This window comes from Macrobrachium nipponense, chromosome 41 (genome assembly GCF_015104395.2).
Source record: "Macrobrachium nipponense isolate FS-2020 chromosome 41, ASM1510439v2, whole genome shotgun sequence".
Taxonomy (NCBI): Eukaryota; Metazoa; Arthropoda; class Malacostraca; order Decapoda; family Palaemonidae; genus Macrobrachium; species Macrobrachium nipponense.
The window spans coordinates 27,024,418-27,081,917 of record NC_061102.1 but is presented as its reverse complement, the minus strand read 5'-3'; the positions used below and the strand labels follow the sequence as shown (position 1 = coordinate 27,081,917).

Below are 57,500 nucleotides of genomic sequence, written 5' to 3'. Positions count from 1 at the left end.
GGTAAATATGTTCTGTTACAACAGAATTCCATCTAATAAAAGGAGCCCATAAAACACCAAAAATATAGAGATAATAATACTATATTTCAGAGACTGCTGTCTCCCTCTTCAGGGTAGATGGGTGAGCAAAATTTTACAGAAAAGGTGGTATTTATACCAAGAGGTACGTACATCCACAGGCAAGCCAATTTAGGTCACCCACCGGCTGATAATCTTCCTTTAATCTTCTTAAGCGTTGGTTTGAATGAAAACCGTCGATCGTATCTGAAATACATGCTCCTATTGAGATGTTCATTACCTGCCTCTCTTTTATTAAGGACCGATTCCATCATTTGACTCTCGTACCGGCAGTTGCTGCTATAAATTACACGTGGTATTTATACCTCTTGGTATAAATACCACCTTTTCTGTAAACTTTTCTCATTCATCTACCTGAAGAGGGAGATATCAGTCTCTGAAATATAGTACTATTCTCTCTATATTTTGGTTGTTTTTATGGGCTCCTTTTATTATATATATATATATATATATATATATATATATATATATATATATATATATATATATATATATATATATGTATATATATATATATATATATATATATATATATATATATATATATATATATATATAGATAATCACACTCCTCTTTTGTACACTGTGTGATTTGAAAATTGTCAGGTAGTTTCTCGAGAGCATTGGTGCTGGATACCATAAGGTTCTTACTCATGCGTGAAAAAGAAAAGTATTCTGGACTGGGACGTAATGGAAATATAAAAAAAAAAAAAAAAAAAAAAAAAAAAAAAAAAAAAAAAAAAAAAAAAAAAAAAAAAAACTAGAATAGAATCAAAAGTAACAAAAAAAAAATTACTTAAATATCTAGGTTAATAGAAGTCAATGTAAGGGTTTTGTAAAAATAAAATTAACAAGCAATCGAGATGAAGGGTACTACTTTATTGTGACAGAGAGAGAGAGAGAGAGAGAGAGAGAGAGAGAGAGAGAGAGGAGAGAGGAGAGAGAGCGAGAGAGAGAGAGAAGAGAGAGAGAGAGAAGAGAGAGAGCATTAATAAATTACGGCCATTAAAATTCAAAGCTGCAATAAAACCCCCATATCAATAAGAGCAGCTTCAGTCATTTCAATACAAGCGAAGAGCTGCAATAAAGCTGTCAATGATAATTTCGTTGATAAAGGATGAAGAGAATGCAAAAGCGAGAAAGAGAAGAGAAAGCAGAAAACCATACGAAAAGGAAGGGTTGTGGGGCAATCGTGCTTGTTCAAATGCGTCATCAACTTTAAGAGTTCTCTTCCCCCATCTCTCTCTCTCTCTCTCTTCTCTCTCTCTCTCTCTCTCTCTCTCTCTCTGTGACCTTACTAAGTACCGATACCTTTCGATGAAAAGTGTATTTCCGTAACAACTGCGTTCCTAATAGCAGTGTACCTAACTAATATGGCATACTATACTCCGGGCTGATGGCACACCTTTCGATAAAAAAAAGAAAAAAAAAATAGTTGCAAGTACGAGAGGTAACAGGAAGAAGGAATATAAAATTTAGGCCAAAGGCCAAGCGCTGGAATTTATGAGGTCATACAGCGATGACAGACCAATTCAGCGCAAAGGTTTGTAAGATGTAACAGGAGGAAAACCTTGCAGTTGCACTATTAAACAACTGTTGGGCAATTTCACTATAAAACAATTGTTGAGAGAAGGTGGAAATTAAGATGAGAGAGAATATGAATGGGGGTAGAGTAAAAGGGATGAAAGGGGTTGTAGCTGGGGGCAGAAGGGCCGCTGCAATGTTATGCCTACAGTACACAGCGTGGGGTGCATTGATGGCACTACCCCCTACGGAGGAACTGGGGAGACATAAATGTATAAAGCTTTAAAGCAACCAGCATCATTATGGCAAAGGGGCAATACTAAAATATATGAAATGTAAATGATAAAATTCGTAACATTACACTGGGACTTTTCTGAAACATGTCACGTGTACTGGTTGCTATAAATGACTGCTAGACTCACGGCCGCGTGATCAGCTGCCCCTTGTCAATTGGAAAGTTGTAGTCTCTTCCGCCGTACAAAAACATTCACTCTAATATCAAGGATCGGCCTATGGCAACAACCGGTGTTTGGAAGCCAGATCTGCAGGAAGCTACGTGGCGCAAGTACACGGTTGCTATGTCATTTCAATTTCAGATTAATCCAGTAATAAACAGGGCAGTAATCTAGCGAATTGTCGGAGCGAAGTTTGAAAATAGACCGAGTGACACCGACGGAGTAGAAACACTAACCAAAACGCTGTTCCTTTTTCCGTGACGGTAAGTAATGCGAATGTTAGTCTATGATTGAGGCGATAAGCTCGTCCCCAACGGATTATGGCTTTGCTCGTCATAAGAGATCTTCGCCGAAGCACAAAGGATGTCTTTTGTACTTGGATTTAGAACCATCAGGTTTAGTAATTATCTCTCTCTCTCTCTCTCTACCTACTTACTGCAACTGCCTAGTACGGTGTTGAAATATTTGGTTTTATGAAAACGTCACACTAAAGGGACAATATATATATATATATATATATATATATATATATATATATATATATATATATATATACTGTGCCTGAATATATAACACATACATTTATGCCATATACACCGATGTACTTTATACGCATACTTTATACAAGAACATATCACATAGTTACATACACACACTATAAATATAACATTTATGGATGATATATGTCTACGTATGTATATATATATAATATATATATATATATATATATATATATATATATATATATATATATATATACACACACACAACAAAACAAGCATTCAACAGGTATGTCATTTTCTTACACATTCCATGCGGGGAAAAAAGTTATGACTATATTTGGGTTTCTCCTGCAGACTATGAGTTGAGACTTATAAGATAACTGGTTATGCTACCAGGAAATACACTGCGCTATTTTGGAAAGAGAGAGAGAGACAGAGAGAGGGCGAGGAGGAGAGAGAGAAGAGAGAGAGAGAGAGAGAGAGAGAGAGAGAGAGAGAGAGAGAGTAGCCTTACACAGTTAACCACACCAGTTTATTCATAAGTAACTTATGTTTACATACATATGCTAAAACAAAGGATAACGAAAATTGAATAAATCGTTATTGACTGCTTAAGCACGTATATGGAATAAAAACAGGTAACAAATGCATCCACAAAAGCGAGTTAGTGAAAAACAACGAAGCAAAAGAGCGCACGAAGATGAGAAAGGAAACCTCACAACTGAAAAAATATCTTTATTTTATTACTTTTGTTGTTATTTTTATGATATTGCTACAGGTATGAACACATCTGCCTTACATAGATCCCATCGAGACGTATAAATCAATATCGAGTTCGCGTGGTTTGTTCCTTGGGAAATCCCAGGTGTTGCTTTGCACAGGATGTTTATGTGTATGTATATAGTATACATAAAGGTGTGTATATAAATATATATGTGTGTATACATACGTATGATAGTGCATGAGTACACACGTACTTTAGTATGCTGGCGATGTTTAATTCTTTGTTGGAAATCTTTTTGACATCAGGGGACGAATTAGACGTAGCGCTTTGTCAATTTCCTTTTGTTTGGAGTCATTTCGATGTTTTGACTGCCTTCGCTATGAGAGAGAGTGTTTTTTGGCAGGAACATATTGGTATCCTCTTTTATTTTTATCTTGCAAATTTACGCCTACGACGACAGAACAACGGTAATAATATAATAATAATAATAATACTGAGAGAGAGACCCCAATAAACAAACGATATCAAGGCTAAAGTCACGAGAGAATACAACGCCACCTGTACGTCTTGTGGAAATGAGTCATATCGCTGCGTCCAACGGACAACTCATCTCATGGTAACCGTTCCTTTTAAATCGACCAGAATTCGTTGTACAAGTGCAACTACTTATAATATTATATATATATATATATATATATATATATATATATATTATATATAGATATATATATATATAGACTGCAATTTATTAGTTTTAGTACTATATACAGTTTATTCTAATTATTAAAGACAGGTTAGCACAAATAACTCTATTGACGTACTTCTACGCTATTCCAAACGTGAAAACAAACTTTAACATATAGATAAAAGAATTATGAAATATATTTTCCTATTTGATTTGAGTGGGAACTTAAAAAAAAAAAAAAACTATGAACCTTCAAATCAAGCTGAAAACTAAGTGCAATTGTGGAACGAGGGTTATTTGATGTAACAAGGAAGGCGACGGTTTCATACTTTAAAGCAGCTGTTAAGAGCAACATCTGAGCTACTACCCTTTTAAGAGAGGATTGTTTGTGGCAACCTTGTAAAGCGTCGAAGCTATTATCATGGTAATAATACTGCCACAGGAGGGTCACATATGATAACTGAATACGGAGCCATCACGAGATTTCTAGACTGTTCGTAATTCAATTCCCTCGGGGAAGAGTGGATAAACGCCTTGACAAGTTGGAGGAACTGTTATTTTATAACAGACCGAATCTCGCTGTAACAAAAAGAGGCAATTTGGATGAGAAAGTGCAATTTCCGATATGGACGTAGCCTATTAACTGAAAACTTTAAAGGTGCGAAAAATCTACCAAGAACAAATTTGGTTATTAGAAAATTTATTATAACAAGGCACTATTTTACAACCAATGTCGTCAACATGAGAAATGAAAATATGGGAATTGATTTCAGATAAAAAAATAAATATGGACGCTACTACATAACTTTCTGCAAAAAATCTCTTGCATAGAACTGACTCATCGTCATGTTCAGATAATAATATGTAACGTTAGGTCAGTTTGAAGGAAAACTTCCAGGAATAAACATGAAAAAAAAGTAATTTCATATGGCAGCGAAATTGTAGTAACTTTAAATTTCCCGCAACGTATCATTAGGTAGGGGTCTGGAGATTAACATCCCATAACGTCACACACGGACGGAATATAGTTTAGGCCAAAGGCTGGGAGCTATGCGGTCATTCAGCGCTGGGGAGGAAGAGTAAGAGCTCACAATGAAACAACCCCGTAAGGGATGAATACTTATCACATCACCGTGATTCATATAAATCATTCGAGCTACAAATGTCCTTTAATATCCAATTCGCTCTACCTCGGAATTTATATATTTTCATATATGTACCGATGGGGAATTTTTAGTTGATAAATAATTAAGGGGGTGTAGTGGCGTCAGTCCACCTCATGGGGTGCTCTCTGCAGCGCCTCTTCGACCCACAGCTGCGACCCCTTTCGTTCCTTTTACTGTGCCTCCATTCATATTATCGTTCTTCCATCTTGCTACCCACCATCTCCTAACAGTTATTTCATAGCGCAACTGCTTTGAGGTCTTACACCTTTCAAACCTACCTAATCAATTTCCTTTCCAGCGCTGAATGACCTCAGGGGTCCCAGCGCTTGTCTCTTGACCTAGACTATATTCCATTCCATAATTCTCACATATATGTGCAATATGAACAAAAAGGAGAGCAAAGTCTTTTCTCGATCATAAAGGGGGTAGTGTCGTCAGTGGACCTCATGCGGTGCACTGTAGCATTACTTAAGGTTCTTAGCAGCGTGCCTTCGGCCCCTAGTTGCAACCACTTTTGTTTCTTTTACTGTGCCTCCTTTCATATTCTCTTTCTTCATCTTACTTTCCACCCTCTCCTATCACTTGCGAGGTTTTTCCTCCTGTTAGACCTTTCAAACCTTTTACTGTCAGTTTCCATTTCATCGCTGAATGACGTCATAGGTCCCAGTACTTGGCATTTGGCCTATATTCTATATTCAACTCCTCATTCATTCGGTCGAAAAATTAGTTATAATACTGTGACGTTTAAGCAAGACTGTTTTTTAAAGTGAACGCCGAACTCTACTCCGTTCGTACTACTAGGTGTAGGTTATGAGGCAAGAATCCTGTTGTGACTTTCTCACTAAAACGTAAACAAGACCTGAGATATTTAAAAGCCTGGAGGAAATACAATATATAAAAATATTAAAATATCAGCGGACATGCAACTGGGAGGGATATTTCTAAATCGTAATGAGGCAGATCTGTTCTATTGTTTACCCTCACCTGTGGGCCGACAATTTCCTAGGATCAAAAATAAAGACAATTAATGCAATGGTCCTCATTAAACTACTGAATTAAAAGCTGAAAACTCAGTAAAAAAAAAAATCACTATATATATAAAAGCATTCAACATCTCCCACTCCTCAGGCTGGAAAGGTCAGTCAATTTATAACACCGGCTAACTTTAAGAGCGAGTATAAAGCGGTCCCACCTGGACATTGACGGACCAAGGAGTTTCGGCTTGAGATAACAAGGTGTACTTTATCACGGGGGGCGGGGGGGGGGGGGGGGGGGCGCAAGTGGATTCATACCTATGGGGTTCGCGGTAATCACTCATTTGCTTGCATATGTATCTATGATAATATATATAGTTATTACTACTAATATATAATACAACATATATATATATATATTATATCTATATATATATATATATTATATATATATACTATATATATATATAATACATATTAGTTCAAATAATCACGAGAGGTCACATGGCAATTTTCAGGATTTTCGGGGTCAAGCCATATATATAAATATATATATATATATATTTTTATATATATATATATAATATATATATATATATATATATATACATACGTATATATATATCCTTCACATTTCGAAATAACGCTTAACAGAAATTGAAGAATTTACATGGAAATACCTAAAAATGAAATGAGAAAAAGACAGCATGAACTGCACAGCAGGACAGATTAATTTCCAAACGAATGTATAAAATAATAATAATCAAAAGCCAGAAAACTGAAGGCAATGACACTTTGAACTTTCTTCGAGCTCAATTAAACGTGTAAATATCGGCAGTAGTAACTAATTGCAAAATGCTGTCATTCCACAGTTAAATATGTAAATAAATTAATGACTTTGGGCACTTAGCAGTTATGTCGTTGCTCCTATACAGAATAGAGGCTGATTCTCTGCAAAGCAACAGTTATGTCGTTGCTCCTACACAGAATAGAGGCTGATCCTCTGCAAAGCAACTTCTACGCGTTCAGTTTATAGGTTCTGACGCAACGACAGTACTGGAAGTTATTTACCAAAATGCCTCTTATGAAACACAGCCAATCAGGATCGTTTAAACCCTAATTCTAACTACCACTGTTAAAAAGAAACCACAAATCCGGAAGGTTCAAATTGGAAGCGAGAACAGTAGGCCTACTAAAGCAATGGAAATGTGGAATTAACATCGTTATCTTTTAAGAGAACAACGCCATACGAACACAGAACTATGTCAAATTTACACAGCTGGCAGAAAACGATTGCGAGAAGGAGGCTGAACTCAAAAGTAACACCAGAACTTTAAATCAGAGTTTATCATTACGCGGAGCATTTAAAAAAAAAAAAAAAAAAAACAATCTGGGACAGGATATCTGGTGGTGAGTACACTCACCTCATCTACAAAAAGGGGGTCAACGTTTGATTTCTGGACTTGGCTGAATGATGTAGGCTTGTCCCTCTGTTGACCTAACTGTTGAATAATGTGCCTGGTAATCAGACGTCTGTGGTGGGTTGAAGATTGGCCTGATTAACTTTTATAAATTTCACGTACCTTTAATAAATATAACCTACTTTAACCAACATAATATGCACTCATGAATGTTATTCAAAACTGTTCAAGTTACAGGAAGCCTACCATAATAACAAAAAAAAAAAAAAAAACTTGGAACATAGACCTGGAGATTGAAACGAATTTGTGCCCTTTATTTTTCAGTTGGAAACGGCTACCTATCGTGAACATACGCACACAATATATATGTAGTATATATATATTATATATATATATATATATATATATATATATATATATATATATATATATATATATATAATATTAATGTAATCTTCATCAGCTATACTATTACATCCCAAATAAAACGTGCCCCCTTCATCTGACGGTTCTGCAACAAGTAACGTCATCAGTTCAAAGCCGACCTATTCAACTGTATTATAAACACACAGAAAACAGCAAATGTTAATATCTACCTGTGAATGCCAAGAGAAGTGTCGTCCAAAATAGGAACAATTTGTAGTTTTTAATGTCAGCGAATGGCATTTTAATCTTGGGCGATGTAGACATTTTTAAGCGGGAAAATATGAAACTATTTTCTCTTAAATATCTAAATAAAGATGAGCTCAGCTGTTTTGTATAGGAGGTGGCGGCCAGTCGTCAAGATTTTGAAGTGGGAAGGAGATTATTTTGCAATTGGGAAACATAAAACAGGAGGAGAACACAGAGCTCGCCACCTCCTTCGATTTCAACACTTGACAACCGACTGAGAAAACTTACTCCTGCGACCTCCTGTTTGTATCTGATGTTCGGTGAGCAGAGACATCGCGCCATTGAGGTGCCAATTGCTATTTTGACTCAATTGTGCGCTCGATATTTAAGTCTATTCATTGATTTTTACTATGATAATTAAGATACTCTATTTAAGATGTTAACTTATATATTTTTCAATACAAAGAGAGTCAAATATTGGGCAGTAAAATAAAAATTTAAAAGATACACTGATAACGTAAGTTTTGCCCTTTGCGCGCGCATGAATTTCCAAGAGCTGTTTGACTATTGATTTTTTATTTCCTTATCTACTTAGATTTCTAAAACCCTTTCTGAATAAAGGTCATCTCTACCATACCTATTTATTTACCGTACAAAATTAGTTGTCATCGATGACTAGATAAGCATAAAAAAGAAAAAAGAAGCTTGGTTTGAAGCAAGAAAGATACCAGCCCAATTTATCGAACAAAGAATTTAATGGAACAAGCACACCAATATAGGTAATGTATTTACCATTATACTCTAGATTAAATTTCTATTATGCTTAACATACGTTTTTCTATAATTACGTCTGTAATGCATATACGTATCATAGTAGGCTACATATACTCGAAAGTTCTCGTGATGACAAATATTACTCTATCAATCTCGTTTTAATGATCGCAATCTTTTTGTGTCAGGTTGTCATAAAGTTTTCCAGCCGTGATTTCTTTTTTCCACTAGCACTTGACATTTATTTATTTATCTATTTTCAGAATTGCGTGGTTATATCGTCAAGTTCTCTCACGCCATACAATTCTGAATATGATTGAATATTTATTTATATATTTACTGTCCAATGGTTGCTATCGTTTCACGGTAATCACCCAATGCGCGTGCTTGTATATGTGCATGTGAAAAAAAAAAAAGGAAACGCTCCAGCATATCCATATGTCGTGACTCAAGTGTATGATATGACTCATTCCATCTGCATACCTCCCTGAATGAACGACAACGAAAATCATTGAAAATGTGTCTCAACAGTACCACTGACTGAAGGCGTACTATCTACGAGTAACACAGATTCTTCTGTTTGTTGATTGGGATCAACACGTATTTAACTTTGTAGGAGATATATATAGATATGCCTAGTCGCTAACCTTCCTTTTCGTTTATTTACTTTCAGGTATTACCTCTATAGATTACGGCCTGTTTTCATTTTTCGTCACTGTAAAGGTTACTGTTCACATTCAGATTTTTGTCTAGAATTTTAGCTCTACTTGAGACCGAATAGTTCGGACTAGTCCTATACCTATCTTGAATTATGAATCATGAGTTAATATTCTTCATTATCATATAAAAATAATATGATAAAAGAATCTCTCTCTCTCTCTCTCTCTCTCTCTCTCTCTCTCTCTCTCGTCTTTCTCTCTCTATATATATATATATATATATATATATATATATATATATATATATTATGTGGGCGCCATGACCAAGTGTTGTAGCTTTTGGCTCATGCCTGCTAGGCTCACAAATTACTCCTGGCTTATTACCCACCATTTCACGCAGTTTGTTCTACCTATAAACGGGAACCAGGGTTTGCTTAGGTCAAGCTGACCACAAAAGACTAGCTGAGGAACCCACCTCCAACAAGAGGGAATTGAAGCTTACAGTGTAAACTATAGGTACAAAGTCTGTATGCTTTGTTTTAGCGGAAATTTTCTGTTCTCCAGCAGTATGAATGTAGGAAAAAGACTGGTTTTAGAAGGAAAAACAAACCATAGGCCAATGCATGACAACAGTCTATCGTAGTGTGTGGTGCGCAGTTTCTCCCAGTGAGAAAGTGACCACAGTACATTGTCTAGTCATATAGTCATGGGTCATGTAACCATCACATTTGTTGCGATGGGAGATTCCCCTCTCCGGAGTGAACCCTCCACCTTCGTAACACTCTTAACAGCAATCAGTAAGACTTGTGTGTTTCCATGAGAGGTAATTTTGACCATAGGCTGCTCTAGTCAGTTTGTCCCTTATTAAAACAAAAACAAAAATGAAAACATCCAAAATGGGACTACATGCACAGCAGCAGCTACGAGAATACAACTATACTCTGTTTTTTTCCATCTGTCCATCCACCTGTGGTGTTTGCGCATGGTAACACTGCATACCTGGCTTTAAATAATATCCTATTTCGAATATTAACGGTGTAATTCGCATATAGTAAATTATTAAAACACTTTTCAGTTGCAAATGTACACCCAGATGTCCTTTTATTAACCTAAAACTCACACATTGTGTAATTATTTAAAGCCCGGGACGCAGTGTTACCATGCGCGACCATCACAGGCGGATGGACAGATGGAAAAAACAGAGTATAGTAAAACTTCTATAGACTCTACAGTTTCGTCTACTTTACCATTTATCTCTTTATATATTTGTATTTTATTCAGTGAAATAGTATCCATTTAAAGAATGAACACACACACACACAGACACACACATATATATATATATATATATATATATATATATATATATATATAATATATAATATATATATACATTGGAAGAGATTTCAATGTGAGCATTCACATACACCCAATTAAGTTACATAAACATGCAGCCACGTAACTATAAAACTAATTATCTATCCACATAGCAAACTCTAGCACATTGTAACTTGTCACTGATTAAGTATAGACTTAAATATTTATAGCTGATATACATTCGTATTCAATTCCTTTTCCTTGAGTATTTTTTCTACTTAACGTCTTAGCCTATAATAATAATAATAATAATAATAATAATAATAATAATAATAATAATAATATAATAATAATAATAATAATTAATAATAATAATAATAATAATTGATAATAATTACGTAAATAATCAATGGGGAAAGGGCACGTGGTATCATAATGCCATCAGAGTTTTTTTTAAGATAAAAATATGCAGACGACGTAACTCTCGTAAGTCTGATAACCGGTAATTAATTTAATCAGCGAATATGGTTACAATGTCCGACTAGTAATAGGAGATAATCAGATAGTGGTCAAGTAGGTATACTTTGGGTTAGGTTAGGCAAAAAAACAATAAATGAATTATGAAAATATACATATTTTTTACAAGTATCCGTAATTTATTCAAGCGTTAAGTACGTACTAGACATGAAAAGATGATAAGCTTAAATATTTCTATGATATTACACTTCCAAAAGAATATTCACTTCCTCCAGTAGATTAATTCGAAGTTGAATTTGCGGGTAAACTAAGGAAACGTCCCTATACTCTGTTTTTTTTTCATCTGTCCATCCGCCTGTGGTGTTTTTGTATGGTAACACTGCGTCCCGGGCTTTTAGAGTAGTTACGCTATGTGTAAGTTTTAGGCGTAAGTTTTAGGTAAATAAAAGGATATCTGGGTGTACATTTGCAACTGGAAAGGGTTTTAATAATTTACTGTATGCGAATTACACCGTTAATATTCGAAATAGGATATTATTATAATCGTTGAATGTAAGCTGAATGTAACTATCTAAAGCCCGGACGCAGTGTTACCATACAAAAACAGCACAGGCAGATGGACAGATGAAAAAAAACAGAGTATAGTCAGAAATTGTAATTTTGTTTTATTGCGCGCGCGTACACACACACACACACACACACACAAACACACACATACACACACAAACACACACACACACACACACACATATATATATATATATATATATATATATATATATATATATATATATATATGTGTGTGTGTGTGTGTGTGTGTGTGTGTGTGTGTGTGTGTGTGTATGTGTGTGTTGTCTGTGTTGTATTTCCTCATTGTTAGTAACATTTCGGTAACAACAACAAAAAATCGATTATCCACTAACATCGTTTATTCATTAATGTCGCATTTAAACAACCAGAAAATCAAAGTGACCGATTGCCAAAAATATATAATAATAATAAAAAATAAAAGCGATCAGTATCACCTAATGGACGAATAGACTGCTGTAACGTGTCTGGTTCCTATCTGATAAGCCGAAATATTACTTAAAAATGGAAAGGGATATTTTAGGCTTGTACCCCTTCCCACTTACTGAGAGACACCATCACAAGATCAGCGAGTGACCGAGATAAACGGATATTGGTGCATTCACCCACAATACTATCGGTCTAGGTTATGAGAAAATTGCGCAATGAGTGAGACTCGAAGTGTATGTAAGTCTATATAATTCATGTAGTCATCCGAGTGCTGTTTTTTATTCAAAGACTTTATTTCCCCGTTAAATATATCTCGGTTTATTCACTTTAAGAAGTACACACTGTTCACCCGTATTGTTCTTAGAACTTTAAACTCAGCGGAGGGCTTGGCCGTGGGAAACTATACCTGCAACCTGATTGGTCCGAGGGCAGTGACGTCATGGAAACTGATGCTGCTGCTCTTTGATTGGCTCTGCTAGAGATGACGCAATACGCAAACCCTTGTGATTGGGGAGAGTCGCTATGACGTCCGTCATCCTAAAGATGCTGTGGTCAAATGAAAAGGCAAACGATGGTGTGGTGTATTGCCTGCGATGTAATTTTGCAATGGGAGGTGGCACCATGGGCAGGAAATCGAAGAAATTTTAAGACATTCAACTGAGTGAAACCTTAACACTGCAGAGAAAAGGATATGAGAAGATGAACATTTAATGTTCCTTAATTTTCACTACCGTGGAATGCTACTCAAAATGTTGCGAATTATCTGTTGCTAATCTGAAAGCATTGCTTACGAACGAACACCAATCGGCGATATTATTGAAATCATAACAGAATGTTTTCATATTTACTCTTATTTCTGCCACAGACGGAATGCTGTACTTCCCGGTGTGGATTTAAACAGCATCCGAGTGCATTTATTACCTTTTAAATAAGAGATGGATCTAAGCAACGATAATGTTAGAAAATGGACGGAAGGTTTATTAACTCTAATCTCAGTTGCAGTGTTCCTGTAACATACTCCATTTTCAGGCATAATTGAAATTCGAGTAAATATTTTTACATTTCAAATCAATAAACTACAAAATTGACATTAGGACTGTAGTGACTGTTAATGACAAGCGGTAACACAAAGTGAGCAACTTCAAAAAGACAAGAGTAAATAAACAAAAATCAATATTCTTTTCTTTGTGACTTGGTGTTAAGTTTATATATATATTATATATATATATATATATATATATATATGTATATATATATATATATATATATATATATATATATATATATATATATATATATATACGTATGTATATATATATATACACGTAATATATATATATATTAATATATATATATATATATATATATGTATGTTATATATTATATATATATATATATATATATATTATATATATATATATATATATATATATATATTAATATGAACCAAAAGCTGACTAATTTTCTACAGGTGCTCGACCAGATGAAAGATATAGTGCTCCAACCGCTCTGTGGGGTGTGAATCTCACCGACTGAGGGGAGGCCGTGGGGCTCGTAGCGGGCCTTGCTTGTAGACGCACTCTGCTCTGTTCTTTTGCATATGTTCTTTTGTTTGTGTTTGGTATCGCATCTGAGAATGTTATCTTTACATTTAAGTGCTCCTGGAATTTGGCTTTAAATCTGTTGGTTTATTATTTTTTTTTATATTTCTCTCTTTCTCTTCTTTATTGTTGGTCTGCGTCTGTGGCTGTCTGGAAGTCTTTCGTGACACCATTTCCAACAATCTGCTTCTTGGTGTCTCCCCGTCTCTCTCTCTCTCACGCTTCCATTCGTACTTCATTTCGGAAACCCGGCCGTAACCATGGCAACCCATTTCCTCTCGGACAAAGGAAGTCGCTCGCCTTTGAGGACATGATGATTCTGTTTAATCATAATATTGTCATAGATCTTAACTGAAATCATTAACATGTTTAATTACTTTAAGAATATAATTCTCAATATGATTAAGATATCTGATTATTTGATAACCCATTCTCATTATTATTCAGGAGATGAATCCAATTCATATATGGAACAAGGGGTCACTGACTTGAAATTCAAGCTTTTGAAGAATGTGGTGCTCATAAGGAAGTAACAGCAGCTAAAGGGAAATGCAAAAGGAAGAGATCTCACTTATTAAAAAGATAAAATAGATGAATAAATTTAGGAATAGATAAAAATGTGGAGACAATATCAAATATTGTTAAAAATTATTCCGGGCAACCCACAGGAGTGAGAGTATGGTTGCTCTCAGTCTCAGAATCTGAGCTTGTCTGTCATTTGGGGGGCGGGGTTAGGTTTTGCTCCCCGCTGGGGGTCCTTGGCCCTTTTTAAGGAGCTCTTCTTCTTGGAGATACACCAGTAATGCCAAGACAATGGTGCTTTTTAAGGCAGCTATGCCCAGGCTGTAATACAGCTTCCGGCTACCTGGATAAACAGACATAGGCCTACAGGAAAGACGCAAATGAAAGATGGTGCTTTTTATGGCAGCTATCCCGGCTCTGCCATTGCGGAATCAGAGGAATTTATTTCTGGTGATAGAAATTCATTTCTCGATATAGTGTGGTTCGGATCCCACAATAAGCTGTTGGTCCCGTTGTTAGGTGACCAATTGGTCCCTAGCCACGTAAAAATACCTAATCCTTCGGGCCAGCCCTAGGAGAGCTGTTAATCAGCTCAGTAGTCTGGTAAAACTAAGATATACTTAACTTATGGCAGCTATGCCCAGGCTGTAGTACCTACAGCTTCCGAATACTGCTATATGCAAACATAGGCTTACATGAAAGACACAAATGAAGGTTACAAAATAGGAAAGTGTTTGGAGTGGAGAAACTGAATGATATTTTCCTTACGGATGCAAAATAAGTTCACAATTAATAAGGAATAAAGCAAAAATAGACAAATGACTGTAGAATAAGAAGCGTCTTGTCTCTCTCTCCCTCTCTCTATTGCTCAACAGCGTCGCCAAACCCAATTAACTATGGCCAAGTAGACAAGTAGATCGACTTCAAGTTATGCTCCTCAACTGAAGACAAAAAATAAAAATGAAAACTTGCATGATATTGTTCATTTTGCTAGACTGTAGGTCTAGTACAACATGACGCTCCTTGTTTTGATTAGTAGATACGATAAATTAGCGCTGCAGGAGCTATGGCTATCTGTGCCTATAAAATCAAATAACACGCCCCCCTCCCCACCAGGATAAAAAATTCTTTACACTAATTAAGTATAAAAATAGATTTACTTTGAAACCGTTCCTATGTAAATATTCTTATATAATTATTGGTGATCCCAGTCATTAGACACAAATTGATGCACAAAAACTGAATAAAGAAAATTCATATTTTGGCCACTACAAAAAAATGCTGTCCATATTCAGAGACAGTGGACTACCATAGTAACAACAACGATTACGCAATATTATAAGAAGAAAGTCCGCATACAGCCACTCGAAAAACTCACTTAGCAATAAGGGGAGAGTACCTAAGGCAGCGTTACGTAACGAAATTATCGACCAACCTGTGGAGGAGTCTCTGTCACGTGACTCACGTTACAGATCCGTAAAGTCACGTGACTGGTGGCAACGTTCGAGGATAGGTGTTCGAAATCGTGGCTTTTTCGGATACATTACATTCGGGCGTAAAATTCTCTCTCTCTAGGCCTAGTTTCAGACCAATTTGCAGAGCGATTTATTAAAATTATAATAAGAAATCTTCGGTTAGAACTTGTTATAGGACGAGTTGAAGAAACCCATCAGAAAAGTCAGTCTTGGATATTACTGGTTAATATAAGACCTAAACTGTTTAGTTTAAGTCAGCCAAACGAGGGTAAAAATGGAAAGGTAGGAAAGGTTACCGGAAAGGGAAATTATGGGAACAAAAGAAGAAAAAGAGGAAGAATTGAAACAAGCATTGAGGTAATAAAGTTGAAGAAATAGTGAGGGTCAAACAACAGCTTTTATTCTAAGGGAACGGGAAAATTACGTTAGACAATTAAAGAGGTAGAAGTAGAAAAACGGAAGAAGGGCCTTTGAGGTAATAATAGAAGACTTGAGGAGAGATCAACGGTAGTCGCCGCTTAAAAGGACCAGTTTCTCCTAATAAAGTTGAAGAAATAGTGAGGGTAAAACAACAGCTTTTATTTTGAAGGGAAAATTACGTTAGCAAGGAAGAAGTAGAAAAAAGGAAGAAGCTATGAGGTAATAATCAAGATTTGAGAGAGACCACGAGCGCCACTTAAAAGGAACAATATAGTAGATTCACATCAACCGTGTATTTGCTGTCTAGGCCAGTCCCTTACGACGCTCCTGACTGGCTGTTGGTAAGCCACTCACAGGGCTGAAAACTCTCAGTCTCTCTCGAGAGTTCACATAGGTAGGATGTATGTTCCATCTCTCCCGAGGTATACGTCTTTCAGGAGAGGTGGAACATACATCCTGCCTACGTGAACTCTCGAGAGAGACCGAGAGGTTCCAGCCCTGTGATTGGCTTATCAACAGCCAATCAGGAGCGTCGTAAGGGACTGGCCTAGATCATCAAATGCACGGTTGATGTGAATCTACTATACCTTCTTACGGGCCCCTCATAGAAAGGAGAGCACAATAGTGCTACCTTGGGAAAAATAGAGGAAAGATAGGTAGATAGCGTATGCTGTTTAGGCCGAAGGCCAAGAGCTGGGACCTGTGAGGTCATTCAGCGCTGAAAGGAAAATTGAAAGTAAAAGGTTTAAAAGCTTTAACAGGAGGAAAACTTCGAAGCTGCGCTATGACGCATTTGTAAGGAGAGGTTGAAAAGCAAGCTGGAAGCAAGGAAATAAGAACGGAGGTACAGTAATAGGAATAAAGTGGCTCCACCTAGAGGCCGAAGGGACGCGGCCAAAAACCTCAAGCAATGCCTACAGTGCACCGCGTGAGGAGCACTGACAGCACGACCACCCTTCGGGAGAAGAGGTAACAGGATGCAAAAACCTGCTCTTGTAACACATCTGAACTGAAACCTGATCTCCCAAAGGAAAGTTGGATTTTATCCCCAAATCTTATTGATGTTAAGCTACTGGCCTTTTATAACTTAGCGTTTACTAACCTTAAGTAATATGAAAGATGGACTCTTACATAAGCATTTAGACTTAAGTGGTGAGCTGTCACCTCGAGCTTCGCTACGTCCCACAGCAAAGATAGGAAGAAATTATGAGGTTTATGTGTGTGTGTGCGTAGGTAAGGGTTTGTATGGTGCTTCTACGTTGCATGGAACCAGTGGTTATTCAGCAACGGGACCAACGGTTTTACGTGACTTCCGAACCACGTCGAGAGTGAACTTCTATCACCAGATATACACATTTCTGACCCCTCAATGGAAAGCCCGAGAATCGAACTCGCGGCCACCGAGGTGGCAGGCGAAGGCCATACCAACCACGCCCCTGAAGCGCTCGTAGGGAAGAGTGTGGATTAGTAAGTGTGATATCTTAGATATTTTAATAAAGTGAGAACGGGAGCTGATGAAACGTATTTTATTTTACTATATATATATATATATATATATATATATATATATATATATAGAGAGAGAGAGAGAGAGAGAGAGAGAGAGAGAGAGAGAGAGAGAGAGAGAGAGAGAATTTTGTCATAATTTGGCATAATCTGCTTCAGTTATTAGTTCAGTTACTCAGATAAAGGCTACAAAACATTGGTCGTTAAACATAAGGCCTCGATCGAGTAATGAGTGCATTTGTGGCTATTCCATCCTGACTCGAATCGATCCAGATTTTTCTTATTTATACTCTTGGCGCCTTTCTGTCTGTCGGTCGAGACATTCCACTTTGTAAATAATTGATTGCTTAAACAAAGAACACACACACACAGAGCGAATAATTAAACTGGATAGAAAAGTAAAAATGGCAGAACATACACTACACTTATTTCCATCAGCTGTCACTGATGTGTAACGATATTAAAATACAGTAAACTTCTATATCTCGTGTTTAAGGACAAACATTCAAACGGAATTTAAAATTGCATGTGACTCGATTTGACACATGTTCGCCAAACCACTTATCAATTGACGTCAGTTCATTCACACGAGAGTAATTTAGATGGAGTCATTAACACGAACAGGCAGGTTCTAAGAAAAAGTAAAGTACAAATAGAACGCGCTGGAACGCCAACGCATGACAGGGGGGAGCTCCCCCCCCAAAAAAAAAAAAAAAAAAAAAAAAAAACTCGCCAACCGACAAACTACAGCTTCAAATTCGCGTTCGAGGTAGGATGAAAAAATAGTAAATGAATACTAAGGCCACTTATTTGTCATTTGTCTTCCCTCTGCATCCCACAAATTCAACCGAGCAATTTGTGTGTGAGTAATCTCTCAATAGTTTTATCTTGGATACTTCATTAACGGCTCAACGGCCAAGATTGTGTACAGAGCACACACATCGTTAACTTCTCTTGAGCTCCTCCTCCTCCTCGCTGACGTCATGTCTGGTTTGGAATCGGCTAGTTCTTTTTCTCTTGTCCCGTTTTTTTTTTTTTTTTTTTTTTAATAATTTGGAATTAGCGCTTGCACATAATTAACATATGTTCTGCAAAGACGTCTATGTGCTCGCGAATGTATGGATATATACTAAATGCATACACACACACTATATACATACACACACACATATATATATATGTATATATATATATATATCCTATATATACCTATGTATGTATATATGGGCAAAACTTATCTAAAAAGCATGATGTGACGTTTCCAAGAAGCTTTCTAACTATGTGTAAAAATTCATTCGAAATCATACAATTATACATAATTATATATATATATATATATATATATATATATGTATATATATATATATATATATATATATAGAAAGCCTGGCATAGGCATAATATTGAATGATTTCGGATTATTTTTACACACACACACACACAACAATTAGAAAGCTTCTTGGAAACAACTGCCACACTATACTTTTTAAATAATCTTTGCATTTGATTTTCTATTAGATTACTTTCCCCTTACTGACAACGTAGTTATCTATAACACTAGAAAATTGTATTACAAGCGAATTTCAGCCAAGAAGCAAACATCTTTAATGAACCATATTTACATGAAAGTCTTATTCCCAAATATTGTCATCATATTTCTTAAGAAGAGTCCCATGAATGGAACAGACATTTTAATGAACCACTACACTTAGGCCACTGCGCTGCTGGCATACGATTGAAATGGAAGCGCAGGGTAGATTAGAAGAAAGAAGGGAAGACCAAGAAAGAGATGGGACGATTGTGTAGGGGAAGATATGTTATGGAAAGCTATTAATTAACGAGAACGATGCACAGGACAGAAATTGATAGAGACGACTCATTCATAACGGCGACCCCATATAAAAATGGGTTAAAGCTGGAAAGAAGAAGACTTATACCAATGCACGTGGCTAGGAGCAGTGTTTAAATGGAGCCAGATAGTGCTCAGCCTAAAACCGGTTTCAGGCGTTACAACCGAATTTGCTTTCTTCGAGAAGATTCCTTTCAAGGCAATGGAAGGATTGCAGCTGTGAATCCAGGTAAAAGTCACATTAATCTCTCCTAGATAGCGAATCCAAAGAGTAAATTTCAACCCGGTATGTATCCTTTAAGTATCCATAAACAGCCCAGAAGCAAATGACAATAACAATGAAATAACACATCACTGAAATACACTTGAATGGAACAATTGCAAGTCTTAGCAAAATGTTGCTATTTGTGGTTGGTAAATCCAGAGGTACTATTACACTAACAAATCAAATTCAGGGGGAGCACTTACTCTTGCTCTGACTTTCCCCAGAAGTACACTACAACAAGGACGATCTATGGTATATACAACTTGTATATACCATAGATCGTCCTTGTTTTAGTGTAATCTTTATTGAATCTATGTATTTTGGGGCATTTCTATTTAAAGGAAAAAACTCGAAGTTTTCAGCATTTGGCCTATGTTTGGCCATTTTTCAATAAATATTTGGCCAAAAGCACTGCAAGCCATCTGGTAACCCTGTATACAAGACCGCCACATTGCACAGATGCGAAAATAAATCAATAAATGTATAAAAATTAAATAACATTATAACAGTATATATATATATATATATATATATATATATATATATATATTATATATATATATATATATAAATCAGCTAATCCACTATTGTACCTCGGCAGTGTGTTGAAAATAACATGAAAGTGCTTGGTACTGCTTTTTTTTGCTGTGGCCATAGCTGAATAGATTTTCCACGTATTCAGTGACAATACACACACACACACACGTATATACATATGTATATATAAATATAAATATATATATATATATATATATATATAATATATATATATGTGTGTGTGTGTGTGTGTGTGTATTTAAGTGGTGTGTCACTGAATAGCGTGAAAATCTATCCAGCTATGGCCACAGGAACAATAAAGGAGTAGTACTAAGCGCTTTCGTGTTTTCAACACATTGTCTAGTTACAATAGTGGCCTTAGCTAAATATAATATATATATATATATATATATATATATATATAGTTAATAATATTACTTAATTTTTATACATTTATTTATTTCTTCTCGCATCTGTGCAATAGATGGCAGTTTTGTATACAAGTAGCCAGATCGTCCTTGTTCTAGTGTACTTCTGGGGCAAGTCAAAACAGGAGGCAGTGCTCCTCCTGGATTTGATTTGTGTGTATAAATAGTGCCTCTGGATGTACAGGCTACAAATAGCAACATCTTCGTTAGACTTGTAATTGTTCCATTTAAGTGTACTTCAATGATGTGTTATTTTATTGTTATTGCCATTTGCTTCTGGGCTGTTGATGGTGGCGCGATGCATCGTGGGGGGATTTGTGTTTGGACATAGCTTGTTTTCGAGTCATTAAAGGTTTATAATGTTTTAATCTGCTTAGCTTAATGAAAAGAGTATACTGTAAGTTGTTAATAGTAAATGGTATAATACTATTTGAGTAAGTGTTTTATCCATGTGGTGTATAACACTATTTGTTTAAGTGTTTTATCCATGTAGTTTATAACACTATTTGAGTAAGTATTTTATCCATGTATTGTCTTAATAAGTTTTATCCCAAGTAGAATTTACACTCTAAACTCTGATCACCATTTCATTATATAAACATTTTTCAGTGAAATCCACAGTAACTAGAAAAACCGCTGTTAACGGCTATGAACGTTACAGGCTAAACAAGCTAAAAAGTTCATTTTTCAGACACTAAATTCGACGATAAGCAAAATTTGCTAAAAAATCATCACTGACCAATCAGGAGAGGGGAAACAAAGCGACTGGTGCGATGCAGCGAACCGACCAATCAGCTTCGGGCATAGAATCACCCGATCCGTCCATCACGGCGGAAACACGTGAATCCAGGGTACTATCCATCCGATGCATCAACTACTTCAACTCGTGAACGGTCGATTTGTACAAAGTCCGTTGTCGTTGCTCGAAGTCTCTCTCTCTCTCTCTCTCTCTAGAGGATAATTAAAGCTTGATCTTTTTTATAGATGACTCTTCAGTCATATGAAGGTATTTTTAAGACAGATCCTAATAAGAATAACGAATTCTTAAGAAAAAGACCAGTTTTACTATACTCGGTTTTTTTCCATCTGTCCACCCGCCTGTGGTTTTTGCTTCCCGGGCTTTAAATAACATCCTATTTCGAATATTAACGGTGTAATTCACATACAATAAATTATTAAAACACTTTTCAGTTGCAAATGTACACCCAGATATCCTTTTATTTTCCTAAAACTTACACATAGCGTAACTATTTAAAGCCCGGGACGCAGTGTTACCATGCGAAAACACCACAGGCTGATGGACAGATGGAAAAAAACAGAGTATAGTTATGTCGATTATAAGCGGTAGCCGGCCGGATTTATTTTTTATTTATATAATCTTTACGTGATACGACCGAGAGGAGCCAGCCACTTTAAAAGATTCGAGGGCCTGTAAGAAAACTGTACTCGAATGTACTACCATTTTAAAGTGGTGACACTTTATTGAGAAGGAATAAATTATCTAAGCGACAGATATTTTTTAGACTGTTTCCTCTTATCTCTGGGGCAAATACTAATGACTCTAGGCGATAAAAGACAGCACTTAATGCTACTTAGGCGAATCCAATCTTCACGGCAGTTATCAGCTACAAAGATCTCATAGAAAGGACTAATCTTTGATATTATAAGAAAACTATGCATTTCTGTTCGTTCGTATGTAAGGCTTCACGGAGATTTTAGATTAGAACTTCGTTGAATTGTCGGAGAAAACTTGATGTGACTTGAGGACCTTTTAGATATCGATAGTTACTGATATTCGGATACAGATAATAACTTGTCCCATATAGAGTTTTGGTTACTCATCAATCTTCTTTCCCACCGTTATCCCTACACTAAGGGATCGGTTGCCTTATACGCCCGCTCCACTGCCTTCCCCACAACATCAGACATGGCTTGTTTTTGACAAAGGGTTTTTACAGCTTCATGCCCTTGTTGTCCTCAACCACAGTTATTGGCAGTGGGCCTAGCCTTTTACTAAAAAAGTCTACCTGCAAGGCAGCAGTTTCTATAGTTATTGGCGGTGGACCTAGCCTTTTACTAAAAAGTCCACCTGAAAGGCAGCAGTTTCCACAGTCATTGGAGGTGGGGGGGGGCCTACTCTTTCAACTAGAAGGTCCACCCCTGTAAGGCAGCAGTTTTCCCACAGTTTAATGGAGGTGGGCCTAGCCTTTTACTAAAAAAGTCTATCTGCAAAGCAGGGCCAGTTTTTATAGCATTGGTGGTTTTGGGACCTAGTTTTCTTTTAACTTAAAAGTTTCTGGTTCTGCAAAGGCCAGCAAGTTTTTAATTTTAGTTATTGGCAGTGGAAGGACCTAAGCCTTTTACTAAAAAGGGTCCCGCTGCCGGAGGCAGGCCAAGTTGGACAGCAGTTTTTATTAGCCCTTTAATTGATGGTGGGCCTAGGGTCTTTTTACTAAAAAGGTCTGTCTTTTGCAAAGTCAGCAAAAAGTTTTTATAGTTTTTATTGCAGGTGAAAAACCCTAGCTTTATACTAAAAAGTTTCGTGCGAGGCAGCAGTTTTCCCCAGTTATTTGGTGGTGGGCCCCTAGGGCCTTTCACTAGAAGGTCTTAACCTTGCGGGCAGGCAGGTTTCCACCAGTTATTGGACCTTTGGGACCTACCTTCACGAAAGGTCTACCTGCGAGGCAGCAGTTTCCATAGTTTTATTGGGGTGGTGGGCCTAAGCCTTTCACTAGAAGGTCTACTAACCTGCGAGGCAGCAGGTTTCCACCATAGTTTATTGGTGGCTGGGCCTAGGGCCTTTCACTAAGTAAGGTCCTACCTGCGAGGCAGCAGTTTCCATAGTTTATTTGGAGGTGGGTCCTAGCCTTTTTACTAAGAAGGATCCACCTGGGTCAAGTCAGCAGTTTTCCACAGTTATTGGAGGTGGGCCTAGCCTTTTATTAGAAGGTCCACCTGCAAGTCAGCAGTTTCCACAGTTATTGGAGGTGGGCCTAGCCTTTTATTAGAAGGTCCACCTGCAAGTCAGCAGTTTCCACAGTTATTGGAGGTGGGCCTAGCCTTTTATTAGAAGGTCCACCTGCAAGTCAGCAGTTTCCACAGTTATTGGAGGTGGGCCTAGCCTTTTACTAAAAAGTCTACCTGTAAGGCAGCAAATTCATAGTTATTGGCGGTGGGCCTAGCCTTTACTGAAAAGTCTACCTGCAAGGCAGAAGTTTTTATAGTTATTGGAGGTGGGCCTAGCCTTACTAAAAAAGTCCACCTGCGAGGCAGCAGTTCCACAGTTATTGGTGGTGAAAAACCGGTAGCATTTTTACTAAAAAGTCCACCTGCAAGTCAGCAGTTTCCACAGTTATTGGAGGTGGGCCTAGCCTTTTATTAGAAGGTCCACCTGCAAGTCAGCAGTTTCCACAGTTATTGGAGGTGGGCCTAGCCTTTTACTGAAAAGTCCACCTGTGATGGCAGCAGTTTCCACAGTTATGTGGTGGCCTAGCCTTTTACTAAAAAGTCCACCTACGAGGCAGTAGTTTCAGTTATTGGTGGTGGGCCTAGCCTTTTACTGAAAAAGTCCACCTGTGAGGCAGCCAGTTTTCCACAGTTATTGGTGGTGGGCCAGTCCTTTTACTAAAAAAGTCCACCGCGGCAGCAGTAGTTTCCACAGTTATTGGAGGTGGGCCTAGCCTTTTACTAGAAGGTCCACCTGCAAGTCAGCAGTTTCCACAGTTATTGGAGGTGGGCCTAGCCTTTTACTAGAAGGTCCACCTGCAAGTCAGCAGTTTCCACAGTTATTGGAGGTGGGCCTAGCCTTTTACTAAAAAGTCCACCTTCGAGGCAGCAGTTTCAGTTACTGGAGGTGGGCCAGCCTTTTACTAAAAAAGTCCACCTGCAAGGAGCCAGTCCACAGTTATTGGGGGGGCAAGGGCCTAGCCTTTTACTAGAAGGTCCCCCAACCTGAAGGCAGCAGTTTTCCACAGTTATTGGAGATGGGCCTAGCCTTTTACTAAAAAAGTCCACCTGCGAGGCATTGGCAGTTTTCCACAGGTTTATGGTGGTGGTCCTAGCCTTTTACTACAGTCCACCTGAAGAGGCAGCTCTTCCACAGTTCTGGAGTGGCCTAGCCTTTTACTAAAAGTCCACCTGCGAGGCAGCATTTTTCCACAGTTCCTGGAGGTGGCTAGCCTTTTACTAAAAGTCCACCTTGCGAGGGCCATTTTCCACAGTTCTGAGGTGGCTAGCCTTTTACTAAAAAGTCCAACTGCAAGGCAGCATTGTTTTCACAGTTATTGTGGGGGTGGCAGAGCCTTTCTAGAAGGTCCCCTGCAAGGCAGCAGTTTCACAGTTTATTGGAGATGGGACCTAGCTATACTAAAAAAGTCCACCTGCGAGGCAGCAGTTTCCACAGTTATTGGTGGTGGGCCCTTAGCCTTTACTTAAAAGTCCACATGCAATGCAGCAGTTTTTCACATTTATTGGAGATGGGCCCTAGCCCTTTTACTAGAAGGTCCACCTGCAATTCGCTAGTTTCCACAGTTACTGGCGTGGCCTAGCCTTTTACTGAAAGTCCACCTGTGAGGCAGCAGTTTCCATAGTTCTGGAGATGGGGCCCTAGCCTTTTACTAAAAAGTCCACCTGTGAGGCAGCGTTTCCACAGTTAGTTGGTGGCGGGCCTAAGCCTTTTACTGAAAAGGTCCAACCTGCCGAGGCAGCAGTTTCCACCCGTATTGGAGGTGGGCCTAGCCTTTTACTTGAAAAGTCCACCTGGAGGCAGCAGGGGTTTCCACCAGTTATTGGTGTGGGCCTAGCCTTTTACTGAAAAGTCCACCTGTTGAGGCAGGCAGTTTCCTACAGTTTTATTGGTGGTGGGGGGCTTTAGCCTTTACTAAAAAGTCACCTGCGAGGCGGCAGTTTCCCAGGTTACTGAGGTGGGTCCTAGCCCTTTTAACTAAAAAGTTCCACCTGCGAGGCAGCAAAAGTTTTTTTTCCCACCAGTTGACTGGAGGTGGCCTATCCCTTTTACTACAAGTCCACCTGCGAGGCCAGTTTCCACAAGTTTATGGTGAGGTGGGTCCTAGCCTTTTACTTTTAAAAAGTCCCCCTGCGAGGCAAAAAAGCAGTTTCCACCATACTGGAGTGGCCTAGCTATTACTAAAAGTCCACCTGCGAGGCAGCATTTCCACCCCCAGTTACTGATGGTGGGCGCTAGCCTTTTACTAAAAGTCCACCTGAGAGGCAGCAGTTTTTCCACAGTTACTTTGGAGGATGGGCCCTAGCCTTTTAACAGAAAAAAAAGTTACACAACCTGCGAGGCAGCAAAAAGTTTCCACCAGTTTCCTTGGTGGTGGTCCTAGCCTTTTTACTAAAAGGTCCACATGCAACGGCACATTTCCACAGTTTTTTTTTTTATTTTATTGGAGGATAGGGCCTAGCCTTTTACTAAGAAAAAAGGTCGCCACCTGCGAGGCAGCAGTTTCCACACGTTACTTGGAAGGATGGGCCTAGCCTTTTAACGGAAAAAGTCCACCTGCGAGGCAGCAGTGTTTTCCACAGTTATTGGAGGTGGGCCTTAGGCCTGGTTACTGAAAAGGTCCACCATGCAAGGCCAGAAGTTTCCACAGTTATTTGGAAAAAGGTGGGCCTAGCTTTTAACTGAAAAGTCCAAACCTGTGGGCAGCAGTTTTCCACAGTTTATTGGAGGATGGGCCTAGCCCTTTTACTGAAAATCCACCTGCCGAGGCCAGGCAGGTTTTCCCACAGTTTTACTGGAGGTGGGCTTTGCCTTTACTAAAAGTTCCACCTGCGAAGCCAGGCATTTCCACAGGGTTACCTGGAGGTTTGGCCTTTTAGCCCTTTTCCGAAAAGTTCCACCTGCGACGGCAGCAGTTTCCACAGTTACTTGGAGGTGGGGCCTTAGGGCCTTTTACCTAAAAAGTCCACCTGCGGAGGCAGCAGTTTCCATTTTCCACAGTTATTGGAAAAGTGGGCCTAGCCTTACTATAAAGTCAACCTGCGAGGCAGCATTTTCCACAGTTACTTGGAAGGTGGGGCCTAGCCTTTTACTGAAAAAGTCCACCTGTCAAGGCAGCAGTTTGCCACAAAAAGTTTAATTGGAGGGTGGGCCTATCCTTTTGCCTTAAAAAGTCCACCCGTGAAAAAAGGCAGCCATTTTCCACAGTTATTGGACAGGCCTAGCCTTTTACTACAAGTTCCACCTGTGAGGCAGCAGGTTTCCCACCAGTTATTGCAGTGGTGGGCCTAGCCCTTTACTAAAAGGTTCACCCCCTGCGAGGCAGCAGTTTCCACAGTTTACTGAGGTGGCCTAGGCCTTTTACTAAAAAAGGGTCACCTGCGAGGCAGCAGTTTCCACCAGTTACTTGAGTGGGCCTAAAAAGCCTTTTCCCTAAAAAGTCCCCTGCTAGGCAGCAGTTTCCACAAGTTGACTGGAGTTTTAGGCCTAGCCTTTTACTAAAAAGTCCACCTGCGAGGCAGCAGTTTCCACAGGTTTATTTGGAGTTGGTGGGCCTAGCCTTTTACCTATAAAGTCCAACCTGCGAGGCCGCAGGGTTTCCACGTTACTGAGGTGGGCCTATTTCCTTTTACTAAAAAGGTCCACCTTGCGAGGCATACGGTTCCACAGTTTTGGGGTGGGCCTGCCTTTTACTAGTCCACTGCCAAGGCAGCAGTTTCCCACAGTAGTGGATGTGGGCCTAGCTTTACTAACAAGTTCTACTGGAGGCAGCAGTTTCCACAGTTATGGAGAGAGGCCTAGCCTTTTACTAAAAAGTCACCTATGAGGCAGCAGCAGTTTCCACAAGTATTGGTGGTGGGCCTAGCCTTTACAAAAAAGTCACCTGCTAGGCAGTAGTTTCCACAGTACTGGAGGTTATGGGCCTAGCCTTTACTAAAGTCCACCTGCGAGGCAGCAGTTCCACAGTTACTGGAGGTGGGCCTAGATTTTACTAAAAAGGTCCACTGCGAGGCAGCAGTTTCCACAGTTACGGAGGGGGCCTAGGGCCTTTTAACTAAATTCCTAGATGCCCCCCTCCTGCAGGCAGCAGTTTCCACCAGTTTTACTGGAAAAAGTTGGGCCTAGCCTTATTACTAAAAAGGTCCACCTGGCGAGGCACAGTTTTCCACCAGTTACTGGAAGGTGGTGGGCCTCAGCTTGTTTTACTAAAAAGTCCACCTGCGAGGTCAGCAGTTTCCACAGTTATTGGAGGTGGGGGGCCTAGCCTTTTTACTATAAAAGTCCACCTGCCGAGGCAGCCAGTTTCCACAGTTTTTACTGGAGGTGGGCCTAGCCTTTACCTAAAAGTTTTCCACCTGCAAGGCAGCAAAAAGTTTCCACCAGTATTGGGTGGGCCTAGCCTTTTACTAAAAAGGTCACCTTTGAGGCGCAGTTTTTCCACAGTTATTTGTCGTGGGCCCTTTAGGCCTTTTACTAAAGTCCCCCTGGTGAGGCGCAGGGTTTCCACCAGTTATTGGTGTTGGGCCTTAGCCCTTTTTACTAAAAAGTTCCACCTGCGAGGCAGTTTAGTTTCCCGTTACTGGAAAGGTGGGCCTGCCTTTCTACCTAAAAGTCCCCTGCGAGGGCAGCAGTTTTCCACAGTTACTGGGAGGTGGGCCTAGCCTTTACTAAAAATTTTAGTCCCCCTGCGAGGGCAGCAAAAAGTTTCCACCAGTTACCTGGAGGTTGCCTAGCCTTACTAAAAAGGTCACCTGCGAGGCAGATGTTTCCACAGTTATTGGAGGTGGCCTAGGCCTTTTACTATAAAGGTCCACCTTCGAGGACAGGGCAGTTTTCCACCGTTACCTGAGGTTTGGAACTTAAAAAGCCTTTTACTAAAAAGTCCACCTGCGAAGGCAGCAGTTTCCACAGTTATTGGGAGGTGGGCCTAAGCCTTTTGGTTAAAGGGGGTCCACCTTGCGAGGCGCCAGTTTTCCACAGTTTACTGAAGGTGGGCCTAGCCCTTTTACCTAAAAAGTCCAACTGCGAGGCGAGCAGTTTCCACAGTGGTACTGGAGGTTGGGCTTTAGGGCCTTTTTAAAAAGGGTCTACTCTTTGCAGGCAGCAGTTTTTCCACCTGTTTAATGGCGGTGGCCTAAAAGGCCTTTTACTAGAAGGTCCACCTGCAGGCAGCAAGTTTCCACAGTTATTGGAAGTTGGGCTTAGCCTTTATTAAAGGTCTTTACCTGCAAGGCACAGTTTTCTATCGTTTTTTTTTTTTTGTTTTTTTTTAATGGAGGTGGGCCTAGCCTTATTAACAAAAAGTCCTACCATGCAAGGCAGCAGTTTCCCACTGTTTAATGGAGGTGGGCCTAGCCCTTTTACTAGAAGGTCCACCCCTGCAAGGCAGCAATTTCCACAGTTATTGGTGGTGGGCCTAGCCTTTTACTAAAAAGTCTACCTGCAAGGCAGCAGTTTTTATAGTTATTGGAGGTGGGCCTAGCCTTTTACTAAAAATTAAGACTGCAGGGAAGCAGCTGTCCTTTTAGTCGCCTTTTACGACACGCAGGACCTACGGTGGTAGTATTCTTACATCCCTACCACAGGGTCATTTGGTTACTCAGCAGTGCTCTGAGGTAATAATTCAGATATGCAGATCATGAAAGAAGAAATTATTGAGAGAGAGAAAAAAAAAGTTTATTTCCCAAATTTACGGAAGGATTCTTATTTAATATTTTAATGAGGATGCATATGATATAAATTTACCACATTACTCTTGTGATTCTAATATTCATTTCATACATTTTTCTGTAGTAGATGTTAGCCAGATTATTATAACCAATAAAAAAAATCATGTTGCATAGGTATAAATTTCGCACCGTATCTTGTAAATAGAATATTAAATTATATTAATGTTACTAAGCTCGAAGATCCTTCGTCTACAGTTTTATCTCTTAGTAATTTTGATTATCTAATCTCAAATGCAAATTTTCTCTGAAAAGTATTTGTAATGTATAATGTAATATAAATATTAGATTCATTGTTCAGACATAACTAGGTTCTCAGCGCCTGATTTTATGGATAATCTTTTATTGCGAGTAACTTCGAAACAAGGCGAAAAATCCTTGCTGTGAAACATAATGAAACTAGGTAAAAATATCACAGGAAAAAAAAGTCACAATAATCTTTCTATGATAGTGACCCCCAAGGGTTTTAACCCAGTATGTTTTGCGGTATATGTATGTGTATACATTGTAAATTTAATAATTAATAATTAAAATAAAATAAAAGGATGTGTAGAATCTAAGTTGGTTATGTATTGTTTCAAGAAAGACAATAATACTCTCATCGGATAAAATTCTGAATGTAATTCTGTTGAAATTGTAAAATATTGTATATTTTCTCTAATAAAATTTAAAAAAGGTTTGGAAAAAAAGTATGTTTTGCGGCGTTTAGTATAATCCCGTTGGGGATTTCCGAATAAACATGACAGGAAACTGTATCATAAAGGTAATGACCCCCAAGAAATAATGTGAATTTTTTCCCAGGTGACTTTATTACCGGCAACCATGAATTAATGTGCCTTTTTTCCTGTGACTTTTTTCCTAGCCAACGTTGTGACTTTTTTCCTGACTGCCTTTTTTACCTGTGGCCATTTTTCTAGCCAACATTGTGACTTTTTTTCCTGACTTTATTACTGGCCACCATGAATTAAACTGACTTTTTATCTTGTGACTTTTTCTAACCAACATTGTGACTTTTTTCCTCACTTTATTACTGGCCACCATAAATTAATGTGCTTTTTTCCCCCGTTTTTTTTTTTTCTAGCCAACATTCTGACTTTTTTTCTAGCCGACAATGTGACTTATTTTATTGACATTATTACCGGGCACCATAAATCAATGTGCCTTTTTTCCTGTTTTTTTTTTTTTTTCTAGCCAACATTGTGACTTTTTCCTGACTTTATTACCGGCGTCTATAAATTAATATGGCTACTTTTCCTGTGACTTTTTTCCTAGCCAACATTGTGACTTTTTTCCTGACTGCCTTTTTTACCTGTGGCTTTTTTTCTAGCCAACATTGTGACTTTTTTTTTTTTCCTGACTTTTTTACTGGCACTTATCCACATAATTCACGTCTGGCTCGTTTCAGCACCTGTCTATCTGAAAAATGTCTGCAAATAGTTACCACACTCTAGACGGCAAACAAAATGTCAAAGATGTCTTCGATTATTTTTTGTTTTTATTTTTCACAACTTTATCATACAAATTTTGAGAATGAACACCGTTGTAATGCGAGGATGTTTTGGGTCATTTGGTTTTATATCTAAACACCTTTGTGATTAATACCATTTGTACAGTCCTCAGCATTTTGAAAATATCAACAGAGATAAAAAGAGACACGGAGTGACGACTATAGACAAAAGGCAGTTCTTTGACGCAGATTTTAAGATTGCACAAAAAACAGTATATTATACTGCAATCAGATAAAGCCAGAAAAGAGGAATTTAGATAACTTTATGGGGCAACGAGTCATTAAGAATAGGGAGGTAGCATATCGAAAAATATCTGCATACGGATGAATGAACCTTTTGACGCGATGTAAATAAACTATCAGCTAGCCATCTCGTGTTCTTCAGAACATCATATTGCTTTATATGTTACAGTAAATTGTGAAATGCCTAGTTCGCTTCTGAACATTTGATCGCCGAGGACTACTATGAGATTAGGGGCCTCTGTAACACGGTTTTTTTCGCAATAACTTTTTATCTATGCATTTCATAGATATAACGCTTATTCAGAATACACATTATATCTACACATAAATTTCGACTGTATTCTGCATTACGTAGGTTGAATATATTTAGTACTTACAATGTAAAAGTGACTCTTTTTGAAGACGGGCCAACTTACTCAGAGAAAAGGTTTCGAACGCACTCGTTACGTAACTTATGACAGCATTTCTTCCCTCTTTCTCGATGGATGATTGGCTATACGTAACAAAGGCTATACCTCTGGCAACAATGACATAAAAATTTAAATACAAGCAAAGCAGTACACCTTTATGAACTCTGAATCCTCTCCACTGATAATTGTCATAATGAACAAACCAACAAAATATGTTAATAAATACAAAAACACTTCGATTATTAGTCTAACTCCCAAAATAAGTGTCCTAAGAAATTATAATCTACTTTATAGGTCACAATCAGATTGACAAGATGTAGGGAATAGTTGGTAATTTTCAAAGACATAGTAGACAAGCTTGATTTGACAACTGCTGTATCCAATGTCAAGCAATTTTTATTTATTGGCTATCTACCTATTTACTGAAAAAAAATAGCCGGTACTATATTTTGTCTTTAAACCTTCACCAATAATTATCGTCAGAATGATAACTGCATGAGGCTCCACCCACTTTGGCCTCGTTATAACTCAGGATAACACTGAAGGCTATCTTGGACATTGTTGGATTAGAAAATTTAACTTCTGGCTATAAAAACTCATTTCTCGAGTAGTTGTAAGAAGTGCTAAATGATCCTCAAGGATCCCAGCAGTTGGCCTAAACGTTTAATTCATGTATATTACTGCTATACTGTTGCGGCACTACTGCTACAGTAGTATTACTACGCTAGCACAAATACCCCACCCACATCTATGTATCGTTCCGCCATTCATATAGTCTTTGGGTTTCAGAGCCGATGGAACAAGGTGAATGGGTTTGTGTCTAGTGGATGGGCGGCGCAACATTTCGTCAAAAGGTGTTTACTTTGCTTACGTAATGAATGTTTTTCGACTCTTGGCTCGTAATCATTGGCCATGGCGTCGGCTAGATAATTTTTACTCTATAAAAATTAAAACTATCGGGTTTAGGTTATTGATAATGCTGACAAAATTTGTGTGTCAAAATTTGTGTGTGGCTGTAAAATATACATATGTCACCTTTCAGCTATATCCGATGCTTTGACAAGGAGCAAAGTCCAAAAACCCGTGTTACAGAGGCCCTGAATCTCATAGTAGTACTATAAACACGGAGCAATAGTGATTCGTTTAGTACACCGTTTAGCCGTGTTTACAACTAGTCCCTGGGGGCCACATGTATTTCACCATTCTTAGTACCAGCCCCTGGGGGATCAAACGCATTTAGTTATTTGATCCCCCAGTGGCTAGTACTAAACGTGACGAAACAAGAGTGACTCCCCCTCCCCTAGGGGCTAGTACTTTGCACTTACAGTACTAGTCTTTTCCTGACTTATGACGTCACTCATTCCACAAGATATTCAGCAGCCAGTGTGACATAGCATACCCTTGTTTCAGTACAATTTGCACACCAAACCAGACACTCTCGCGCCCACAAACTCTAACATATGGTTCATCATTTTCTATCGTGAAGATTGGTTATCACTTTCTAAAACTTTCCATCTACAGTTCTGCACCATACATCCTCAGCACCTTGCACAATACTTCACCATCAATTCTAACATAAGCTTTCTCAAGGTTCAAATATATGCCAAAATACAGATTATATATATATATATCATAGATATATATATATATATATATATATAGATATAATATATATATATATATATATATGTATATTATGTATATATATATGATATATATATATATATATTAATATTATATTTATATATTATATTATATATAATAATTATATATAATATATATATTGTTAAATTTAATATATATATATGTATGTATATAAACTTCTGATATAACTTTCATAAAGAACAATTGAACCACACGTCCTCTTCCTCCCTGTCTAAACCCACACTGTTCTTCCCCTATCAAACCTTCTGTCATCCGTGTTACTTTCTTATTTAAAATCCAACCATACACCTTCCCTTCTTACAGTGAGCCCGATGGAGACTGCTGGAATGTCTCCACTGACAATGGCAAGCACTGGTACGCCCAGTGATGGAGGCCTTTCAGTGACTGGCCTGCCCCTCTCCGCTCTTCAGGAGCGAAGTTAAGATCACATGAGCGGTGTCATTCATTTTATAATTCATGATTAGTCTGGTTGTCTTCCGCACTCTTCTTGATCTATGAAGTTTTCCTTTCTTTTCCGGATTCATCCAGTTAGTCATCGATCCTGGGAGTATTTTTTTTTTTTTACTACTACTATTGGGTAGCCGGAAATAAATTCACAATTTTGGCTAGGAAAAAAAAAAGTCACAGGAAAAGTCACATTAATTTAGGGTCGCCGTGATAAAGTCAGGGGAAAATTCACAATATTTCTTGCGGGTCATTACCTTTGATATTGACAGTATTTTGTTTGTTTTTATGGTAATCTCCAACGGGCTTGTACTAAACACGCGCCGCCAAGGTGGGTACATAAAGAGTTAAAACCAAAAAACAAATCCCAACGGACTTTTACTAAACACGCCGCGAAAGTGGATACATACCGGGTCAAAACCCTTCAGGGTAATTACCTAGGAACGATTAGTGTGTCTTTTTTTTTTTTTTTCTGTGACTGTTTTTACCTGTATAACTGCCCAGACAAGGCCACCACAGTCCAAACTCGTATGGAGATCTACAGATTCTATTAATTGAGCTGTCACAAGGACGATTTCCTTCCCTCTTTCAGTAAAAATCTGAATGCACAATTTCAGCGAATTTTGTTGACACGAACTTTCTAAGTTAACCGCGGATAATAACGACTTGAAAACCCCGAGTCGGGTGAACGTAGTTTTACGGTGATTCCCCCACCCCGCCCCACCCTCTCTGCCTAGCTTTTACTTTTTGTAGGAATTTTATTACTATTTTTCGAAGCACTGGGAGTTTAAACCTAATATATTTCCTATTAAAAAACGGGAGGAATAAGCTTTATGGAAATGATATCTTGTTTATTGACAAAGATACACTAGAGACACGTGATGAAGGACATGCAAGAAATGCCTAGTCCCATTAATATTTCCAAGATATTAAACTCTGAGGGTTTAAACCCGGTGTGTATCCATTTATCCAGTTTTGCTGCGTGTTAATTAGTACAACCCCGTTGGGGATTACCTAAAAACATAAACAAATGACTAGATTAATGCGACTTTTTTTTCCCTGTGACTTTTTCCTAAACAAACTTGTGACTTTTTTTCATGCGATGTTTTTCCTATAACTTTATTACGGCCAGTAATTAATAATGGAAGCCATTTCTTCGTTTTTTTGTTTATTAATTACTGAATAATTTGAACAAAAGCCCAAATTTAGAGGAGCGAATCACAATCAGAACAATAATTACAGGGAATAAAAGAAAGAGGCGAATTATTGAAGCATTTATTATCAATCAGCTTTATGAAGTAGAATACATCACTTATAAATACAACAAAAAGTACAAGAACTACCCATAGTGTATACATAAAGACCAATTATTTTTACTGATGCATAACGATGAAAATCAGTGTTCATTCCACCAACCCTAAATAGGCTCGTCACAAATTGTACAGCCTAAAATTTTATTTGGCACTATTTGTTCTGCTTTAATTCTTTTGTTCGACGTTCTTGAATGAAAGATTAATCCCCATTACACTGAACGATTATCTGTATCTTTCGCAAAAGCATTGTGTATGTGCTTGTCTGACTGCAAAAGTGGGTGGAGTTTCGTGGTCTTAACGATCTCGGCGGGAATCTGCCACGACCAGGTTGCTGCTGGCTTGAGACTTGTCTACCATACACAGATCGTGCAATGTTTGTGTTTGTCTGCCGATATAACGCTATCGCGCACTTCTCTTCTAAAGATGATGCCATGTCTTCCCGAGACAAGAAAATCTTTGCTTAGACTGAAATCGATGCGGAGGGATCGTTCGTACTGTCTGAATAGTGTGTGTGTGTGTTTGTCGAAAACGACAATCGTTCATACAATCATTCAGTGTAAGGGGCTCTTTTCGCTCAATTGTTCTCAAGCATCGGATGAGATGAACCGGCAAATTATACTTGAAAGAAGTAAAAGAACCGGTGAAAAGAAGAAAAAAAAAAAACAAGCAACCTTCTCTCTGCCAGGCTTGGAGTAAATTAAATATGCTATATGTCAATCACAGTTACAATTATAATTACCTCGTCCTCTTATCAAATTACAACTACAATTACGAGGATGGAAAGATACTAGTTACAATTATAATATAATTTCTCACATTCAGTTATATATCCAAAATTTGTTGCTCAATTATTTTTCGTAGACCTATTCGCAGGAAAAGGCAAACAAAATGCAGGTTGTTGCAAAAAAGAACGCATACGTGAGTTTGGTCTCCTTTTGAAACTCATGCAAAAATTGTAAGTTGTAACTTGTACAAGCTTTAGTACAAATTTTAACAATTGGAACAATTCAATTGCAATACAATTACCATTAAACCGAAATAAAAAAAATAACAATTACCCCTCAATTACCTTAAAAATGTGTAATTAATTACATTTCAATTAAATTACAATTACAATTACTCCAAGCCTGCGTACCGGCCTCAGCGAACATGATATTATGGTAACAAGCAGTTTTAAACGAAGGTATGAAGGCGCTATATACCTGACGCCATTACCCAGCGTTTACTGAAGGAGTGAAAATAAATTCGCTGTCCCCAAAATTCCCTCATTTTTAGGCAAAGGTGATTCAGAGATTTTTTTGTGGGGACGAAGAACGAATTGACAATTGACCCACTTATTTGTCTAAGGGAACTTTATGTGTATTGTACTACGAAAATGATGTACTGAGAGAGTGGGAGTACGCATCCTAATTCGATCGTAAGTGTCATTTCATAAAATAAGATAAAAAAAATCTCTCATAATCATCATATAAAGATATAAAACTGAATATCATCCCAAGACCTAAAACAATATTATATATATATATATATATATATATATATATATATATATATATATATATAGCTCTCTCTCTCGTCTCTCTCTCTCTCTCTCTCTCTCTCTCTCTCTCTCTCTCTCTCTCTATATATATATATATATATATATATATATAATATATATATATATATAATATATAGAGGATAGAGAGAGAGAGAGAGAGAGAGATGAGAGCGAGAGAGAGAGTAGAGAGAGAGCTAGCGCGTCTGGGGCTATTGAATGTTGCCCTTGAATTCAGTTCCTAATTGTTATTGAGTTTTCAGACTGTAACTTCCGGAACTGAAGTTAGGTGCTTATCGAGAAAATGTAGGCATACACTGGACCCAAAGAGTCGGTTTGGACTGTAAACTGAATCTTAACCAGTTTCTTGCTGATTTCACGAGTATCCCATCCAATCAACACTGACTATTGTAGTTCTTTCCGAAAACAAAAATTTCAGTAATGGTTCCCGATGCCATTCGATACGATCTTAGGATATACTGTAGTTGGAAATATAAGACTTCTTCATAATACAAATGCAGTTATCGTGTACGACAAATTAAATTTGATCATCCTAAGGCAACTCCCGTTTCTACAATAAGTTCCTGGTTCCAAAGCGCTCACTCCACAAACACAGTTGCGGGGACTACACTAGTCTCATAAGGTGCGAAGCTTGAATTATTCCCTTCTTGATTACAACTTTATTCGTATTTAGTTTGACTTTACTTTATAGTACTTCAAAATGTTCTTCATTCTTGTCCATTAGTACCCTTTTCACCAACAATAACCCCGAAAAAATAAAGATGTTTCTGAACGCAAAATATTTCCACTTGAATTTTAACATAAGACATGATTGAGTGTTCTCTCTTCTTCTTCTTGCAAGAATGGCTAAGGACATGAAGTAACGCTTGGTGAAGTCACCAAGCGAACGCCTCAGTAGTCAAGGTCCCTCCATGACTCGTAGGATTTCATGTCTTCGTTGTACGACATACGGTTAAAGACCCCGAATTCTTCATCGTCATTGCTGGTTAGAAGCGTGTGACCGCCATACCTGCTGTTGTAGAAGCTGAAACAATGATTCTTTAAGTTAGCAAAGCGGACTTTGGTTGGAGTAAAAGTCACACGATCCCGCAATAGATAGTGACCTGCTGTTGTAGAAGCTGAAACAATGATTTTCTAAGTTAGCAAAACGGACTTTGGTTGGGGCGAAAGTCAGAATAATAGATAGTGAGTTTTTAACAAAGGTTTGGATAGGTACATATCAGCAGCATTCACTAAGCGAAGTAACAAAAGAGGGCGACAAAATGTGTCTACTCTACTCAGGGTAAAATATGTCTTTGGGTTAAAATTTTTAATTTTCAGGAACGTTTAAAGGATCTCAATGGGACCTCTCATACAAGTGAAACAAATACAAAAATCTGAGGATGTTTGCAGGTGACTGTTAGGAGAAAAAGTCTTAAAAGTGACTGTGTAATGGCTGAGAATAAAGAAAAAAAAATTAGTGAAAGGAGATTTTTGAGAAGTAAGAACCTGTGCTAGGCTGGGTTTGTAGAATAGTGAAGGCAGGCTGTTTTAGAATGTGGTCTAAATGCAGAGGACGGAAGGGCATTGTTGGCAGGAATGAAGTCCCTGGAGTAAATGAGAATTGAGAACAGAAAATGTGTTATGGAAATGTGTTGAAAATGCATGCTATGCTTTCAGATTACGATATAAGGATACTTTGAAGCTAGGAAATGTTTAGGAAACTTTGTTAGATTATGTACTAGTAGAGAATAGATGAAAGATTAGGTTAATGGATTTAATGATGGGAAGAGGAGTGAGTGGAGATTATCTGATTGATATTTTGTTAAAGTCAAAGTTAAGAAAGATAGAAGTTTCAGTTGTGCGAGAGGTGTAAAAATAAGGCTGTAGAAGTAATTCACATAGATAACAGAAAAGATATACTATTTGAAACCGCATTTATTCTCCTTTCTGGGTTTCATATAAAAAACTAAATTTACGCAGGCAATTATTATGGCCGCTTTCCCAGTTTTATTTAGTAGACCGAGATTCGATTCCACAGGGTAATAATTAATTAAATTATGAAATATCACAAGAAATGAAAGGATCCCAAAACAACTGTAAAACCGGAGGTATTATTCTGTCAACAAAAATTAAGAAATAACGAAAGGCGAAGAGCAGTGAACCCTACGTATAGTTACCTCATCTTCTTGTACCAGACCCCCATGACGGTGATGACCAGAGTCACCGTGATGACTCCGATGAAAACAAGAGCGATCTTGGTGCGGCGAGAGAGGTGTTTCGGCTCCGGCTGGTGGTTTTTAGTCTCACTGTCAGGAGAGGAGAACAGAACGAGCGTGAGACTGAGCTTAGAGCAAGGCGTGCATGTGACGGTGCATGTCAAGGGAGTGTACTAAGCTACGGGGAAAATCAAGCTACAAGAACTATGACTAGACAGTCTGGATAAAGGCGGTGGCAGTAGTCGCAATAACTACAATAATAATAATGATAATAACAGCAACATTAATGACAAGAACAGCTAAACTTTCCGGAGTCTTAAAGGCCCTGAACCGACAATATTTGTTGCCAAGATGCAAGATTATTATATATATATAGATATTATATATATATATATATATATATATGTGTGTGTGTGTGTGTGTGTGTGTGTGTGTGTGTGTGTATGTATAACTGAATCACGAAAGTTAGGAACGTGATAAATCCATAAATAAAAGTATAAGCCACGAGGGAAAATAAACAACGGAGTATCGGCGAGATCTTTCGACGTTCAAACGTCCTTTACTTAGCAGATGAACTGACTTACATGAGGAAATGACAATACAAGAAAGGTACCATCGATTAAGTTTACTCTAGAATGAGAAAAAGATAATTGCCTCCCTTTCTTAGATGTTTTGATACATAGAGAACCATTTCAATGTAAATTCAGTATTTATAGGAAACCGACCAACAGCTTAACTTATGTTCATTTCTATTCAGGCCAACATCTTAACATAAAAATATCAATTTTTTCTTTTATGTTTTTACAAGCATTGTGCATTGTCAGTCCACAATATTTGGATCAAGAAATTGAATACATAAGAAAAAATAGGGAAAAATTTATGTTATCCTTCACATATATTAGATATTTGTTATAATAAAGCCCACAAAAAGTTTTATAGTGTAAGTAACACGAAAGAAAATTCTAAGAACATTCTCAATTTGCCTTATTTTAACGGATTTGAAACCATTAAATCACCCCAGAGAAAGCAACAACATAATATATAAAATTCCATGTATGGATTGTCCCTCATTCTATCTCGGACAGTCGAGCAAAGGCTTAGAAGTTAGGTTAAAAGCCAGCATAAATATTCTGTAAAAACTGAGCAAACATCTAATGCAATATTCATTCATTTAAGTGAAAACAACCACCGAATAAATTGGATTGGTAGTTCAGTAATTGTAAGGTCAAAAGATGTCTCATCACGAAATCTTTTAGAATCTGCTTTAATACAACTTACTTCTCATTGTAATTTCAATATTAGTCGTGGCCTGTTTCATTTAGACCCTTGTATTTGTAACATGTTTAAGAATGACCTCAAAGATATAATTACAGACTTAAATAAAAATTAGTTGTATATATATGTTTAATATGTATTGTGAATATGTTTTTGTTTACCAGTTCTGAATAGCTGTCACCTATAAATAATCCTTTAATTGTCTTGTCCTTGTGTCTGAGCAGATTGTCTTAAACTTTTAATTGTACCCATGTTTATGCTTGTTTGGGAAGGTTACTCATCTTCCAGGTGTGTCTGATTCTAGGTACTAATCTCTTTATACTCCCTATCTGTCAGTTATACGACCTTTCTTGTATTGTCATTTCCTCATGTAAGTCAGTTCATCTGCTAAGTAAAGGACGTTTGAACGTCGAAAGATCACGTGGATACTCCGTTGTTTATTTTCCCTTGTGGCTTATATATTTATATATATATATATATATATATATATATATATATATATATTATATATATATATATATAGAAAGCCCAGACGAGAGTGGAGGGACATGTCTGAGGCCTTGTCCTGCACTGGACTAGCAACGTCTGATAATTATGTATATATATATATATATATATATATATATATATATATATATATATATATATATATATATATATATATATATATATATATATATATATATATATATATATATATATATATATATTATATATTCTCACTGGGTTCAGTGCTGAATGATCTCACCACCAAAGGACGATCTGGCCAGTTTTTTTTTTTCTCTCTCTCTCTTTTTTTTTTTTAATCGAGCTACTGCCTGGTGTTTCATGAACTCTGGTTGTTTACAACCAGAAGGGCATGGGGCTTCCAACCTCATTTGTAAAGGATTTTCTGAGAACTGGAAGGATAATACCCCATGAAGCCACACCATTTGAAATGAAAAGGTGACAGAATTTCCTGGAAAAGATAAAAATACAATGATCCAGTCACTCCTCAAGATAATAACTTTAAACAGGTAGGTTACCTTGGCTTGGAGACCTTTGCAGGTGAACTCTTTGAAATGAGTTGTGAGATGTGCTTTGGAAGTGGTTCTGACTCTTTTTTGTTTTCTGGTTGAGACTTCGTTGGTGATTTTCCCGCTGGCTGACTTTTGCCATCTTTCTCTGGTTTCTGGGCTGCAGGCTTCTTTGAACTTGATTTCAGATGAGGTTTCTCTTGCGTTTTGGTGTCTGGTTTTTGTTCAGAATCTGGTTTAACTGGTTGAGCTGGTGGCTGTTGTTGTTGTTCTGGCTTGGGTTTAGGAGTTAGTTCTGGTTCTGGTTGAGGTGTAGCAGCTGCTGCTGGTTTTGGTAGTGTGTGAGCTGGTGGCTTTGGCACTGTGTGTGCTTTATGAACTGGGTGTGGTTTTGGTAATGTTTGTGTTTTAGAAGCTGGATGGGGCTTTGGTACTGTGCTGGGCTTGGGGGCTGGCTGTGGCTTAGGTGCAGTATGTGGCTTTGGGGCTGGCTTTGGTTCTGTGTGTGGTTTAGGGGCTGGATGTGGCTTAGGTGCAGTATGTGGCTTTGGGGCTGGCTTTGGTTCTGTGTGTGGTTTAGGGGCTGGATGTGGCTTTGGTGCTGTATGTGGCTTTGGGGTTTGGGGCCTGGCTTTGGTTCTGTGTGTGGTTTAGGGGCTGGATGTGGCTTTGGTGCAGTATGTGGCTTTGGGGCTGGCTTTGGTTCTGTGTGTGGTTTAGGGGCTGGATGTGGCTTTGGTGCAGTATGTGGCTTTGGGGCTGGCTTTGGTTCTGTGTGTGGTTTAGGGGCTGGATGTGGCTTTGGCGCTGTATGTGGCTTAGGGGCTGGCTGTGGCTTTGGAGCTGTATGTGGCTTGGGATCTGGCTGTGGCTTTGGAGCTGTATGGGGCTTGGGATCTGGCTGTGGTTTTGCTACCGTGTGTGGTTGTGACTTTGTAACTGGGTGAGGTTTAGTTGCTGTGTGTGTTTTTGATGCTGGCTCAGGTTTGGAGGCTGGGTGTGGTTTAGCAGCTGGATGTGGGTTTGAAGCTGGGTGCGTCTCTGTATTTGGATGGGATTTTGCAGCAGGCTGGGATTTAGCTGCTGGTTGAGGCTTTGGAGTTGGCTGATATTTGGGTGATGGATGGGCCTTAGGAGCTGATTTCTGTTTGGGTGTAAGATGTGGCTGAGGAGCTACTACGTGTATTTTTTCTTTTGGTTGCTGTGCTGGGGCTTCATCCTCTGTTTGGGTGTTTGCAACCTCTACGGGCAGTAAATCTGGTTGAGAAGGTGTCTCTGTAACTATTGTCTGTTCTTCAGCTTCTATGTTGGTATCGTCCTGCGGGACCCCATCAGACTCAGGTTCTGATTCTTCTGCTCCCACACCCTCTTCCTGAATTTGATCTTCAGAGACGGTATAGTCTTGGTTGTTAGAATCAGTATCTACTTGTTCTTCTGTATAATCCTCTTGATTGTTAGGTGTTTGATCAGCTTGCTGCTCATCGTCCTCTGGTGCTGGATCCTCTGAAGGACTGGATTCTGCGTCTTGGTCAGCCAAAAGATCTTCCTCACTTGGGGAAACTGGTACAGGGTCTTCACTTGGAGGCAGAGCTGCTGGTTCCTCTACAACAGGCTCTGGTTCAGGTGCTTTGGACTTAGTTGCTGCTGGGTGTTGCTGTGCTACTTTGACAGGTTTTTGAGGCAGGTGTTTTGCTTTTTGGCTGGCTGACCTGACAACCCGGCGCCTTAAAGCTTGGTAGGTCTTGTGTGACCCAAGGAAGTCCTCTTCAAACTTCTCTTCTAAATCATTGGCTAGGGAAGGATCTCCTTGCTGACTTTGTAAAGATGAGATCAGTATTGAAGGACGCCCTTGTTGCTGGTGACCTGAAAGAGTTTGTCAAGTTAACTTTCAGTAAACATGCTTATCTCATTTCTAGCAAGACAAATTAGGTGCATTTTGAAATAAATTTATGTCAGTTATTCTTGCGACAAAGCAAACATGTCAGAATTTTCAAAATATACTTTGCTTATTCATCACTGCATTGAACAATGTTTGAATAATGAGGCTAGCATTACCACCACAAAAAAGAAGGCAAAGATGGTATGTAAATAGACATACCTCCTTAGGCAACAGCAATTGACATAAACTGGTGATAAATCACAGGAAACACGGAAGTGTAAAAGAGCTCCAAATTTCATAGATGAGAGGAATGTAGTACTTGCAAGTTTTCACAGAATACTTGTGTAAATCGATAAAAGCTTGTTCTAAACTGAAAACTGAAGGACAAGTAACATCATATATTAGTCTATATTTTTTGTAGATCTCGAAAAATTCAGCTTTCGTTTTCTCAAGAACACACGACAAGAAACATACGTGTTTGCTTAAATTCTTTCAGAATTCTCTTCTAAAATCCCAAACGTTGTCGAAAGCAAGCATGTGTTATGAAATAGTTAGAACCCTTTAATTTTTCTTAATATGCATGATTTCCTTTCTTTCCCTGGCAACTTGTTGGCGTGTGTGACACACGCTGGAACCCATCGCTGCAGTCTCCCTTACCCTCCGGATCGCCTACCTACCACGCCCCCAACTGGGGCGGACAAACTGGTTTGTAAGAGAAGGGTTGATGTCTCCCCTATCCCTCCCATTCTCCTACCCACCCGGCGCCACCCGGGACAGACAGACCGGTCCGCAGGGGGTGGGTGGCTGTGTCATGTCTCCCCTACTGTCACTTACGGGAGGACAAACAAGATCCACTCACATTTTGTTATCATTATTATTATTGTAAGTCTATACCTATGAAGAAACATGTACGCTAGGTACAGTTCATTTGTGAAAGACATAATGTTGATTACAAATGAAAACAGTGTTGAAAAGGAAACTGCCATTTAAGAGGCGAGGCAGAGAATAAAGAGAAGTAAACTGAAGTATAACCCACTGACCAATATTTCGAGACTGTCCAGTGAAAGTGGAAGAGGCATATTCGCAGGGAAGAAGGATAACTCACGCCGAGAGTACAAACGTGAACTGCCCGGGATTGGTAGACCGACGGTCTAGGTATATGCAAGCACCTAGACCGTGGGTAGACCGAGGGAAAACAGTCAAGAATAAAGAAGAGCTACGTATAGAGGATCTGATATAGTAGTAGAACAGTACACTGAAGGAATTTCAATGAGGTTGTCTCACTCCCTTGTGGTGTAGTGCCAGAGGAGCTGATTAACTGTTTACTTGGCTATTACACAAATGATCAGCTAGACCACAAATAGGCTTATTGGACTGGCCCGAAGGAATTTATTCGAATCTGTAGTGGAATGAAACAGGTTGATAAATGCAAGTTGGGATTTATCAACAGATCTGCTGCTTCTTTCTTGCGAAGCACCACTCTTTCCATCTCCCTCCGTCGAGTCTGGGTTAGATTAGAGCATGAAATTACGTATGCCATCAATATTCACATAAAAAAACTCTTCACATAAAATAAAGGACTCTTCACTGCCCTCTGCACAATAAACTACGTCCTTCACAACGGCCATCTTAATATAGTGTTATTCCTAAACAATTTGGAAATATCCTTCTTAGCGAAAATCTGCTCTACACACGGAGGTTCACGGGGGAAAAAAATGAGGAAGATTATTATCTTATGACATACCATCGTGACTGAGGATAACTGCTCCGGAAACACAGGCAATGAACGCCACGAATGCAGTCGCCGTGGAAAATCCCATATTTCCAAAGCAATAAAATCCTTCTTCTGCGGCCACTAGTTTTTAGCAACTTTAAGCCGAGACGCAAAACACCAACTTCTTGACGATGAAATATGTTACTATCTTATCACTTCGAGGCCGCAGATAAGGTAACTAACAAAGCTCACAAACAAAGGTGATTAAGATGATATTATCATTGCTTGTTTAATGAGTTTTTTTTTTGGGGGGGTGCCTCTGCTTATTGTTCTTATTTATTTTTATTTCTTCGTATTGCATGTGATTCTGTTTTAAGGAACTTGCTTAGCGTCTGGCTTTGTTCATAATAATGATAATGATAGTTCTTTTCACTTTGCCTTTTCCGTTTTATTCGAAGAGTGCTTTATTTTCAGAAAGATTTTTTTTATTAAAGAGAGGAGAGAGAGAGAGAGAGAGAGAGAGAGAGAGAGAGTATAGATGCTCGCTATAATCGTCTCCAGAATAAGTAAAGTTTGGCTTCTTCCACCGCGGTGTTGTTATAGGCCTAGATATCCCTAATCTATATTTCTGGAATTCTACACGTGAGCGTCTTGACCAAAATAATGAAGAAAGAACATCAAGAATAATTGCAAACTCAAGAATAATACCTTTTCTTGAATGTAAACACAAAATAGACAACACGTCTCGTATATCTATTATCATGCAGTGACTGGGGGAAAGTAGCAAATGAAGGGAAGTAAAGGAACTGATGAACCTTAGAACGAAAGGTGAAAATGGAGAAATGTTGTTTGAAGGAAATGTTATCTTAAAAGAGTTCTGAAGCAGAAATGAATGATGCGGGAATAAAAAACAAAGCAAGGATTGCTGTGTTGTAGAATAACTGTGTTAAGGAAGTTAAAGGGAACAATTAATAGTTGCCGACTTTAAAACCATCAGGACACAAGTTTGTTGATGAAGAAAGGTAACAGTTGAAAAAGTGGTAATCAGAATAATTATTCCTTTGTATAATGGGAACAGCAGAATTCATTAGGAACGAACTGTATTGGTTGATTGTAGACGGGGATAAGGATGAATGAGTCCGGTGCTTTCCTGAAACAGACTTATGGAAAACTTTGCGTGTAATGACCTGAAGTTGTAAGCGGTGCATTAGGCCTATAGATCAGATTACTACGGAACTGATGCAAAAATGACGTGCCGTACGTTGACCAAACATCTTCACTAAAGACAGTAATTTGATAATTACGTTCACTGATGGTATGATGACGAAGTTAGGAAATGTGGTATGAAGTGGATGATGTTTTTGAAGCTTTCTCTTCAAGGATACATCACTGATTCAACTGTCAATGAACAAGTTTTACCGTGACTGCTGTTTGTTTTCCATTCAGGTAGATCGTTATATATATATATATATATATATATTATATATATATATGTGTGTGTGTGTGTGTGTGTGTGTGTGTGTGTGTGTGTGCGCGTGTGTGTGTGTGCGTGCCTGCGCTCGTTTCTGTTGGTGCATTTTTTCGGTCCATCATGACTGAAGTCTGGCGGTATGGAGTAGAACTTGTTACAGGTGTAATGGTAATCCTTTCTCTGTATCTCCATCTATTCATCCATCTACCTCAAGTACTATTTGTACAAGTTACAAGTACACTTGAAATAATGATATGTTGGAAGAAAGGTCCGGATTCGATATTCATTTTGACGAGATATGCGTCTACTCTTATGATCCTTATCATATCTTCTTGACCTCTTAAGAGATATCGCTTTATCACAGGTTGTAAAACTGGACACTAGACTGTACCTAAGCAAATTCTCTCTTGCTCTCATATATATTATATATATATATACAATAGATAGATAGATAGATAGACATCTGTTATGTAAGGAATAGAGAAAGACGTAATTGCAGAGATCCATACTTGACTCGGGAAAAAGAGTGTCATCGTCAGTTTTCCAGAATCTAACGGCGAAAAAGTCAACCATTCAAATCGTTATTTCATGTTTCCAGATTCTGATGAACTGAGTTACTGATCAGAAACTAGTTCGGCTTGATTTCTATAATTTTTTATATATATATAATAGGATATCTTGTCTAGTACATTACTTACCATGTACTGAACGGTTTAGTTTTTTGGTTTAAATAGCGCTAATATCGTTAATTTTAGTCAGAGTAGCGATATCCAGACTCCAGAGCCGTTTCAAAGGCAAATCTGCACGATTGCTACAACTTCTACTATTCGCCTTCTGAACTGACAGCGGCAACGGGAATTCCATTGAGAGATGTGTATTTCTGGTGATAGAAGTTCAGCTCGACGCGGTTCGGAAGTCACGTAAGGCAGTTGGTCCCGTTGCTGAATAACCACTGGTTCCACGCAACGTAAAAACACCATATAAACAAAAACAACGGAATGCCACTATTCACTTCAACCAAACAATCTTTACATATTCCTTCACATCATTTATGGTAATAAACACGCAGTTAACACCGTCAACTTCCATTCCACAGCTATTAGGCCTATGTCTCGTTCCAAGACATATACTCGGTTTTTTTCCATCTGTCCACCAGCCTGTGGTGTTTGCGTATGGAAACACTGCGTCCCAGGCTTCAGATAGTAAGCTGAATGTAAATTCAGCTTACATTCAACAATAATAACAATATCCTATTTCGAATATTAACGGTGTAATTCTCATACAGTAAATTATTAAAACACTTGTCAGTTGCAAATGTACACCAAGATATCCTTTTATTTACCTAAAACTTACACATAGCGTAACTATCTAAAGCCCGGGACGCAGTGTTACCATACGCAAACACCACAGGCAGATGGACAGATGGAAAAAAAAAATTAGTATAAGTAGGCGTAATACTTTCATTACAACCACAGCGCTCTGAGCTGCCCCTTGTTTATAACACCTCTCTGAACATTTACAAGCTTTGATTTTGACTGGCCACAGGTGATGTTCTCTTGCATATGGATTAACACAGAGATGTTAGGCCATGTTAAGTGATTTTCAGTAACTAAAAATATTCCGTTTATCCTGGTAGAAGTCATTTTTCTTTTAACCAATCTATATCCTCTCAAACAACGTATACACGGATCTGATTAAGACTAAAATGAAAATACGACGTATACGATTATTATTTTATTATAAATTCGTCATTACATTCAATTCAACATTATAAAAAAGACGAAATAACAAAATATACTTACAAGAGTACAAATCTTTACACCATGCATACTTATGTGGATACTGCTATGTGGCACATAGCCTACATGTGCAATTGTCTCTCTCTCTCTCTCTCTCTCTCTCTCTCTCTCTCTCTCTCTCTCTCTCTCATTTAAAGCCTAGATATTATGAATTCAACAGTGAAAAATATTAAATTAAACATAAGAAATAATAACCATTTGCAAAGGAATCAGTTAATGTAAATATAACTTCTAGACAGGTTAAGAGAAGAAAGGGAAAACACGTTTGGCAACCTAATTACAATAAGTAAAAACCATTACTGAGAGAGAGGAGAGAGAGAGAGAGAGAGAGAGAGAGAGAGAGAGAGAGAGAGAGGTTATTATTACAGAACACATTTGCGTTTGGCAACCTAATTACATGAACGTTGCTGGAGAGAGAGAGAGAGAGAGAGAGAGAGAGAGAGAGAGAGAGAGAGAGAGGTTATTACTGCAGTGGACATTTGCGTTTGGCAACCTAATTACAATAAGTAAAAACGTTACTGGAGAGAGAGAGAGAGAGGTTATTATTACGGAACACATTTGCGAACATCTAGTATGAGTACACCCTCCTGTCTTTCTCAACATGGTACTAACGTACTTCGAGATCTTTTCACCTTATATAGTCTTAAGTTCTGTCTTGTGTCTTGCGACTTTACACTAATGAACTTGGATTCCTATTCCGCTCGTGTTCCTGTGACAAGGAAGTGTTGATTATTTAAAAGGTAAAGACTGTCCAAACACAGAGGAGCATATTTCTAACCTGGATGTTTCACGTGGGATTTACGAACCCCTTCAAGCACTTTACTTCCACGTAGAATTTTCTGCTTCTTTTGTCCTTCCCAGTTCAACCACTTTCCCACTAAATAGTTGAAAGGAGGGGGTGTCATCTCCTGCCTTCCTCAAGTCTAGACATTTTATAGTATTCAAAATAAAAACATTGTATTTAGCTGGAAATAGTAAACGCAGTGAACTGAATTATGATAACCGTAAGAAATAATATACGGAAAATGTAGACGGAATCTCATTCATTGCCGGGAGTTTTTGCTATGGCAAGAACTGCAACAGAGGACTTTCAGTTAAGATTTTCATGAATATGTGTGTTCTTGAAACGAGGAACGTTTCATGCAGAATTATATGTTGAGTAAGAAAGTTATATCACAGAACATTTGTTCAGGCAGCAGAAAGTCCTCTTAGAGCTCTCTATACCTTTATCCATAAATTGAAGGGCAGTGAAAGCTTTCATATGCTTCTTAACACGAAGTATCTAAACTTTTAGGCTTGGGGAAGAGGTGCCTAGAATAATGGCTTCGACGTTTGGCATCTCATTTTGGAAGGGGCTAAACATTTGTAATCGGCTGTATTCAACACTCACTCACAAAGATTTTTGTATTGACATAACACATCTGTTTCCATATAATTTATTATTATACTAATTTTTAATATAATTCAGCCCTTTGGTTACCAAAGGTTTTATGTAATAATCTAAATTCATTACCTATCTCGTAGGTCTACTCTTACTGTGCAGTACCTGTTGTAGCCTACATGAAGTAGTTTCTTTTTCTTTCACATTATATATAAAATATTATATTATATTATTATAGGTATATATATATCTATATATATATAATATTATATATATATATATATAAATGTGTGTGTGCGTAATTTATGTGTTTAGATACATATCCATTATGGTACTAAGTCGTTCCCAGACTTTCATCTCACAGGGTCATTCAGCTTTAAAAGGGTAACAGCCTCTGCTGTGGCCAAGAAAGGCATAGGAGCTACCTTTCCATAACCTACATATGTGATTCCATTTTGGAACAGTTATTAAACTGAAACTGTTAAGTAATGTTCATCTTCGAGTATGAGTAACGGCAATCATCTAGTAAAAAAAAATCGTTTTCTCTCATTAACTTGTTAAGTTTATCGGTTCATGCAACAAAATGGTGAATGCAGTCTATTGATTTACTATAATGACTTTTGGAACAGAATAGCCTAGCTTTAGTTCTTCACGTATACAGTTTATCTAAATCATCTTGCATTTCGATTACTCCTTTTCACTTCACCCGTTGTTTCATCATTCGTTGATGTACGGACTTTAGGCTATAACTACACTGTTTTTTTTTTTTTTTTTTTTTCATCTGTCCATCCGCCTGTGGTGTTTTTGTATGATAACACTGCGTCCCGGGCTTTAGATAGTTACGCTATGTGTAAGTTTTAGGTAAATAAAAGGATATCTGGGTGTACATTTTTAACTGAAAAGTGTTTTAATAATTTACTGTATGCGAATCACACCGTTAATATTCGAAATAGGATATTATTATAATCGTTGTAAGCTGAATGTAACTATCTAAAGCCCGGGACGCAGTGCTACCATACAAAAACACCACAGGCGGATGGACAGATGGAAAAAAAACAGAGTATAGACCTACTATTTAAAAGGAAAGCTCAACACTCATCAAACTTCCTGCTGTTGTTTCACTAACTTACAAAATACACTTTTTATAGTAATAACGGTTGTGACGAATTGATTTTCGAATAAAGTGCAAAAATTGCTTCTTTTGCAGAATCAACGGACATCATACTTGACAAACCAATGCCTGTGATGTTAGAGTTTCCTGCGGGATGGCTACACTACTCCATCTATGAGATCAGCGCTTCTGTAGGTATTGTTATGTTTATCGAACTCCAAGGTTCCGTATCTGTGACTGTAATGTAGAAATTAATAATTGAATAGATTATGGACGAATACATAAACAGGCAACCATCAGCTAAGTCAGTTTACAATTCGAAAGTGGCCGATTTCATAAATTTGGCCAGATTAAAAGTAAACTCAGGAATCACACAATAATATTTCATCCAATTCAGGGGTTCCCAAATCAGGGGTCGGAATGCTCATTATGTGGGGTCATGGGGTCGGTGGGGTCGCTGAGGTACCCAGGGAATTGATATCCAAAACATCAAATGAAGGGGTACGAGGTATCATGTTAAATTCAATGTTTGTTAGAATAACATTTACAACTACTACTAGTCTCACTGAAGGAAAAAATTAACTATATGATAAATAATAATTGTTTTAAATATATATATATATATATATATATATATATATATATATATATATATATAATGTATGTATATCATTTTATTTTACATATTGGGGGGTCGCACTAGCTAGCTGAACAGGTGAAACTGCTGAATGGGGTCGTACTAGAAAAGGCTGGGAACCCCTGATCTAATTCAATCAGTTCCAAACCTTCTGTTAAGACAATTAATAGCGGGAAGGTTTGTCATTATAAAAGAACCTCTTTCTCTACCATCCTAAGCCCACATAAACAAACCTGAGTCTTAGATAGCAGCAACAGCCAACCACTGTCAACAGGAACCCACTAAAGAGCCCGATGCAAGCACCCATTACTCCCGCTAGAACCAGACGCCCCGTTTGGGTGCCGTATATCTGCAAGAAAGAAAGACAAGTTTTTGTAATCGAATTAGTTGAGTGTGTCCGGGTTACAAGTGTCAAATTCCGGATTCATTTTGAGAGCAAGAAATTGGTTACCGTTCCAGTAATGTGGAATGTGCAGATATGATGTTTATTTGTGGGTTTTACAACAGTTCCATTTCTAGATTACACGGTTGTGAACTCTACTGTTATGCAAAAAAGGCGATTGGGCCGATATGAATAAAATACCTCCGAATCAAATGTATTCCTTAAATAATGAATAAAGGGGGAAAAATGCAAGCATCATTGAAACCTCCCTTTCCGTCAATTTTATTCACTGGACTCCGATTAAGGAAAGAAAAGCAAGCAATGTAATCTCCCTTCATCAAAGATAGGCCTATTCATTAAACACCGATCAAAGATTTAAAACGTATTATCAAAAATCTCGTTCTCCATCAAAAGTATTCATCATCCACCACAGGAAAAACAAGCACCTATGAAAATGCTTTCGTCCGTCAGATTAAAAATAATGGGAACATAATGGAAAATTAACTTACTTCATTTTTTCCTGTCAAAGAGAACCTATTCATGCAGTAATCGAAAAAGATAAAAAAGCTGACATTGTTCAAAGTACAGTATCCTCCCTACCTACAATCCCTTGCCATCATGATTACTGTCGCTATCTATCATTCAGCATCGGTGTAGGCCTAGCCCTGACTCCTGATTCAACAATTCCATTGCAAGGCTGCAGGACAGAGTGCGCTTTAATTCAACGAGTCAACGACCATAAATAAATGTTGCCAAGCAACAGTTACATTACTTTCTTGCCCGTTTAATCCGCATAAACTCTTGTTACACACTGTATGTCAATGATACTATTACATTACAGTAATATTATTCTATTATAGTTTCACTTATCTCTCTCTCTCTCTCTCTCTCTCTCTCTCTCTCTCTCGTGTATGGTCTCAGTCTCATGTGTTTGATATTGTAATTGCGTTGAGAGAGAGAGAGAGAGAGAGAGAGAGAGAGAGAGAGAGAGAGAGAGAGAGAGAGAGAGAGAGATCGAACAATGTTGTCTTCATGAAAGGGAAAACTTTAAAGATACGGCCATAAGTATTAGATTAAAACCAAACATTTTGAAGAGAAAAAAGAATAAAACTATAGGCCTGCATGGGCTTAATATAAGCCTAGCCATAATTTTTCGTAATATCATAAATCGAAACGAGTTGTTTGGCCTTTAATATTGCATATCTTAAAAGAATTTTTGCTTTAAATAAAAGGATCCGAAACTTTCGGAGTTATCAAATTGATGTGCAGTTGATATATCACTAATCACTCGTGACTGCTTCACGAAGCTAACTGACTGGCGCCGGCTGCCTAGAGAATCGCACGATATGTTACTTGATTGACCCTTGGCAGAAAAGGGGGAGGTTCTTAAGATATATTCTGTTTAGACAGACTAAACTTTAATGACACCAAATCGAATTAATCTCTAGAGGACGTGGCAAAGGTAAACATTACTAAAGCATATGAGTGACGAAAAAAAAAAAAAAAAAAAAAAAAAAACAAGTTACTGGAAAGGGTAGAAACCTGGGAAAACCTCAAGAAATAGTTCGAACGAGGTTGAATACAACATAAACAAGAGAAATACTCACCACGTGTTTTTCCTGAGTGGTGAATATTACAGGGCCATGTTTTACATCACTTTCTACTTGCACGCCTGGACCTTGGAAATTCTTTGTGTCTGATCCTGAATGCATGGTTCCCAGCTCAGTGCTTCTGTTGGCGGGGCCGGGATCTTCTTCAAAAGTAATGTCGCTCGACGTGGACATGGTATGTTGTGTGATCCTTAGTGCTGTATTAATGATAATAATGGTGTAAGAAAAACTATACAAGCAATTAGTAATATGATATATTCGCAGACTACTAGCAGTCTACTTACAATTTCTATAAAGAGATTTAATAAAAAAAAAAATTGTTTATACTTGACATTAGCAACATTTAATTTTGATGATGACTGAGGTATGCCTTCTATGGGTATTACCAGATCTCTTAGCAGTGGTACTAATGTTATTACAAACACAAAGCCCTGAGAGTAATCCTTCGTTCTGTATAAAATGAAGACGCATCCTGTAATGATTCTACGACATCTATTTTTTTTTCTTACAGCGAAAAGGATAAGTCTATCAAGGAAAAAAATATTTTAAGTATTTCAGTCCCGTTATGGTCACACTTCATAACTTAGTCCTATTGCAGAACTCTCCCGCTACACCTATACTCTGTTTTTTTTTTTCAATCTGTCCATCCGCCTGTGGTGTTTGCTCATGGTAACACTGCGCCCCGGGCTTTAAATAATATCCTATTTCGAATATTAACGGTGTAATTCGCATTTAGTAAATTATTAAAAACTTTTCAGTTGCAAATGAACACCAAGATATCCTTTTATTTACCTAAAACTTACACATAGCGAAACAATTTTAAAGCCCGGGACGCAGTGTTACCATGCGCTACCACCACAGGCTGATGGACAGATGAAAAAAAAATAGAGTATAGTGATTCTCAACTTGAGAGGCGCATCTCCATTAGAGGCGTGAGCCCTAGGGAAAAATGTTAAATTCTCTAATTATATTAATTATTCTCTTAACAAGAGTGAGGGACTAATAACGTTAGTTTCCTATGGTCTACTGCTGTAGTTAGACTCGTTGGACATACCATGTTTTGCTATTATTTACCTCCTTCCTTATCCCTCAAAACTTTTTCTCTTTTTTAAATTTTCCTTTAAATATCTGGGAGGGAATTTTACTCACAGATGCAAGTGGGGCGTGAATGGAAGGACCAACTCTTACGGGGCGTGGTAATTAAAAGGCTATTTAATTTGATAATAATAGTCTATGTCTTTTCCTGGCGGGATGGCCCCATTTCAACACTCTTTTGTATCTAAGACACCAACTTCGGCTTTCGAGCAAAAGAGCCGAATGCGGTCAGTGGTAAAAAGAATATGGGACTACACCTGAGGTGTTGATATGATTACGCATGTGATTGCTACCAGATTAGCACCTACAGATGGCGCCTGGTAACCTACAACTGTCATAAGTAATGGCCTAGAGACCCCCAACAATTATTTGCGATCGGCAGCCTTCGAAAGAAATAGACTGTTTAAAGTTCCTCAGCTAAGTAAACTTTGTGATAAAATGGCTATTCTAAACTTCAACCAGGATGTTTGGTATTCTCTTGATCTTGCCTTAGAGATTTTCTAAAGCTGAAATCCTACAAAGGTAGAAGGCCAATCCAAGAATAAATATTAATTAATTGGAACGCAATAATGCGTTATGGGTTTAGTATAAATTTAGCCTTATGTTCAAGAGCTTTTGATTAGAAACAGCAAAGCAAAATTACTGATGATACTGTAAACAATTATGATAGTATAACTTTTGGAATCTCTCTAGATTTGGTTTATATATATATATATATATATATATATATATATATATATATATATATATATATATATATATGTCTGTAGACACACACACACGCACACACACACCCTCTCTCTCTCTCTCTCACACACACACACACACACACACACACACACACACACACACATATATATAATTATATATATATATATATATATATATATATATATATATATATATATATATATATATATATATATTATATTATATATATATATATATTAAATATATATATATATATCATTGACCTTCTTCTCCTTACAGCGAGTTGTGTCTGAATGTTACCCTTTCGGGTTTGGCAATTATTTATGAGATGAGGTTGCTATGGTTCTGCGCCCTATCGCATATATAGCTATGGAGTTGCGTATTTGATCGTAAAAAGACAAAATTAGTTCACGTATTAAAATAATTTGACACGTAAAATGCTTACCTGCATGGGTTGAAGACGCGAGGAGGCACATTACAATGGAGATGACGACGAACGAAGGTGTCATTGTGATAAAAAGAAAGGCTTATTTGCCCGTTTTCAGGCACTTTTAAAGACACTTGAAAGCGTATTTCACCGATGCAGAGAAGCTATCCGTTTAGGCTGAAGATGAGCATTTGGCGTATATTGCTACCCACTCGTTTGTAACCCGAGAAACAGCACAACAACGAGTGGCAGAATATTTTAATTCACTTCTATCGCTCATGTGCGAGGATCGCCGAGACAAACAACAAGAACCGCCAAGTTGCTGGTAGGGACTAACGTTTTTACGCTTCAGTCACGGCGGCATCGATTGAAGAAACTATTTATCGATCCATACAAATTCTATAATTCAACTGGATCCGAGAAATTGTCAACTTGAAGCGGAGATCTCTGGGCAGTGATAAGACGATAAAAAATGCGTTGATAACACGCTAGTGTACGGTATCACATTTCTCGTCTCCTTATCTTATAATTGATAGCGTTGTTATTTAGTGACGAACAATCTTCGCTGGGCTTTTTCTCCTTTTTTTTATTCAGAGACAGTCCTGATCAATAATATGACTAAGAGACAGGCGCCGCTCACCCATATGCGTTGCAGGATGACGGGTCGATCGTGTCTGGAGTAGACAAAGCTAGTTAAAGGTTATTCGAGGGTTTCCTTTTTGTGTAGCCTATGTAGTACTAATCTCCGGTAGACCTTTATACTCTTAATCGAATTCGAACGAATATCTCTTTATTATTATATTTTCCTTGCCTGTATTTCATTTAGTTTGATCATATTTAGCATTTAGAATTTATGTTTATTCCTATACTCATTTTATCCGCTTCATCTTTTAGTACTACACAGTTTTCCTGGTATCAATATTATATTTTCTTACTGTGGCTGCATTCGCCATATACAAGGGATATTATGAAATATGGAAAAGTCAGCCCTAAAGCTTATTGGGATTTCCCGTTATATCAAAGTTTTTTTTTCTTTTTAAATAAATCCTTTATGATAGTCATACTTTGGAGCGTAGTTAGAATGAAATGAAAAAAGTAAACATCGCTTCAGGGTCCTTGACTGTGCCTTTCACTGTTGCCACATTCGAAAATTTTCCACAGAAATGGCGGTTTGGGCATCACTTCTGGGGAAATGTGGATCTAGGGAGAATAGTTGCATGGAGATAGGGATGAAATGTTTTCCCTGACTGTGACATAAGTATGGTTTGGAATTTAATTGAAATGAAACCAAAAGATTTGTTAATTTTAGTCTCTCTCTCTCTCTCTCTCTCTCTCTCGTCTCTCTCCTCTCTCTCTCAATCCTCTCTCTCTCTCTCTCTCTCCTCTCCTCTCTCTCTCGTCTCTCTCCTCATCTCCATCTACTCTCTCTCCTCTCTCTCTCTCTCTCAATATGATAGTTGATTTTTTCCAATGATTCCAACCCTCTGTGGAAATTAACAGATATTGGCATACCCTTCTCAATAAAAAAAAAAAGTAGTGAGTGAAAGAATTTGTTATTTTCCAATCTTTAAATTCGCATTATACTTATAAGTCATCACCATGGAATGGAACTACCAAAATGAAAAAATAAAAAAGCACGTAAAGAATGAATTTTCAATAACGAATCTAAATATTCAGGGAATTTTTGCATTTTTTGCTATGTTTTCAGGGATTTTTGGACTTGGACTTTTGGTAACATTGTGAGTGTTGCCCGAGTATCCTAACGCTCCACTGCCTTGTCAAGTGTAAATTTGTTTTGATCCCCAAACGGCAATGCTTTTTGGAAAATTAGGATGCACCTCCTGATAAATAGTGTGATTTGGCTCACCATCATCGATTTCTTGTCTTTCGGCGCCACAGGACTCGGTAAGGATTGCATTTTGTGGGTCATATAAGTTGGGGAATGTAGGTACCTAGGCTAGTCTTGATACTAGAAAA

At 37.9% G+C, this 57,500-nt stretch overlaps 3 protein-coding genes across 6 annotated transcripts in view; all 3 read right to left on the bottom strand.

Moving 5' to 3' along the window:
- Positions 1–8,440, bottom strand: part of LOC135212636 (phosphatidylserine decarboxylase proenzyme, mitochondrial-like) — a 33,583-nt gene extending 25,143 nt beyond the window's left edge. For 2 of the 3 annotated variants that reach the window (XM_064246228.1, XM_064246229.1), the window contains exon 1: positions 8,127–8,440. In XM_064246228.1, coding sequence (XP_064102298.1) covers positions 8,127–8,220 — 94 coding nt within the window. In that variant the 5' untranslated portion in view covers positions 8,221–8,440. Of the gene's footprint in view, positions 1–7,533; positions 7,643–8,126 lie in introns of all 3 variants that reach the window. The other variant, XM_064246231.1, reaches the window with a different exon arrangement.
- A 29,200-nt stretch (positions 8,441–37,640) lies between these two features.
- Positions 37,641–45,092, bottom strand: LOC135212635 (cell surface glycoprotein 1-like). 2 transcript variants are annotated; one of them, XM_064246226.1, is made up of 4 exons: positions 44,930–45,092; positions 41,316–43,169; positions 38,977–39,105; positions 37,641–37,841 (listed from the first exon to the last, which is right to left on the bottom strand). In XM_064246226.1, the coding sequence occupies exons 1-2, from the start codon at positions 45,003–45,005 to the stop codon at positions 41,596–41,598; spliced, it is 1,650 nt and encodes a 549-aa protein (XP_064102296.1). In that variant the 5' UTR covers positions 45,006–45,092; the 3' UTR covers positions 37,641–37,841; positions 38,977–39,105; positions 41,316–41,595. The 2 variants fall into 2 exon arrangements, with proteins under 2 accessions (XP_064102296.1, XP_064102297.1); XM_064246227.1 differs by lacking the exon at positions 37,641–37,841 and adding an exon at positions 37,903–37,935.
- A 5,505-nt stretch (positions 45,093–50,597) lies between these two features.
- Positions 50,598–55,986, bottom strand: LOC135212634 (uncharacterized). The gene is made up of 4 exons (XM_064246225.1): positions 55,542–55,986; positions 53,288–53,487; positions 51,532–51,647; positions 50,598–50,898 (listed from the first exon to the last, which is right to left on the bottom strand). Exons 1-4 carry the CDS (start codon positions 55,603–55,605, stop codon positions 50,820–50,822), a joined length of 459 nt encoding a protein of 152 aa, XP_064102295.1. The 5' UTR covers positions 55,606–55,986; the 3' UTR covers positions 50,598–50,819.
- Between the last annotated feature and the right edge of the window lie 1,514 nt (positions 55,987–57,500).

Excerpts from the sequence above, each read along its gene's own strand:
- LOC135212635 (XM_064246226.1), bottom strand. The coding sequence starts at position 45,005 with ATGGGATTTTCCACGGCGACTGCATTCGTGGCGTTCATTGCCTGTGTT. Across the intron at positions 43,170-44,929 it reads AGTTATCCTCAGTCACGATG|GTCACCAGCAACAAGGGCGT; the intron begins GTATGTCATAAG and ends AAACTCTTTCAG.
- LOC135212634 (XM_064246225.1), bottom strand. The coding sequence starts at position 55,605 with ATGACACCTTCGTTCGTCGTCATCTCCATTGTAATGTGCCTCCTCGCG. Across the intron at positions 53,488-55,541 it reads CGCGTCTTCAACCCATGCAG|CACTAAGGATCACACAACAT; the intron begins GTAAGCATTTTA and ends TCATTAATACAG. Across the intron at positions 50,899-51,531 it reads TGCTGCTATCTAAGACTCAG|TCACAGATACGGAACCTTGG; the intron begins GTTTGTTTATGT and ends TCTACATTACAG.